This window comes from Rutidosis leptorrhynchoides, chromosome 6 (genome assembly GCF_046630445.1).
Source record: "Rutidosis leptorrhynchoides isolate AG116_Rl617_1_P2 chromosome 6, CSIRO_AGI_Rlap_v1, whole genome shotgun sequence".
NCBI classification, from domain to species: Eukaryota; Viridiplantae; Streptophyta; class Magnoliopsida; order Asterales; family Asteraceae; genus Rutidosis; species Rutidosis leptorrhynchoides.
In genome coordinates, this window is record NC_092338.1 from 28,786,165 (window position 1) to 28,858,253 (window position 72,089).

General features: G+C 34.0%; 1 protein-coding gene across 1 annotated transcript; it reads left to right on the top strand.

Annotated features, from left to right (window-relative positions):
* Positions 1–6,583: 6,583 nt before the first annotated feature.
* Positions 6,584–37,307, top strand: LOC139853512 (uncharacterized). The gene is made up of 10 exons (XM_071842903.1): positions 6,584–6,629; positions 6,720–6,857; positions 17,612–17,941; positions 18,235–18,560; positions 18,865–19,140; positions 19,249–19,923; positions 20,223–20,400; positions 20,514–21,502; positions 22,698–22,817; positions 36,987–37,307. Exons 1-10 carry the CDS (start codon positions 6,584–6,586, stop codon positions 37,305–37,307), a joined length of 3,399 nt encoding a protein of 1,132 aa, XP_071699004.1.
* The last annotated feature ends 34,782 nt before the right edge of the window (positions 37,308–72,089 follow it).

The following is a 72,089-nucleotide window of genomic DNA, read 5'->3' on the forward strand; positions in this document are numbered from 1 at the left end:
TACCGAAGAATCAAATCTTATTACGAAGATTTTCCCTAAATCTCTTGAACTTGGAAATCAATCCTATTTACGTCAAAAGATATGACGAATCTATACCTACTCATTTCACTCTTTGGTAATAGCTTTACTCGTACTCTTCACAAAAATCAAATGGTTTTATCTATATTACTCAATGAGGATAAAACCCCATTTATCAACTCATATTTGTCATGAAAACATTCTTATTGTTAACCATGACGACCTCTATCAAATTTCGAGGACGAAATTTCTTTAACGGGTAGGTACTGTGATGACCCGGAAATTTCCGATCAAATTTAAACCTTAATCTTTATAGGTTTCCGACACGATAAGCAAAATCTTTAATGTTGAGTCTCAAAACTTTTGGAAATATATTCATGTAATCAATTAACCTTTGACCATGCCTGACAATTCACGAACAATTATGTGTATTAGATATATAATACTTTACATGAACGTATTTTGTTTTGATATAATTTATTATATTGACGAGATTAAAAGATAATATGATCAGATACATTGAATCATGAGTCTCTGATATGAGGTCCACTTTGAATTAAGAAACCCTTATTTTTTTAACGGCATTCGGAATAAGTGGAGAATTGAATTTCGTAGTACTTGATTGATCTATTTTCAAACGTGCGAAAACGTTTTTTTCGATATAATAAAACTTGTTTATTAAAAGATCTTTGTTTAAATAACGTGAGTTGGAATATTAGTTGTTAGATCTATTATTAATACCAATAGATAATACATAATTGGTATCATTTTAAAATTTTTAGTATTATTATTATTATTATTATTATTATTATTAATAACATAAGTATTATTATTAATATTGATATTATTTATTATTATTATTTCTACTATTATTATTATTATTATTATTATTATTATTATTATTATTATTATTATTATTATTATTATTATTATTATTATTATACTTATATTATTATTAGTTAAAATAGTAAAAGTACTATTATGATATTTATTAAAAGATTAATCATAATCTATAAATATAAATATAATTATCTAAATAAAAGAGAAATACAAATAAGTATATAAATACAGATATATAAATACTGATATATATTCAGATATACATAAATACAAAAATTAATACTAATTTCAGTTATATATATATATATATATATATATATATATATATATATATATATATATATATATATATATATATATATATATACATACATACATACATACACTGTTATATAAATATATAATACGGTTTATACATATATAAATACAGATTAATTATGTACTCAGTTGCAAATCACCATCACACTGTATAATTTGTCCTCGTAATTGATACCTAAGTCAATATCAAGTAGTACTGAATCAGAACTCAATTCCAAATTCTGTTAATCACTTTATTTTTTTTTTATTTGTTTCTTCTACTTGTTTTGTCTGATAAGAATATTTACAGGTCGACACTCACTTATGCTTTATAAATCAAGAAATCCAGTTGTTAAACGATTCATTTTACTCTCTATCATCAATTACAACCGTTTTTATCAATCGAATTTAAATAGAAAAAAAAAATAAAGTTACAGGTCTTCACACCCTGTTCTTGAACCCGAATTACAACAGCTCGATTTCAAACTTAAATTCAAAATCTATTAGTGCAATTTTGTTAGGATTCTTTTACTAAATCTTTCTGCAAAGTTTGAGCTTCCAATTCATCCTAACGAATCCAAATTTTCGAGTCAAACTTTTATTTTTAAAAAGTCAAACAGACTGTTCTTCGTTAAATTCGAATTCAATTTGGTGTTTCAGTACTAATTGAGGGTCCATAAAGTTTTTAGAAACGTTTTACTATCTAATTCATGTTGTGACTTTCATCTAAAATGAGCTCAAACTCAAAAACCGATTTAAAGTTTATAAGTTCATCGAGCAGACTACTGTTACTGAATTTCTTTTATCTTAACTCGATTAATTCAATCACCTATTACATAATGTTTTCATTTCAATTGCTGGTCTTAATTAAAATCCTAAACTTGTTATTGTTATTGATTATTACCTCGGTTAATTTGAATTTAGAGGAAGAAGGAGATAAACACAGGAATATACGGGTTATAAATATTCGGGGTGGTTATAATAATAGAAAAGTAGAATAGCTCGAATGGTTTGTGGGAGTGTAGTGTGAATGGGAGGTCGCGGGTTCGAGCTCGGTCTTGGGCAAATCTTTTTATGAAAGCTTTCCAAGGGGTATAATCTCTTAATTTATTTCTATTATTATTATTATTATTATTATTATTATTATTATTATTATTATTATTATTATTATTATTATTATTATTATTATTATTATTATTATTATTATTATTATTATTATTATTATTATTATTATTATTACTAAAATAAGTATTAGTATTATCATTGTTATTATTTTATTTATACTATCATTATCATTATTATTTATTATTACAAATACAATGATTAAGGTTATGATCAAAATTATTATTATTATCAATATCATTATTAAATCTCATTATTAGTATAAATATCATTAAATTAGTATTATCATTATTATTTTGACAAACCAAAAGATAATTATATAAAAATATAATTATTACATATGTCATAAGTATACCTAATTCACTATTTTAATATAAAAATAACATATATAGATATATATTGTATTAGGAATAATAAATACATTAATATTTTAACAAGTAATACATTTTATAATTAAGATATATAAACTGGATTGAATACCATTATATGCTCATTATGTGTTTTAATATATACATTAATGAAATAGGTTCGTGAATCCAATGCCAACCTTACACTTGTTCAATGATGTTATATGTATTTTTACTACAAAATACAGTATGGTGAGTATATAGTCCCATTTTTAAACTCTAAATATTTCGGGATGAGAATACATGCATTTTATGATTTACGTTATGGACACAAATAATTAAAAATACAATCTACGTTGAGTTGTACCACTGGCATATTTCCCTGTAGCTTGGTAACTAATATTTACATGGGTATTGTAAACGCAAATCCTGTTGATAGATCTATCGGTCCTGACAACCCCAACCGGACTGGACGACCAGTATTCAACGGTTGCACATTACTTCGTTTTGTTACTACACTTGGTACAGTGTAGGGAGATTTCATAATAAAGGGAATATGCGACGTTGATTAAATGTTAAGTATGGTTACCAAGTGCTCAACCACTTAGAATGCTTTACACACCCTTGCGAGTGTATTATGTTTATGAATATGAAATCTTGTGGTCCATAGTTATAACGCTGCTAGCATCAAACCTATATCTCACGAACTTTATGTTGACGTTTTAAAGCATGTTTATTCTCAGGAATTAAAAAAATCTTCCGCCGTGCATTAGCTCATATTAAAGATATTACTTGGGGCCATTCATGCCATATTTCAAAAAGATGTTGCATTCGAGTCATTGAAGTTCATTAGAGATTATTATTAAGTAAATGATAGATTAGGTCATTTGAATACGATGAAATGATACACATGCCTGCAACTATTGATGTAATGAAAGGTTGTCTTTTTAAAACAAATGCAACTTTTGTAAAATGTATCATATAGGGATCAAGTACCTAGCAATGTGACCAACTATTGTGATTCATTTATAATCGATATGGACTTCGTCCGGATGGATTAGGAGCGGTCCTTTCAGTAGCCATCTGCTCCAGGGTGGCATTTGCCACCACCCAATGAAGGAACGCTTCGAGAGCTACTTGATATGGCGCGCAAGGGCAAGAAGAACATTGTAAGTATCACCCAAGCTTCCTTTTCACTCACTATTCCCAGCTAATGTTGCCCGCTAACTTGCTTTACAATTATTTGACGCCCCGTTTAGACAGCCGACGTTTTCAAGTGTGAGGTGGAAATTGTCAACATCCGCATGAAACACTTTTGGTACTACAACACTTGCAGCGTCTGTAAGCAAGGAAGGGCCTAGAAAGGAGATCTGGCCACCACTGGTGCGAATCATGCCAGGCTAATGTTCCCGAACCAATCACGAGGTTTTTAGCGCATTTTAGCAGCACTGGGTGTTTTTTGAAAGATGATTTCCCTTTGTAACCTTGGTAGTCAGACTCCCAAATTTTATTTCAACTACTTTTCTGCAGGTTCCGCGTAATATGCGATGTGCGAGATGACTATGAGACAGCAAAAACAGTCATGGTGCTCTTCGATGACACTGCCGAGTGGGTGACAAAAAGCACTGCCAAGGCTCTGCTAGCTGAAGTTGATGAGGTAAGAGGCCAGTTTTACACCCAATTTGTTCCCCCAATATAACCCATCTAACAAGCTTTATCGTATCCAGGAAACATGTAACACTGTACTTCCGAATGCACTTGCAAACCTCCTGGGCACCACAAAGGTGGTTCTGTTGAAGACGGCGTCGTACTATGATCAGGGCCCATACGAGAGCTTCAATTGCATTAAGGTCTATGCAGACGAGCCTGTTCCAGCGCATCCGGACCCCCCAGCAATCATGGAAACCCTCGTACCTACAAGCTCCACGTCATCCTGTGTAGCTGCTCAACCATTGTCGACACCCAAAACACTGAAGAGGATCATTGAGGTTCCTACGCCTGCAAAGGATTTGGAGCGTGTCAATTGGCGCAAGTAAGTCGTTTCTTTTATCACAGCCTTTAGTTTACATATATGGCAGGGGTACAAACACACACAGAGACCTATATATATATATATATATATATATATATATATATATATATATATATATATATATATATATATATATATATATATATATATATATATATATATATATATATATGCACATACATAAACATATAAATATACATATATACACACACACACATATATATATGTATATATATGTATATATATATATATATATACACTCATCAATTTATATACAGATGATCATCTACATATCACGTGTCGTTCGTTTAGATGTTGTCTCGATTCTCACATTTGCCTTTTAAACTGTTTGTTAGGTTTGTCGTTACCACCGACTCGGAGGATGAAGAGACTGCTGGTGAAGATAGCACACCTAAGAAGGAGGATGTGTGACCCGAATAGTAGGTTTCCCTTTATTTGTCAATAAATAGCTCATTATGTTGAGCCCTTGCTTTTGTGATGTTGGATTTGTCGAACATGAGTTGTTTGCACTACTTTTTGGTTTGTTTATTATGCAAGTTTTAACAGCATAATGCATGTTTTTCGATTATAATGTCCACTCCTATCTGGCATATTTGCTTCGGCCTTTGACTTCATATTCTGTTTCCCCTGTGTTTGATTGTTGTGTCCACCAATGCCATTATAAGCAACAGCCTTTGGCCGTAGCTAAAGATGCCGGCATTTGTTGATAGAGATACCTACATTACCAAGTGGGGCAAACCCCACCTTTTGTATTTCTGGCATTCTTTGTAGTATGTACACAGATTTATATGTTTCCTGGGCAGATTCATGTACCATTAATAAATGATTCGGTGCCAGTCAGCATAGTCAGCTTGGGTGCAATGGTAACAGTCGGCCACTATGAACCGTTTATTAAGGTGTAAGCATTTTGACTGTAGCATGGTGCCTTATGCTTAGGGTGTCTATTTTAGCCTGCATTATTAGGAGTGGGTTATTGCTCGCCAAACTATCTCCACTTACGATTACAGAACTGTCTGCACCTATGGTAACAAGCTGCCATTGTACAACACACAAAGAATTTAGGCCTACTTTTGTAACTGTATACATTCATAGCGTTATTAGATGCCCGCTTACTTTTCAATGCCATTCATGTATCTGTGATTAAAAAACTGCAACGGCTTTGTATGTTGATTAGTTTTTCCTCACCCTTCTTTTTGGTACTCTCCTCCTTCATCCAACTCTCCTCGCTGGAACTTTCTTTGCATCATACTTCTCATACTGACACTTTAAGGCCTACATCTTTGAATATATCTGTGTGTATATATATATATACACATATATACAGATATATATATATACCTCTATATTTATGTATGTAAATGTATATATAACTGTATAGATATATAAACAAGTGTCCATATCTATATATATGTAGGTTTATATATATGTATATATATACTATATCGATACATAGATTCATGTATATATATCTATATATAAGCATATATATGTATAAATATGTACATATATATATATATATATATATATATATACATATATATCTATATTTGTGTATATATATATATATATATATGTGTGTGTGTGTGTATATATATATATATACAGATTTTTCAGCTTCTTTTAAGAAACACTACTTATTATGCTAATTAATTATCGTATTCTTTCAGCTTTGCCTTTTGTAACTCTTCCCAGCCCATGCATCTAACATATTAGTAACCCTAAGGCTAATAAATTGTTTGGAAATACAAAGAGTTGTTGTTACATTATAACCTCACCAACCTATTAAGCCCATGCTCACAATACCTATTGTCTATGAAACCTTCAGTAACTTCATCAGGCTACATACTTCACCCTCTCCAAAAAAAAAAAAAAAAAACTTACACAGCCCCAAAATCGTTCATCTAATATGCCTGCAACTGATATTGCATCCTCATCCACCAACATTGCTAAAGGTAGGTCATTTGTTGTTTACATGTTTATGTTTATATTTATATAGTTTCATAATTTTACCTTTGCTTTCTTTTAAAACATGTAAATAGCAGGCAGTGCTCAGTATGTATCCCTTGCAGAACTATTCAATGGTCCTATATCAATTTACTCAGCAACCGTGCATACATCTGATGGTAAAAAACGGATGTTTTGTGGTCTAAAGTTAAATGAAAGATTGTCTCAGGAACCAGGTACTATATCTGCTCTCACCTAACATTAGACTCATCAGCCAATTGTTGTCACTCACTTACATAAGCCACACTCACAGACTTCTTCTGGCAGGAAATCTTCTTTTTAACAGCCATGACCAGGCCCGAACAACTACGCCAACAAGTAAGCCACATGTATAATAATATTTCCCTTCTCCTATTATGCAGTCCAATTCCTAAACTCTATTTACCCCTGTATCAGGTGGATTAACTAGACAGAAACCATGCCATGGTAAAACGGCCATACAGATTGTAGTGACCCGAACTTTTCCATATTTATATATATATTAAATGAAATTTTTATGATTAAGTGTTTCCAACATGTTAAGCAATCAAACTTGTTAAGACTTGATTAATTGAAATAGGTTTCATATAGACAATTGACCACCCAAGTTGACCGGTGATTCACGAATGTTAAAACTTGTAAAAACTATATGATGACATATATATGGTTATATATATAGTTAACATGATATTATGATAAGTAAACATATCATTAAGTATATTAACAATGAACTACATATGTAAAAACAAGACTACTAACTTAATGATTTTGAAACGAGACATATATGTAACGATTATCATTGTAACGACATTTAATGTATATATATCATATTATGAGATATTCGCACATCATAATATCATGATAATATAATAATTTAAAATCTCATTAGATATTATAAACATTGGGTTAACAACATTTAACAAGATCGTTAACCTAAAGGTTTCAAAACAACATTTACATGTAACGACTAACGATGACTTAACGACTCAGTTAAAATGTATATACATGTAGTGTTTTAATATGTACTCATACACTTTTGAAAGACTTCAAGACACTTATCAAAATACTTCTACTTAACAAAAATGCTTACAATTACATCCTCGTTCAGTTTCATCAACAATTCTACTCGTATGCACCCGTATTCGTACTCGTACAATACACAGCTTTTAGATGTATGTACTATTGGTATATACACTCCAATGATCAGCTCTTAGCAGCCCATGTGAGTCACCTAACACATGTGGGAACCATCATTTGGCAACTAGCATGAAATATCTCATAAAATTACAAAAATATGAGTAATCATTCATGACTTATTTACATGAAAACAAAATTACATATCCTTTATATCTAATCCATACACTAACGACCAAAAACACCTACAAACACTTTCATTCTTCAATTTTCTTCATCTAATTGATCTCTCTCAAGTTCTATCTTCAAGTTCTAAGTGTTCTTCATAAATTCTACAAGTTCTAGTTTCATAAAATCAAGAATACTTCCAAGTTTGCTAGCTTACTTCTAACCTGGTAGAGTGATCATCCAACCTCAAGAAATCTTTCTTATTTACAATAAGATATATTTCTAATACAAGGTAATACTCATATTCAAACTTTGATTCAATTTCTATAACTATAACAATCTTATTTCGAGTGGAAATCTTACTTGAACTTGTTTTCGTGTCATGATTCTGCTTCAAGAACTTTCAAGCCATCCAAGGATCCTTTGAAGCTAGATCCATTTTTCTCATTTCCAGTAGTTTTATCTAGAAAACTTGAGGTATTAATGATGTTCATAACATCATTCGATTCATACATATAAAGCTATCTTATTCGAAGGTTTAAACTTGAAATCACTAGAACATAGTTTAGTTAATTCTAAACTTGTTCGCAAATAAAAGTTAATCCTTCTAAATTGACTTTTAAAATCAACTAAACACATTTTCTATATCTATATGATATGCTAACTTAATGATTTAAAACCGGAAAACACGAAAAACACCGTAAAACCGGATATACGCCGTTGTAGTAACACCATGGGCTGTTTTGGGTTTGATAATTAAAAACTATGATAAAATTTGATTTAAAAGTTGTTATTCTGGGAAAATGATTTTTCTTATGAACATGAAACTATATCCAAAAATCATGGTTAAACTCAAAGTGGAAGTATGTTTTTTAAAATGGTCATCAAGATGTCGTTCTTTCGACTGAAATGACTACCTCTTAAAAAATGACTTGTAACTTATATTTCTGACTATAAACCTATATTTTTCTGTTTATATTCATAAAATAGAGTTCAATATGAAACCATAGCAATTTGATTCACTCAAAACGGATTTAAAATGAAGAAGTTATGGGTAAAACAAGATTGGATATTTTTTGATTTTAGTAGCTACGGGAAATATTAACAATTCTATTCAAATCATATCCTAGCTAACTTATATTGTATTATACATTTATTCTAATATATTATGTAATCTTGGGATACCATAGACACGTATGCAAATGTTTTGACATATTATATTGACCCATCTATATATATTATTTGGAACAACCATAGACACTCTATATGCAGTAATGTCGGAGTTAGCTATACAGGGTTGAGGTTGATTCCAAAAAATATATATAGTTTGAGTTGTGATCTAGTCTGAGACTTGTATACACTGGATCGTGGATTGATTCAAGATAATATATATCGATTTATTTCTGTACATCTAATTGTGGACAACTAGTTGTAGGTTACTAACGAGGACAGCCGACTTAATAAACTTAAAATATTAAAACGTATTAAAAATGTTGAAAATATATTTTTAACATACTTTGATATATATATACATATTTGTTATAGGTTCGTGAATCGACCAGTGGCCAAGTCTTACTTCCCGACGAAGTAAAAATCTGTGAAAGTGAGTTATAGTCCCACTTTTAAAATCTAATATTTTTGGGATGAGAATACATGCAGGTTTTATAAATGATTTACAAAATAGACACAAGTACGTGAAACTACATTCTATGGTTGAATTATCGAAATCGAATATGCCCCTTTTTATTAAGTCTGGTAATCTAAGAATTAGGGAACAGACACCCTAATTGACGCGAATCCTAAAGATAGATCTATTGGGCCTAACAAACCCCATCCAAAGTACCGGATGCTTTAGTACTTCGAAATTTATATCATATCCGAAGGGTGTCCCGGAATGATGGGGATATTCTTATATATGCATCTTGTTAATGTCGGTTACCAGGTGTTCACCATATGAATGATTTTTATCTCTATGTATGGGATTTTTATCTCTATTATTTGGAGTCCATGCTTGTATGATATTGTGTAAAAACTGCATTCAAGAAACTTATTTCGTTGTAACATATTTGTATTGTAAACCATTATGTAATAGTCGTGTGTAAACAGGATATTTTAGATTATCATTATTTGATAATCTACGTAAAGCTTTTTAAACCTTTATTGATGAAATAAAGGTTATGGTTTGTTTTAAAATGAATGCAGTCTTTGAAAAACGTCTCATATAGAGGTCAAAACCTCGCAACGAAATCAATTAATATGGAACGTTTTTAATCAATAAGAACGGGACATTTCAGTTGGTATCAGAGCGTTGTTTTTAGAGAACTAGAAAATTTGCATTAGTGTGTCTTATTGAGTTTGTTAGGATGCATTAGTGAGTCTGGACTTCGACCGTATTTTCTTTAAAAATGATTGCTTAACATTTTTGTTGAAAACTATATATTATTAACATGTAAATATTATGTGATATATTAATCTCTTAACGTGTTTGATATTATGTGATAGATGTCTACCTCTAGAACAAGTCCCATTGACTCACCTAATAATAATGAAGAGTCAAATGTAAATTGGAATGATTCGTGGACTGATTCACAAGTTCCTGAAGAGGAACCGGAAGAAGAATCGAAACCGGAAGAAGAATCGGAACCGGAAGAAGAAATAGAACCAGTGGGGGAAATAATAAAATGGTTAAGTAGAAGAAAATCCTCAACCAACCGACCAAAGTTAATTATGGTCAATGGTGTTTCCGCCAAGGAAGCAAAGTATTGGGAGGATTACCAATTCTCCGATGAATCGGATCCCGACAAGGATTCCGATGATGTTATAGAAATTACCCCAACACAATTTAATAAGGCAAAAGAGAACAATAAGGGAAAGGGCATAAAAATAGAGAAATTTGATTCCAAACCCGATGAACTTTATATGTAACGTCAACACCCGTATTTCTTAAGTTGTGACAAAAACCCGGGAACCTCTAAACCACCAGGTTTTTCTAAACCAATGTGGAAAACGATGGCTCGTATTAGGGGAACATCATATATCCCTAGAAAATTTGCAAAATGAACCAAAACCGAAGAAAAAGAAACGAACGATTCGGAATAAGATAGTTGTATTCGTGTGGTGTAATATATGTAATATCGTGTGCTTATGCTTTATGATATACGTAAAAATTGCTTGTATTAATAAGTATTTTTTTTATGAATCTAACTCTTGTCTATTTTACAGTATAAAAACACAAAATGGATAGACAACCCAATATTTTAAGAGACCTACCCGGAGACATGATTGATGAAATCTTGTCTAGAGTCGGTCATAATTCCTCGGCACAACTATTTAAGGCGAGATCAGTTTGTAAGACATTCGAAGAACGTTCCAAGAATGCCTTGGTTTATAAAAGGCTTTCGTTCGAAAGATGGGGGATATCACATTGGGAAATCCATAAGTTACAATGTGTTTATTTTGACGCATATATTGCGGGGAACCCAAATGCTATTTTACGCAATGGGTTAAGAAATTATTTTGACTCAATATATCCGAATATAGGACTTCGTGATTTAGAAAAAGCGGCTAACATGCAACATAAAGAAGCATGTTATGCTTACGGGTTAGTAATGTTCGCTTCTCACCAAAGTGAGAACAAGAACATCGGGCTACAACTATTAAACAAAACGTTCCCACAAGTGACGGAGTCGGTAATTGGGGTAAGAAATGAGGTTTTTAGGTTATTACGAGACTGTTGGTCATTACGAAACCCTCGTCCTTTTGACGACATTACAACATGCTGCCTAGCTAATGGTCATAACGGTTATACCAGTAGAGTATAACGGTCATAACGGTTAGCAAATGGTAAATTAATTTCAGCAGATAATATATGTCGGAATCGAGAAATTAAACTGGTTAGCGAAACATTTAAGATTGACTTGATACCAGTAGAGTTAGGGAGTTTTGGTGTGATAATCGGTATGGATTGGTTGAAAGAAGTGAAAGCAGAGATCGTTTGTTACAAAAATGCAATTCGCATTATACGAGAAAAAGGAAAACCCTTAATGGTGTACGGAGAAAAGAGCAACACGAAGCTACATATTATTAGTAATTTGAAGGCACAAAAACTAATAAGAAAAGGTTGATATGCTGTTCTAGCACACGTCGAGAAAGTACAAACTGAAGAAAAGAGCATCAATGATGTTCCCGTCGCAAAAGAATTTCCCGATGTATTTCCGAAAGAATTATCGGGATTACCCCCACATCGATCCGTTGAATTTCAAATAGATCTTGTACCAGGAGCGGCACCAATAGCTCATGCTCCTTACAGACTCGTACCCAGCGAGATGAAAGAACTGCAAAGCCAATTACAAGAACTTTTAGAGCGTGGTTTCATTCGACCAAGCACATCACCGTGGAGAGCTCCTGTTTTGTTTGTCAAGAAGAAAGATGGTACATTCAGGTTGTGTATCGACTACCGAGAGTTGAACAAACTTACCATCAAGAACCTCTACCCACTACCGAGAATCGACGACTTATTTGATCAAATACAAGGCTCGTCTGTTTATTCAAAGATTGACTTACGTTCCGGATATCATCAAATGCGGGTGAAAGAAGATGATATTCCAAAGACTGCTTTCAGAACACGTTACGGTCATTACGAGTTTATGGTCATGCCGTTTAGTTTAACTAATGCGCCAGCTGTGTTCATGGACCTTATGAATCGAGTATGTGGACCATACCTTGACAAGTTTGTCATTGTTTTCATTGATGACATACTTATTTACTCAAAGAATGACCAAGAACACGGTGAACATTTGAGAAAGGTGTTAGAAGTATTGAGAAAGGAAGAATTGTACGCTAAGTTTTCAAAGTGTGCATTTTGGTTGGAAGAAGTTCAATTCCTCGGTCACATAGTGAACAAAGAAGGTATTAAGGTGGATCCGGCAAAGATAGAAACCGTTGAAAAGTGGGAAACCCCAAAAACTCCGAAACACATACGCCAATTTTTAGGACTAGCTGGTTACTACAGAAGGTTCATCCAAGACTTTTCCAGAATAGCAAAACCCTTGACTGCATTAACGCATAAAGGGAAAAAATTTGAATGGAAGGATGAACAAGAGAAAACGTTTCAGTTATTGGAGAAAAAGCTAACTACGGCACCTATATTGTCATTGCCTGAAGGGAATGATGATTTTGTGATTTATTGTGACGCATCAAAGCAAGGTCTCGGTTGTGTATTAATGCAACGAACGAAAGTAATTGCTTATGCGTCTAGACAATTGAAGATTCATGAACAAAATTATACGACGCATGATTTGGAATTAGGCGCGGTTGTTTTTGCATTAAAGACTTGGAGGCACTACTTATATGGGGTCAAAAGTATTATATATACCGACCACAAAAGTCTTCAACACATATTTAATCAGAAACAACTGAATATGAGGCAGCGTAGGTGGATTGAATTGCTGAATGATTAAGACTTTGAGATTCGTTACCACCCGGGGAAGGCAAATGTGGTAGCCGACGCCTTGAGCAGGAAGGACAGAGAACCCATTCGAGTAAAATCTATGAATATAATGATTCACAATAACCTTACTACTCAAATAAAGGAGGCGCAACAAGGAGTTTTAAAAGAGGGAAATTTAAAGGATGAAATACCCAAAGGATCGGAGAAGCATCTTAATATTCGGGAAGACGGAACCCGGTATAGGGCTGAAAGGATTTGGGTACCAAAATTTGGAGATATGAGAGAAATGGTACTTAGAGAAGCTCATAAAACCAGATACTCAATACAAGGCGTTGTTCGATTTGGTAAACGAGGGAAATTAAATCCAAGGTATATTGGACCATTCAAGATTATTGATCGTGTCGGACTAGTAGCTTACCGACCTGAGTTACCTCAACAACTCGCTGCTGTATATAACACTTTCCATGTCTCGAATTTGAAGAAATGTTTTGCTAAAGAAGATCTCACTATTTCGTTAGATGAAATCCAAATCAACGAAAAACTTCAATTCATCGAAGAACCCGTCGAAATAATGGATCGTGAGGTTAAAAGACTTAAGCAAAACAAGATACCAATTGTTAAGGTTCGATGGAATGCTCGTAGAGGACCCGAGTTCACCTGGGAACAAGAAGATCAGATGAAGAAGAAATACCCGCATTTATTTCCAGAAGAGACGTCAATACCTCCAACTGCTTAAAATTTCGGGACGAAATTTATTTAACGGGTCGGTACTGTAGTGACCCGAACTTTTACATGTTTATATATATATTAAACGAAATTTTTATGATTAAGTTTTTCCAACATGTTAAGCAATCAAACTTGTTAAGACTTGATTAATTGAAATAGGTTTCATATAGACAATTGACCACCCAAGTTGACCGGTGATTCACGAACGTTAAAACTTGTAAAAACTATATGATGACATATATATGGTTATATATATAGTTAACATGATATTATGATAAGTAAACATATCATTAAGTATATTAACAATGAACTACATATGTAAAAACAAGACTACTAACTTAATGATTTTGAAACGAGACATATATGTAACGATTATCGTTGTAACGACATTTAATGTATATATATCATATTAAGAGATATTCGTACATCATAATATCATGATAATATAATAATTTGGCAACTAGCATGAAATATCTCATAAAATTACAAAAATATTAGTAATCATTCATGACTTATTTACATGAAAACAAAATTACATATCCTTTATATCTAATCCATACACCAACGACCAAAAATACCTACAAACAATTTCATTCTTCAATTTTCTTCATCTAATTGATCTCTCTCAAGTTCTATCTTCAAGTTCTAAGTGTTCTTCATAAATTCTACAAGTTCTAGTTTCATAAAATCAAGAATACTTCCAAGTTTGCTAGCTTACTTCTAATCTGCTAGAGTGATCATCCAACCTCAAGAAATCTTTCTTATTTATAGTAAGATATATTTCTAATACAAGGTAATACTCATATTCAAACTTTGATTCAATTTCTATAACTATAACAATCTTATTTCGAGTGAAAATCTTACTTGAACTTGTTTTCGTGTCATGATTCTGCTTCAAGAACTTTCAAGCCATCCAAGGATCCTTTGAAGCTAGATCCATTTTTCTCATTTCCGATAGTTTTATCCAGAAAACTTGAGGTAGTAATGATGTTCATAACATCATTCGATTCATACATATAAAGCTATCTTATTCGAAGGTTTAAACTTGAAATCACTAGAACATAGTTTAGTTAATTCTAAACTTGTTCGCAAACAAAAGTTAATCCTTCTAACTTGACTTTTAAAATCAACTAAACACATGTTCTATATCTATATGATATGCTAACTTAATGATTTAAAATCAGAAAACACAAAAAACACCGTAAAACCGGATATACGCCGTTGTAGTAACACCGTGGGCTGTTTTGGGTTTGATAATTAAAAACTATGATAAACTTTGATTTAAAAGTTGTCCTTCTAGGAAAATGATTTTTCTTATGAACATGAAACTATATCCAAAAATCATGGTTAAACTCAAAGTGGAAGTATGTTTTTTAAAATGGTCATCAAGACGTCGTTCTTTCGACTGAAATGACTACCTCTTACAAAAATGACTTGTAACTTATATTTCTGACTATAAACCTATACTGTTTCTGTTTAGATTCATAAAATAGAGTTCAATATGAAACCATAGCAATTTAATTCACTCAAAACGGATTTAAAATGAAGAAGTTATGGGTAAAACAAGATTGGATATTTTTTGATTTTAGTAGCTACGGGAAATATTAACAATTCTATACAAATCATATCCTAGCTAACTTATATTGTATTATACATGTATTCTAATATATTATGTAATCTTGGGATACCATAGACACGTATGCAAATGTTTTGACTTATCATATCGACCCATCTATATATATTATTTGGAACAACCATAGACACTCTATATGCAGTAATGTCGGAGTTAGCTATACAGGGTTGAGGTTGATTCCAAAAAATATATATAGTTTGAGTTGTGATCTAGCCTGAGACTTGTATACACTGGGTCGTGGATTGATTCAAGATAATATACATCGATTTATTTCTGTACATCTAATTGTGGACAACTAGTTGTAGGTTACTAACGAGGACAGCTCACTTAATAAACTTAAAACATTAAAACGTATTAAAAATGTTGAAAATATATTTTGAACATACTTTGATATATATGTACATATTTGTTATAGGTTCGTGAATCGACCAGTGGCCAAGTCTTACTTCCCGACGAAGTAAAAATATGTGAAAGTGAGTTATAGTCCCACTTTTAAAATCTAATATTTTTGGGATGAGAATACATGCAGGTTTTATAAATGATTTACAAAATAGACACAAGTACGTGAAACTACATTCTATGGTTGAATTATCGAAATCGAATATGCCCCTTTTTATTAAGTCTGGTAATCTAAGAATTAGGGAACAGACACCCTAATTGACGCGAATCCTAAATATAGATCTATTGGGCCTAACAAACCCCATCCAAAGTACCGGATGCTTAAGTACTTCGAAATTTATATCATATCCGAAGAGTGTCCCGGAATGATGGGGATATTCTAATATATGCATCTTGTTAATGTCGGTTACCAGGTGTTCACCATATGAATGATTTTTATCTCTATGTATGGAATGTATATGAAATCTTGTGGTCTATTGTTACGATTTGATATATATAGGTTAAACCTATAACTCACCAACATTTTTGTTGACGTTTTAAGCATGTTTATTCTCAGGTGATTATTAAGAGCTTTCGCTGTCGCATACTTAAATAAGGACAAGATTTGGAGTCCATGCTTGTATGATATTGTGTAAAAACTGCATTCAAGAAACTTATTTCGTTGTAACATATTTGTATTGTAAACCATTATGTAATAGTCGTGTGTAAACAGGATATTTTAGATTATCATTATTTGATAATCTACGTAAAGCTTTTTAAACCTTTATTGATGAAATAAAGGTTATGGTTTGTTTTAAAATGAATGCAGTCTTTGAAAAACGTCTCATATAGAGGTCAAAACCTCGCAACGAAATCAATTAATATGGAACGTTTTTAATCAATAAGAACGGGACATTTCACAGATCGCGTTGAATTCATCAGGTACTTATTCGGCTGTCTAAGTACTTATTAATTACACAGTTTGCTTTGAGTGGCTATTTGAACATCGTGCTTAGGCTGTCTGAACATTGAAACCTGTTTGTTACGCTTTGGCCACTACTTCGTCATCTAAAACTTTGTTGTGTGCATTTTTTAGGCTCAAGTATGTATTATTATAACCACGGACCACCAACGCATAGATGTCGCAACTGTGATGCTACAATGTGGTATGAAGAAAGGAACAATAAACCCAAGAACACAAGAAACCCCCCCCCTTCTCGATGTGCTGCCAAAATGGTAAAGTCTTGCTTCCGAAATTGAAGGAGCCTCCTGCACTGTTAAAAACACTGCTTGAATACAATGAACCCGCGGGCGCAAAATTCCGAGAACAAACCGAGAACAAATACGGATTTATAATAGCATGTTTTCTTTCACGTCATTCGGTGCCAAAATCGACCACTCTGTCAACCGGGGCCGGGGTCCTTATACATTTAGAATCAGTGGTCAGACATACCATAAAATAGGCTCGCTATTACCAGAAGAAGGAGGTCGACCAAAATATGCACAAATTTATTTTCATGACACCCAAAATGAGGTAAAAAACCGCATGTCCGCCTTTCTGGAAGCTGATTCAAGAACCTCGCTTGACGAAGCACTTACGAATAACCTGATTATCATGCTTGATGAATCAAGTGCCGTTGCACAAGCCTTTCGTATGGCACGCGATTGGTCAAGTAACAATGCAATGTCAGATTGTGATCTCCGTCTACTCGCGAAGGTAACGACCTCACGGCAATATAATACGCCTAATGTCGCTGAAGTTGCTGCGTTAATTACTGGGGACTTTGGCCACTGTAACTCAACACGGGATATCATTGTTAAAAAAAAAATTACGCCCCACATCGCATATCTGAACTACACCAGTTATATATGGCATTGCAATACCCATTGCTATTTTCATATGGGGAAACCGGTTACCATAAGGAGATACCATATCACACGAATAGTGGCAAAAGGCAAACAACCCGCAGTCACGTCACCATGAGAGAATACTACTGTTACAGAATTCAGCAATGGGAAAGTGAGGAGACAACGATTCTTAGAGGTGGCCTACTATTCTAGCAATACTTGGTTGACGCTTATACAGCTATTGAAGAACAAAGGCTGAAGTGGCTCAGACACAACCAAAATGAGCTACGCCTAGAACTTTACAACAACGTTTGTGATGCTGTTACACGGGGAGATACATCAGCCACTTCAATTGGGAAACGAATTATTCTACCATCTTCGCACACAGGAAGCCCACGCTACATGGTTCAAAACTACCAGGATGCAATGGCTTTATGCCGGGAATATGATAACCTCAATTTGTTTATCACTTTCACTTCCAACCCTCGATGGCCCGAGATTGATATGATGATCTCCTATATCGCTGGTCAAAAATCGACCGACCGACCTGACATTGTTTCTCGAGTATTTAAACAGAAACTTGACGGGCTGATGACTGACATAATGAAAACACAAATATTTGGAACATGACAAGCCGGTACTTTTTCCACCTGCTTTCATCTATTATATTATACTTATTCCCGATATGGTTATGAAAATGTACACAGACATAACACTATACCAACCCAGTTTCTATTATACTAGTAACATCCTGACATTTTTTAAACGCAATTCTATTGTTACAGGTATATATATCATTGAATTCCAGAAACGGGGCCTGCCACATGTACATATGCTAATATGGTTGATCACTACTCACAAATGTAAGACACCGGCTGCCATTGATGACATCATCACAGCTGAGATCCCATCTGAAAAAGACGATCCGGAGGGGTTTCGGGCTGTTACTGAGTACATGCTACACGGCCCTTGCGGTGGCCTCCACATGAACGCTCCGTGCATTATTGATAGGCAATGTTCCAAGCATTTCCCCAAACCCTATTATGCAGAAACCACAATTGACGAGGATGGATATGCTAACTATAGGAGACGAAACAATGGTGTCAGGTTTACTAAAAACAACACCTCACTTGACAACGGCTCCGTTGTCCCCTACAACAGGTACCTGTTACTAAAATACAACGCCCATATCAACGTTGAGTGGTGTAATCGATCTCGGGCAATCAAATATTTATTCATGTATTTAAACTAGGGCCCTGATCGAGCAACAATAGTCATCCAAGAAAATATGATTCCTGGTGATGATGCCAGTGGAGACAAGGTTATTGACGTTGACGAGATAAGGAATTATTTAGATTGTCGTTATTTATCTCCATGCGAGGCTGTTTGGAGGCTGTTTTCCTTTGACATCCACTATTCTAAACCATCAGTCATTAAGTTGTCTTATCACCTCCCAAACCAGCAATCGATAACTCTCCATGACTCACAAAAGCTACCTGCACTTTTACGAAGGGAAAGTATTAAAGAAACGATGTTCACACAATGGTTTGAACTAAACAAGGAAGATGACTTTGCACGTACACTGACTTATGCAAAAATCCCTACACATTATGTATGGAATCGAGATGCTAAAATGTGGAGCCCGAGAAAACTTCGAACCTGCATCGGTCGCATTGTCTACTCAAATCCTGCATCGGGGGAACGTTACTACCTTCGTATGTTACTAAACATAGTTAAGGGCCCCCGCTCTTTTGAAGACCTACGTACTGTGAACGGTGTTTTACACCCAACATTTAAAGACGCTTGCTTTGCCTATGGGTTAGTGAATGATGACAAGGAATGGACTGAGGCTATCTCAGAAGCAAAAATATGGGCTACGGGTTCACAGCTTCGCGAGTTATTCGTTACTATGTTACTCTTTTGCAACGTAAGTAAACCACTACAACTATGGGAATCAAGTTGGGAGGCTTTATCGGAGGACATCTTGCATAAAAGAAGGAAATTATTTAACTTTCCTGATCTAATCCTAACCGAGGCACAAATTAAAAATTATTGTTTATTGGAATTACAAGGCTTATTAAATAGAAATGGAAAGTCCCTGGATGATTACCCCGACCTACCACAACCCGACCCATCTATTCTAACACAAATGGACAACCGCCTAATTCGAGAAGAGCTAAACCACAATATAAAAGAAATGCATTTACTCCATGAGAACCTCTTCAGCTCACTCAACCCAGAATAACTATCAATATACCAAAGGGTTATACATGCAGTTACCCAAAAAAAGGAGGACTTTTTTTCTTATACGGTCCCGGAGGTACGGGGAAAACATTCCTATACAACACCATTCTCGCAAAATTGAGATCAGAAAGTTTAATTGTTCTTGCAGTTGCATCGTCAGGTACGTGTATTATTCATCCAGTTATTAATCTTCACAATATTATTCAGATTTTACACAAACAGGCCCTTTCATTTCGTGCACAAGTTACATCACATCTGACCTGTAAACCACAGGTATTGCGTTACTGCTATTACCCGGCGGGCGGACTGCCCATAGCCGATTTGTGATCCCCCTGGAACTAATGGAGAATAGTACATGTGGCATTAAACAAAAGACGCACCTTGCAGCACTTATCCAAGAGGCCAGATTAATTATTTGGGATGAGGCTCCAATGACCCAACGATTCGCTTTCAAAGCGTTAGACAAAACTTTAAGAGATATTTTGGGTGCTAAAGATGATGCAAATAGATTAAAGTTATTTGGTGGTATGCCTATTTTATTGGGAGGTGACTTCAGACAAATACTCCCCGTAGTAACGAAAGGCAAGAGACAAGAAGTAGTTCATGTGTGTATTAATAGATCAGATTTATGGCAACATTGTGAATTGCATACGCTTTCACGTATTATGAGGGTCAACGAATGCACAGCCGATGGTCATGTTGATGCCCGTAAACACGAATTCAATAAATGGGTCCTCAATGTAGGTGAAGGTAAGGTCCCCGCATTGTGTAAAGACGGTGAGGATGAACTAACATGGATACAGATACCCGATGAATTCATTATAAAATCTGACAGACCCCCAATTGAAGCAATCGTGGACACCATATTTCCAAATTTCATCAACAAGCAAGAAGATGAAGACTATTTGCGTGAAAGAGCTATTTTGACACCTCGGAATGATGATGCTGATGAAATCAACAAGCATATGTTCAAGAAATTGCAGGGTGCAAAGATGACATTCAAAAGCTCGGATGAAATTTGCAAGAGCTCAACTGACAACATCGACCAACACTGTTCATATCCGGTTGAATTCTTAAACAAGCTAAATTTTCTGGGCGTTCCTCCTCACAAACTTAAACTAAAACTAGGCCAGCCAATAATGCTTTTACGAAATCTCAGTCCTAGCACAGGCATGTGTAATGGAACACGCCTCATCATAACCGACTTTAACAAGTTCGTACTTCAAGCTAGAATCATCACTGGATCACATGTAGGGAAAATGGTAATAATACCTAGAATTGTCCTTACTTCAACAGAAAAAAATGGCCCTTTGTAATGCAACGAATACAATTCCCAGTGCGTCCATGTTATGCGATGACGATAAACAAAAGTCAAGGGCAATCGTTGAAATTGGTCGGCCTATATCTCCCTAAACCTGTATTCAGCCATGGTCAATTATACGTAGCTCTCTCGCGAGTAACCGATCCCGATGGCCTGAAAATCGTGCTGGTCAATGATAGTGCTGACTGTTTTAAGAATCACACTAGAAATGTCGTGTACAAGGAAACCTTCGTCAACTTACACCACAATATATAGCGGTAATACTAAACCCTTATTATCATCCAACTGTTATCTCAGTTTATCATCATCTTATATTTCTTTATTATTATTATTAGTATTAATAAATTTTCTAATCATTTAATTATTTAGTAATTATTATATAATAGATAAGGAGAAATAATTTTTTTAACTTTTAAAACATTAAATTATAAGGTATTAAATTATAAGGTTTTAGTAATTATTATAGAATCCCGTGATTTTCTGAAAGGCTTTAGCTACATATGAGGTAAATTCGTCTTCTAAAAGGCTTTAGTTGCATCATGGAATCATTCAACAAAGTCGTTTCATAAAAAACACTTCTAAAAAAGTTTTACGCAAATTCTGAATACATTCAGAAATTTGTCGAACCATTTGACCCGTTTAATATTTGTTAGTTGCTAAAACTATTCATAAAAACTCTTTATGTGTGATTTTGATGTCTGGAAGTATACTCCTAGATCACTGGTGTTGTAATCAGTCTGGTGTATAGCAGGTGTTGGAGTTACTTTTGGCTTTTTCTGTTTTTGTATTTAAATTTTGGATGTGATCATGAAATTCTGTGTCAAGATGCAAGGAACTTTGTCAATAGCAGTATAGAATATTAAGGAAGGTGTACCAAATATAAAGAATGGAGGAGTAATTTCAAAATTGTTCAGTAGCAGGTTAAAGAAAGATGCGTCTTGCATCATGTTGAAATTGTAATGCATTGATGTAATCTAAGGTGTCAATATGGGTTCACTGCTGGTGGGCCTTTTGGTTAAATAATTGTAAGGCTTCATGCCTTTATTAACAACCTATAATTCATATAATTGTGAAGCTGCCTCATTATAGAATGCCAGTTGAGAAAACAACTGTTTGTTTAAATTTTCATGTTTCAGATTCTCACTAAATTTACTTACTTTCGTCTCTTGGCTATATTCGTTATGCAGGAAACTGTTACCTTCAACCTATCGTGGCCAATAATAGTGATTTTAGGAGCGTGCCTATCTCTTAAAAAGGTATGAGGTCACCAGTAATGGGTGGTTCAGTGACTACATTCATACTCTCTAGACCCATCCAAAAAACTATTAAAAAAGGTTGATAAAATCATGTTTCTATGCTGACCAAACTTTCGACCCAACCACTGATCCATGACCTGGTATGTGCTGGTTATTTTGGGATACACATGAGGATGTAACCACTACATTGCTGCATCCACTTTGTCAGACAACTATGCCCATACATTTGAGTGCAGAAAATGTTAACTGTAATGTACTTTCATTTGAGCTTAAAAAAATTAATGAAACCTCCCATTAACTGCAGGTTGTGGCGTTTATTACCATTGCAGCTTCCTAACCATGTCTCTCCTCTATCAGGTTTATTCAAACACACAGGTTTTGTTACAGTTGTAATGTTTCAAATGCGGTGTAGATTCCATCCCAACTGTATAAGCAGGCCAGGAAAAAAAAAAACAAACAAACCCCTCCACTGTCTCCCACGAACCCTGATTTTTATTGCTTTCCATGTTCACATAATATTCGCTGTCTTCGATCCATTGTAGTTTTAACAACTAACTCACCGCAGTTCGGCTCCTTTTGAACAGGAAGAATCGAGCCCTCCACAAGATCGTTAGAGCCACGTACTGAAGCCTACAACATTGGTTCAACATAATAATCACTCAATTGATTCCACATTTATAGCACGTTCCTTCCAAATGTTCATTACACACTTATGTTTAGTCATGTGTATTCGTATTTCCTTAACAATTAGTACATTAGCATTGCCCTCTCTAAACTATATTTTCGGGTAATTAGGACTTTAGCACAGGGTTCAGAGTTAACCCACTTTTGGGCGTAACATACGCTTCTTAAAATGATGCCAAACATGTATCGAACCCCAATTCAAACAATGCCGCATTCAAGCACCATACAACGATCATTACCATCTTCGTGCAACGCACGGGCAATACACCTAGTTATTATTAAAGAGTGAGTTCATATAATGAAGTTATTAATGGGTAAGTCATATAAATTGACTTAGCTTTCGAGTATTGAACTTGGTGGCAATTAACTGTGTAATTAGAAAATTATTTGTTTGTAAGAATCAAAATTATCAAATAGTTATATAAATATCTTTTAACAAATTCGTGATTTAACAGGTCTATTAACTAGTATATCACTATTCACTACTTCCTCTATCTCGATTTTTTTTCTTTCTTTCTTTTTTTTTTTTTTTTTTTTTTTTTTTTGAGAAAAGCAAGATAATTTATTAATAATAAAAGAAATGTTAATACAATGCATGCTGCATGAGAATATGCAGCGATATTCAACCTCAACAACTATACACACGAGTACATTAGACTAAATGAGACGTTAGCTAATTTTCTTTATATTTCTTGATCTTTATAGTTTGAAAAATTACTTTCACCAACTTTGCCACATCAATACCCGTGGATGGTTGCAAAATTATTTTCAACAACTTTGACATAAGCTTTTATATGTGAAACATTACCTATGTATAATTCGGAAAATTTACTTTCACCAACTTTATCACATCAATAATGTATCATTTTTTTTTTTGACGACAAAATTCATTAAGCCAAAAAACACATCCCTAACGAGCAGCTAGGAGAGGGTATTCTACCTACTTAAATAATTAAAAATGAACATGAAACCTATCAAGCGTCCTTCATCAACCTCACCCTAGACAAGTCCTTCCATTTTAACGAGCAATAACCTTAAACCGGACCGTAAAAAAAATTGTGGGAACTGAGTTTCCCGTAGCCTCTAACTTCGCGCTTAAACAATCTGTTATTGCGCTTTTGTCAACTAAAATATGTATAATCATTTTCTCATCACTTATAGTCGTTGTTCTTTGATCAATCGAACACCAATATCCGGCCCACGAGAGACGCTGAACAACCATTATAGGATGTTGATCGAACACCGAACCACTACTCGTGGTACTCTTATCAATTAAATATGATGTTAGTCTTATAATTAATCTCTGTTACAAAACTAATTATTGATTTTTTTTTATTTTTTTTTTATCTTATCTAACGTTTGGACTAGTTTAGTTCATACCGACAAATCTTGGAGATGAAGATTCAACATAAGATTTTAATGTTTCGTGATATCAGCCTATCAGGCACGGTAACATCAATTTGATAATGACTTTTGCTTTATGGTCTTTCTCTAATTATAATTGTTTACATTAAGATTAATTTATTAATAATAATTAATAATTAATATTATACGGACTAGTATAGTATATTAGTGCACCACTTACTCTTGTTTATCTTAATAATAATTGTCTTTGTCAATGACGTGCCATTGGCTTAACTAGGATTACATTACTCATCATCACTTAAACAAATCTAATCCACTCCATTAATTCTAAACTTTCACAGTTAGCACTTTAACCCCTCAAAGTTTTTAATTTATTTTTTAAATTTCCATCTAAATATTCGCTAACAGCACGAGAAGTGGTGAGTGTGTCTTCGACAACATATATACACTACTACAAAAGCGCTTTAGAAACCGGTTTTGAAGGCTTTCGGAACCGATTTTCAAACCAATTTCTAAAAGGGATGTGTGTATTAGATTACAAGAACAGTGTCAGCGGAAAAATGAAGAGCGAGTTTATAGAGATTAACATTATTATTACTAATTTCTTTTTAGATAATTAATAAATTGAAACAAATCATATGGCAATATAAATTAGAAGTTTGATAGTGTACCCTACCTTCGGGTTGTGACCGATGATACCTCTGTGTAGAAAAATCATTACGAAAGAAAAATATTGAACATCGGACCACGAAGACATCCATACCTACAATGCCCGAAGATATTAAGTCCAATTCTCAACTAGCCTCGTTCAAAGGAAAAAGGGCGGGAAAACTCCTCTCATCTTTGTCGCCCATATGTCTAAAATGTGGAAGGGAGCAACCTTGCTTTCCAAATGTGTAAGTGGAAATTTTAGGAAAGTCAACTAACCCCTCCACACTTTCATCGAGAACATGCTAAAACCTAAAGGAGACTGTTCTCCTACAAATGGAGGAGTATAAGCTATGGAAAGGATATGCTATCATATCCACTCACATGATATGCACACATACAGTTCTTTATCTTCTGGTGGCGTAAACTAAGACCAATCTTGCTACTTTCGGGAATCGGCAACAAGAGGTTCAATCCTTTCTCACTCACCTTTTTTTATCTACCTTCATGGTTAGAATCATGTACATTTATCTCTTCGATAAGGTGCAGCGTGTAATGACCCGCCTTTTTCCGTTAATTTAATTTAACGTCGTCTTTTTTTTTTAGATAATACCTTTCGTTATATAAATTTGTATCTTCCGTTAACTAATGTTCTTAATATTCCCGTTATGTAATTATAATATCTCCCGTTTACTCTCGCGTATTTAAAATAATTCGTTTGGTTAATTCACGCACCCGCTTTAAACTCGAGGGACTGAAATTGCCAAGTGAGCAAACTAGTTGACTAGGTCAACTAGTCAACCCACCTCCCACTTACTTCCATTTTCCCTCCCATTCACCATTATCTTTTCTTTTTCGTTTTTCTTTCTTTTTTTACTAGCAACAAGAACCCATTTTTCTCCATCAACACTAAATCATCATCTAAATCATTTCAAGGAAGCTTACAATAAAACGATTTGTACTTTTAGAATCCTCTCTTCATCCTCTACGTTTTGATACTAATCTCATCTCTTTTGGGTAACTTTCTAAAAACTCTAGATTTCATGTTCTTAGTGTTTTTGACTTGAAATGGTGTTAATTAGTGTCTATGGCTCAAGTCTAACATGAACATGTATTTGGGTTGCTCGATTTGTTTGTTTTGAGTAACTAGCTTGAATATGAAAAATGAGTTAGTTTAATCTTTGATTTTGATTGATTAAATGTTGTTAGATGTTAAACCTTATGTGTTAAAAAGTGATACTAGCATCATTAGCTTCGTTTTGGTATGTTGGATGACATGAAAACCTTACATTAACATGATTAGTGATTTTATGATTTTTGGTTAGGGTTTGGTAGCCTTGAATGTGAATTTTGATGCATTAAATGCTTTGAAATGTTGTTTGTAAGTATTTAGTAGTATTATATGCGTAATTACCTACGAAATGGCGTATTATATGTGTGTATTAAGTTCCCAAATCATCTTATGCATTTTATGAACTTGAAACTTTGAAAACGAACTTTTAATGATCACTCGACGAGATTTCGGTTATTGTAAATGATGTTTTTGGTTGATGAAATGTGTTTAGTTGTATTCCTTGTTAAATTACCTTTCCAATGATATAAGATACGTGTTTTGAATGTTTACGGTTCATTAGTTGTGTTTGAAAGAAGCTTGGTTCGTGCACTTGAAAATTCAGCAACATCACCTGAAACCAGGTGCCTTGCTATAGCGAGCCCTGGTGTGCACAAAATCTCGCTATAGCGAGAATATTTCTGTCCCAATTTTTTTTTATTTTTACAATTTCGTTCCCGCTTACTCGCAACTCCGTTTAACGTGAAATTTTGCCAACATGCGTATATATGATTACGTTTTTATGTGTAATGGTCAGAAACCCGGCCCGACCCTGTTGACTTTGACTTTGACAAAGTTTGACTTTTAGTCAAACTTAACCAAACAATTATGCAATCGTTCTAACATGCTTTTATACTTATATCTTGCATGAAACTTGACAATTTGACTCACATGCTATATTAATCAAGTCGTAACGAGCCATAAGACTAATTGAACACATTTCACCCGACCTCGTGTCGTAACCGGTAATTGATACAACTTATTTGTTTAGGTCAAGGTTAAGCAACATTCATTGCACAACGTTTAATTACAAGTACTTTGGCATGCAACTACGGTGAGATCATTGTCCCACCTTTTCAACAAATTTTACTCTTTAAATTATGGGATGAGAAACATATACGTATCATATTTTATGCTTTGAACACAAGTACGAAAACAAACATTTCACGTGGGGTTAGAACAAAAATGCCTGAATTCAATTATCATTAGTTACACTTGCAGGGTGTAAACGTGAACTTATGTTGTGTGGATCCATACGGGCTTGACAAGCCCTCATTCGGACGGTTTGCTACCGTTAGCGGATGAAATATATTTTCGAGTATATAATGTAGGTTCTAACACTATGATAACGGGGTTCGTAAACAGTTAAGTTTTGATAATTGGGTGCTCTACAAACGTACAACAACTTTGGAATGCAAACGATTTGATAATCAACTATACAAAATCTCGTGGTTAAAAAAAAACGTTTACAAATACACCTATGATTTCACTAATTTTTTTCGTTGAAAGTTTTCTATATGTTTCTCAAGTTCATACTTGGCTACCTGATACATGCTTCCGCATACTTTGATTACTTGCTTGGGGTCAAGCATACATGCATACGCTAGTGATAGCACCTTTGGATTCAAACTTAAAGCATACATACTTACTCTATTTATAGCAATCGTGATTTTCAACTTATATTATGGCGCAAGTTATTTCATTTATACTTTATAACTTTTGTAAACTTATACATGTTGTCAAACCGTTTGGTTTACTTAAAACATTGCAAGTCATATATGTTTCAAATGAATGCGACATAATTTTGGTCAAACGCGTCTCATTTAGGGACTATGACCACGTAACGGGACCTAAGTTAACGGCACCGTCAATGGTGATTTTGACGGGTCGTCATAGATGGTATCAGAGCGTTGGTTGTAGGGAACTAGGATATGCATTAGTGTGTCTGACAGAGTCGTTAGGACGCATTAGTGAATCTAGACTACAACCGGGTAGTTAACCATTGCATTCTGACTTGCATTTGCTATAGATAGCACTTACTTGACTACTTGTGCATTTATACTTGAATCTTTCTTAGGCGAACTTCTTAATGGTACCAAATTTTCCTTATGCGAACTCGTACTCTGCCACTTTCTGGTAACACGCGTAAATTCAAGATTCATACACGTAAGGATGATGACGACTTCATTAGTTATACTAGTTCGGGAACTCTGTCTCCTCGTTTGTTATTCGCCACCGTCTCAGCTCACTATCCACGAGTGCTGTGAAGTTTCCACCACCATGGCAATCACTAATCACTACCGATGTTACACCGGCGTTCTTCACTATATACTACTTCTTGTTACTACCACCACTACTCGTTATCATAATTCGATACTCCTTTCGTACCTAAAGACATTATTGTTTGACTTGAACCGCATTGACGTGAACAATCATTTATACACTTCCCTCGGGAAATGCTTCTTCAATAGTTGTACTAATTCTTTCGATTCAATATGAGTCACGTTAGAGACGTCGTTACACTTTGTTCATTTTAAAACTTTACAATCACACGAACTTAGTTCTATGGAGTAATGTCAAAGGAACCGTTCATACCGATTATAAACGATTCACAATAGTTGATTTCATTTCGAGGTATTTGACCTCTATATGATACATTTTACAAACATTGCATTCGTTTTTAAAAGAAAAACTTTCTTTACATCGAAAGTGGACTGCATGCATACCATTTCAATACTTCCAATTATAATTGACTTAATAATAATCTTGATGAACTCAACGACTCGAATGCAACGTCTTTTGAAATATGTCATGAATGACTCCAAGTAATATCTCTAAAATGAGCAAATGCACAGCGGAAGATTTCTTTCATACCTGAGAATAAACATGCTTTCAAGTGTCAACCAAAAGGTTGGTGAGTTCATAGGTTTATCGTAAGCAATAAAATTCATCATTTTGATAGACCAAAAGATTTAAATATAGTACACCTATCTCGTGTACAAAACCATTTTTCATAATGCTTAGCAGAGTAGGTTCGTATCCTTTTCTCCCCCGTAGGTTGCCTCGTGAATTTTTAATAACCGTACACATATCTCGTGCACAAAAATAACATACACATAACCTGTGTATAAAATCATTCTCTCGATACATAACATTCACTTTGCTTTCATTGCTTGGCTTGGTAACCAACCTTATCATATAATGCGCATCAATAATATCCCCAAAATAGAACATCTCGTCTGTATAAATATATAAACTTCGAAGTACTAAGCACCACGCCCACTAGCTCTTCCGTCTAGTGAACATTCTGGGTGGGTGTGTTAAACCCGGTAGCTACCTTTAGGATTCGCGTGAATTAGGGCCATACCCGTTTCTAATTCTTAGGTTACCAAGCAATAATAATCAGGGGAAATATTTACAACAATTAGTGGCAATTATAACGTCCAACTAATTCAATAATAATCCACAGAACTTTTGTCTACATAATAATTCATTCGAGGAATGTTTTGCTTGTGTCTATCTCGTCAAACATTTATAAAAGCATCTCATTCCAAAAATATAGATTTCAAAGGCATTTAATAAAACAGTTGTAAAAACAGTGCATGTATTCTTAGTCCCAAAAATGTAAAGAGTAAAAGGGAATCAAATGAACTCACAATACGATATTTTGTAGTAAAAATATGCATACGACGATACTGAACAATGCAAGGTTGGCCTCGGATTCACGAACCTATATCAATTATGTATATTAACACATTGTAAACGAACAAATTTATATATATAATTATTAGTGTTATAAGTGTTATTTTAATAATTTATGTGTTTCATTATTAACTTAAATATATTTATATAAAAATTTATAAAGTATTAATATAGTTTTATTAAGTATATTTTTATATAATCAACTTTAATTGTAATAATAATAATATTAATTGTAATATTGATAATAATAATAGTATGGTTTTTATAAAAATAATAATGATATTAGTAATAATAGAAATGATAATAATAATAATGATACTTATAATGATAATTATATTGATAATAATAATATTAGTAATAATACTTATACTAATAATAATAATAATAATAATAATAATAATAATAATAATAATAATAATAATAATAATAATAATAATAATAATGAGTAATAAGTAAACTACCTCAAAGAAGTATTCCTTAAAAAAATGCCCAATTCCGGGTTTGAACCCGTGACGTCCCGCTAACCCGATAACATTCTAAACCAATCTTCCATTTATGCTTATCTGTTTTTATCTCAAACCAATATATGTATAACCCGAACTTCTTTTTTTTTCTATTTTCTTCTTCTAAAATCTAACAACATGAAAGGCCCAAAATAACCTTTAATAAGCTGCAGCCCAACAGTTAAGATAGGCCCAAGAGCATTTAACCTAGTCCAATATTATTCAAGTCCATTCTAATTGAGATTGTGGTACTGCTCGGCAATTGCAGAAGGGATGTTAACAAGTGTAGCAGCATACGGCCACAACCCCATCCCTCATAGTATCATTATCTTTTCATTATCTATCATCTAACGCATTATCATTAACTTAATTATTTACGTTTCATCTTCACTATTATTATATCGTCAAGGTATTCTCATCTCCTTCATAATTATCATCGAACAATCTTAAAATCATAACTATCTTTATTAATGGGTTTATCATTATCAACAGGTATGATTATCACGAATTCATACCTTCATCGTGTTGCCATCAACAACTGCACTTATTCCATCGTCATCATTCATATTACCATCCGAACTCATCATCATACGCATCACTAATATTCACATCATCAACCTACTCACACAATATACTCATCCTAAAAGTTTTTCCCATGATACCTTAACTCGCTGTAAACAAATACATACATGCAGCAGACATACGGCCCAACTTAATGAAAGGTGATCTTAGCCCGTTACTATTTATATTCACAGCCCAACACAAAAACGAATCATGGCCCAGATGAGGTTTTTCAGTTTATAAATAAATATGAAAATAGATATTGTATTATTATATTCACCGAGATATTTGGTAAGTGGGGAGACAAAATTTGTCGGCCATATTCTTTTATTAAGATAATATGTGGCAAGTGGTAATTAGGATCCAAGAATGATATCCTATTGTGACCCCTCCACACTCCTTTTAATAACTCACAATGATGATTCATTGATTAAGTGGACGTGTAAAAGAAATGTATCTATATATTAGTAACAACCAAACGTGTATAGCAGTAACAGATACGCATTTAAAGCAGTTGTAGCAGCAGTGTTTTGGTTCGAATGAATCATAAAAGATACCAGCATTCAAGGGTAAGCACCACGTAGTATAGTGGCAGTTGTAGACATCAATAATTTGTGATGGAAAGCTGCAGAAATTTGCTGTTGTGGGTGACAGTTTCAGACAAAAACAGAAATGACAAAAATGATAAACGAGCTCGATGGTTTTTGGTTGAGTTCGAAGAAAAATAATACAACAACTTTGATCAATAATGGCAGCCGTGGTGGTTTACTATAGTGATGAAAGGTGATTGTTTTGGGTTGTTGGTAATTGCGAAAAAGAAAAGAAACTAGGTAAAGATGGTGGTGATTGTAGATTGAAGGTGATGAGGGTGTGGTGTCTAAGTGGTGTTGTGAAAATAATGGCTCTTAAGTTTGGTTCTCGGTTAATAATAGAAGCAAAAGTAATGTGATGTCCCTTGTTGTGATGGGTTGTGGATGGCCGAAGAAGAGGAAGTCGATGGAGAGGGTGAGAAGTGTTGTGGTGTTCTCCAATGCATGATATATGCATATACATAATATATACTCCGTAAACATTGTTAATGAGAAGACAAAATCCGCACAGTAAACTCAATCATAATTCAATTATCACTAATAAGTTATTATTTCTCAAGTGGTGGATTCAAATAATAGATGGAACGTTTAACAGAAATAGACATATTTTGTTTGTTTGCTTTTACAATTGAATATCATGTGAATAAACAACAAAGAGGGATCAGTAACCATGTCCATCAATTCAATTCACAGAATAATATTAATAATATAATAATACTAAAAGCATCTGATGAATTGAAACGTAACAGAAAGTAAAAATAATGCGGCCATGATTTTTGGATGATTCTACCGACAGTTTTAACGGACTGCTAAATCGTACTCCGTTGTTAATCAGGGGCGGATAAAAGTACACTGAAAAATCCCAAATTTTTAGATTAACTATATATATTTATTTTGGTCATTATGGTATAATATTCGATCATTAACTATTAAATAAAAATTACATCACTGCCCTCGCTCGATTCCAGGTAAAATATGAAAAGTGTTAAAATTTAATAATTAGATCCTGAATACATTTTTAGTAAGCCTAAAATTTATAGAACTCATTTTCGGATCACCGTTTATTTTAAAATCATATAAGTTTGCATTAAACTGGTTTAATATCCATCGAATGACAATTGAGTGTTATCGTGGTTTACTAATTAGATTCGAAATCACAAAAATATATATTTAATATACTTTATATATATATATATATATATATATATATATATATATATATATATATATATATATATATATATATATGCTTTAAATAGTAATTATCATAATATCATATTTTTACTTTATTTTGCATAAATAAATTTTATTATCAACAACATATAATATTTCAAATTATATTTTCAATTACCATTTATATATATATATATATATATATATATATATATATATATATATATATATATATATATATATATATATATATATATATATATATATATATATATATATACATACATACATACATACACACACGTATCTATTTAAAATTAATTGTTCGTGAATCGTCGAAACTTGTCAAAGGTTAAATGAATCCATGTAAACAGTTCAAAAATTTTAAGATTCAATATTACAGACTTTGCTTATCGTGTCGAGTTCATATTAAAATTAAGTTTAAATTTGGTCAGAAATTTTCGGGTCGTCACAGTACCTACCCGTTAAAGAAATTTCGTCCCGAAATTTGAGTGGGATCATCATGGCTGACAATAAGTATGTTTTCATGACTCATATAAGCTGATAAATAGAGTTTTATTACCATTGAGTAATAAGGATAATATAATTCGATTATTCGAAGAGTACGAATGAAGTTATCACAAAAGAGTGAAATGAAGTAAATGTAGGTTCGTTTTAACCGGTGACGTAGTCACGATTGATTTTTTAAATCTAAGGAATTTAGAGAAAATCTTTGTAATAAGATTTGATTCTTTGGTAATTAAGGAAATTAGAATTCTCCTTGGTTAAATGCAATAATCTGTTTTGATTGCTCTGTCGGATATTTCACTATAAATCTACTCCCTTCGTTTCCTTTATATTTTGGAGTTCCATCTTTTGTTTTCTCTTCCCGACTTTAAGTCAAGCGACTAATGGTCCAGAATTCGTTGGTATGAAGTTTCGATTGATCATAATGTTCTAAGCAGGAAGGAACGTAATAGAACGATTTGATTTGGTAAATTACCAGAATCACAGAGGATTGAACTATCAAAAATATATTTTCTTGATATGTTCGGAGGTTAAGTAGAATAAAAGAGTTATGTAACATGGCACATGATGACGGTAGGATCTGTGAATCATCATGTTCCAATAGAACTTCCAGCATGACTTACTGTAATATAATCACGTTGGCCAAGTGTCATTATATTATACTAACTCATGCTCAAATTCTTAACACTTCTCCAGAATTCATTCATAATTTATTCTTAATTTATACAGAATATTGAAAACTAAAACAGTTTTCAATATGATGTGATGCAGATAGCACGAAGAGATAGATAATTTCGGACAAGAATATTTATGAAAATATCTTCAGAAATATCGAAGATATTTATGATGATATTTTGGAATTTCTACGATCTAAGGTTGATGAAGAAAATTTTACGTAGTTAATTAATTGGTTACTAATCAATTTTAGTTTATTCATTATTTTCTTCATTATGCCACTTGTCAAATCTTGACTTGAATTTTGATCGGCAGAAACTCGTATATGAAATTGAATTGGGATGAAAATGGTTATTCTTTGGTGAACGAATACGTATATGTGCGGATTTAAGCAGTGTTGTTAATGACTGCTGAATCAGAACTGAAGAGCGTACAATGTAACATGTTAATGCGAGGTCTAAATATTCCTCGGGTATTACCTACCCGTTAAAATATTTTCACCATTAACAGTTTGTACAAAAGAATCTTTGATGTAGAACGATACGTAGAACGAAGATAAATGATGTAGAACGATATGCAGAACGAAGATAATCGATGTAGAAAGATACGTAGAACGAATATTATGTTCGAGGCATAGATTGTGATGTTGAGGCGTGTGATATTGAAACTTGGTTTGTTGGTGGTACTGTTGATGCCGGTGATGTTGCTGAAGCTGGTAGGTTTTGCACCATAATCTCCAAATTAATTACTCGAGCGCGAAGTTCGTTGACTTCTTTTATCACACCGGGATGATTGTCGGTTGGGAAGAGTGGATGAATAAGGTTTAGAATTATATATATTATGTAATCATTGTGAGATATCCTGGAAACGAGAGTGAAAAATGATGGTTCCAACAGGTTCGCCGGTAAGTGCTTCTGTTTCTTCGTCAAGAGGGCAATTTGGTTGATGGAAGGGATCACCTTCTTCTCGTCTCCATTGGTTAAGTCAACTACGAACTCAGCCCCAATTACACTGCTTTCAGAGCTCGAGTGGAAATCCATATCAGAATAGCTGTCGAAATCCGAGGAACTTGAAATGGTTGCAGAATTCATCTTGCACGGTTAGATAAAGAATTTTTCGATATGGAATGATTTTCGGATATCGGATGATATTCTAATTAAATAGAATACCTATACATAGTACAGAAGATCCCGTAGATTCGGAGGAACTTTCAGAAGCTATCAGGAAAAGTTTACAGTAATAGATATGATAAGATATGAATTTATCTATACACTATCTATGCAATCAATGCAGTAAGACGTGTTTAGACTAAGAATGATAAGCACGTAATTTTCGACAAGAAATGATAAGCAAAACTTTTGACATGCAGACACGGTCGAAGTCTAGACTCACTAATGCATCTTAACAACTATCAGTTAGACACACTAATGAAAGACCCGGTTCGCTAAGACCACCACTCTGATACTAACTGAAAGGAACCGTTCATACCGATTATAAACGATTCACAATAGTTGATTTCATTGCGAGGTATTTGACCTCTATTTGATACATTTTACAAACATTGCATTCGTTTTTAAAAGACAAACTTTCTTTACATCGAAAGTTGACGGCATGCATACCATTTCATAATACTTCCAACTATAATCGACTTAATAATAATCTTGATGAACTCAATGACTCGAATGTAACGTCTTTTGAAATATGTCATGAATGACTCCAAGTAATATCTCTAAAATGAGCAAATGCACAGCGGAAGATTTCTTTCATACCTGAGAATAAACATGCTTTCAAGTGTCAACCAAAAGGTTGGTGAGTTCATAGGTTTATCGTAAGCAATAAAATTCATCATTTTGATAGACCACAAGATTTAAATACAGTACACCTATCTCGTGTACAAAACCATTTTTCATAATGCTTAGCAGAGTAGGTTCGTATCCTTTTCTCCCCCGTAGGTTGCCTCGCGAATTTTTAATAACCGTACACATATCTCGTGCACAAAAATAACATACACATAACCTGTGTATAAAATCATTCTCTCGATACATAACATTCACTTTGCTTTCATTGCTTGGCTTGGTAACCGACCTTAACATATAATGCGCATCAATAATATCCCCAAAACAGAACATCTCTTCTGTATAAATATATAAACTTCGAAGTACTAAACACCACGCCCACTAGCTCTTCTGTCTAGTGAACATTCTGGGTGGGGGTGTTAAACCCGGTAGCTACCTTTAGGATTCGTGTGAATTAGGGCCATACCCGTTTCTAATTCTTAGGTTACCAAGCAATAATAACCAGGGGAAATATTCACAACAATTAGTGGCAATTATAACGTCCAACTAATTCAATAATAATCTACAGAACTTCTGTCTGCATAATAATTCATTCAAAGAATGTTTTGCTTGTGTCTATCTCGTCAAACATTTATAAAAGCATCTCAGTCCAAAAATATAGATTTCAAATGCATTTAATAAAATAGTTGTAAAAACAGCGCATGTATTCTCAGTCCCATAAATGTAAAGACGTATCACGAACTTGGAAAAACAGTACGATTCAAATCTTGTTAAACCCGAAGGGATAAAGCACGAGGATTGGAATTTGTTGGATAGGAAATTACTTGGTGTAGTTAAACCCGAAGAGATCACTGGTGTTAAACCAGCCGATTACTGGTGTTAAACCCGAAGAGATGAAGCACGAGGATTCGAATTTGTTGGATAGGAAAGCACTTGGTGTAGTTCGACTTTCTCTGGCCAAGGATGTCGCCTACAACATCGTGGGTGAAACCACGACTAAAGGAGTGCTGACTGCTCTAGCCAACATGCATGAAAAACCTTCGGCTTTAAATAAAGTCTTCTTGATCAGGCATCTAGTTAATGCGAAGATGAAAGAAAGGTCTTTTGCAGCAGATCATCGTTGCCCGAGAGATGGTCTTGCACAGTTGCAGTAGTTAGTGGTTCATTCAGAACTACTGATAATGCTAAAAACGAACATATATTTCATAGCATTATCCTTCAAGAAAGACAAGCTTTTAGTTGCAATTGTTCTATTTACAAGTGATATTCGTTTAAATATTAAAAGGTGAAGACAAAAGACAGATTCGACGATTTGAAGACGCAAATGACCAAAAAGCTCAAATGTACAAGATACAATCCAAGAGGTTCAATTTATTGATAAGAAACGTCTAAAAATTACAAGAGTACAAGCTGCGAAACGCAAAGTACAAGATATCTAAGCGTACGAAAGGACGTTCTAAAATCTGGAACCGGGACATGAACCAACTATCAACGTGCGACTCAATGGAGCTAAAATTAAAAATCAACTATGCACATAAATATGATATAATATATAATTAATTATGTAAATTATATATATATTATATTTATATATTAAATAAGTAAACGTCGGCAAGCTAGGATCCAAATTATGGGTGAGCTGGAAATGGAATCTCCGCAGTCGCAGAGCTGTGAGGAGCAAAACCTCCGCAGTCGCGGAGCACACAGTAATCAAATTGGCCTATAAAAGGCCGCGCATTCTGTCGAACTCATCACCCCTTTTTCTTTCTTTCTATCTACGAAATATATATATATATATATATATAATTTTAATTTTAATTTTAATTTAAGTTTAATAATAATAATAATAAGGTTATTGTAGAGAATGTTTTAAGGTTTTGTAAGTCGAAAATCTGTCCGTGTAACACTACGTGATTAATACTCATTGTAAGTTATGTTGAACCTTTTTAAATTAATGTCTCATAGCTAAGTTATTATTATGCTTATTTAAGTCGAAGTAATCATGATGTTGGACTAAATATTAAGACTGGGTTATTGGGCTTTAGACCATAATTGGGGTTTGAACAAAAGACCGACACTTGTGAAAATTGGACTATGGGCTATTAATGGGCTTTATATTTTATTAGCTAAATGATATCTTGTTAATTTAATATAAAGGTTACAATTTAACGTATCTATATATAACCACATACGTTTGACTAGGTACGGTGGGCGGGATATTTATAAATACTATTAATTGTTCATTTGACCGGATACAGGGATGGATTAATAGTCAATGGACTCATTAAAATATGGGTGTATTACATTCAAGGGTAATTGGTGTAATTGTTAACAAAGTATTAAAACCTTGGATTACACGCAGTCGATAACCTGGTGTATTCATTAAACAAAGTATTAAGACCTTGTTACAGTTTGAATCCCCAATTAGTTGGAACATTTGACTTCGGGTATAAGGGTAATTTGATGAAGACTTTCGTACTTTATAATTATGACCGATGGACTATTATGGACAAAACCAGATGGACATATCGAATAATCCAGGACAAATTAACCCATGATAATAAATTAAAATCAACACGTCAAACATCATGATTACGGAAGTTTAAATAAGCATAATTCTCTTAATTTATATCTCATCGTACTTTTATTTACTGTCATTTTATTTATTGCACTTCTAATTATCGTACTTTTATTTTATCGCATTTTTATTTATCGTCATTTACTTTACGCTTTAAATCAAGTTATATTTATTTTTAATATTTTGCATTAGGACTTAAAATCCACAAACCGGTCATTAAACGGTAAAACCCCCCTTTTATAATAATAATAGTACTACTTATATATGTATATATATATATATATATATATATATATATATATATATATATATATATATATATATATATATATATACATATACAAATATAGTTATTAAAAATATAGCGTTGAACTCGGCGGTATCCCTGTGAAACGAACCGGACTTACTAAAAACTACACTACTCTACGATTAGGTACACTGCCTATAAGTGTTGTAGCAAGGTTTAGGTATATCCATTCAATAAATAAATAAATAACTTGTGTAAAATTATATCATATTTAATAGTATTTCGTAGTAAAATATAATCTATTTCGTACTACCCCTCGCACACATCAAGTATTTTTGGCGCCGCTGCCGGGGAACCGAAAGCGAAACGCTATATAAATATATATATATATATATATATATATATATATATATATATATATATATATATATATATATATATATATATATATATATATATATATATATATAAGTTTTAAACTATTTTTGTAAAAATATATTTTTATAAGTTATAAAATATTAAAATACAAAAACATATAAAAAAGTATATATTTCTATATTTTTAAGTGTTTAAATTAAAAAGTTTTTTTTTAAGTTACAAAAACTAATAAGTATTTTTTAAATATAAGTTTTATTTAAATTAGATTTTCTATAAATTAAAAACAGAAAATAGAAATCAGAAAAAAACAATTAAAACTGAACCTGTCAAATTTGAACCTGCAAGAATTCTGAAGCTGCATATCTCCGCAGTCGCGGAGCCTTTTAGGCACAAACAAGCCGCAGTCGCGGAGCTGTCTGACAGGTTAAACCTCAGACTGCATTTATTACGAAATTAGGGTTATTTAATTATTATTATTATTATTAATTAGGGTTTAATTAAATTAATAATTAGTTTTAGTTAATTTTTTATTTTAAGTTTTAATTAGTTCTCTTAATTTATAAATTAGTACATTTTTAATAAATAATATAAAAATAATATTTTTATAAAAATTGTATTTTTATAACTTTAGCTTTATTTTTATATTTTGTATATTTAAATCGTTTAATTCGTAATTTGTATATTTATCGTTTATAATTAGTTTTAAATTTAGTTTTTGCCGTAGTTATTTTATATTTCTAGATCTTTTAGGCTTTGCCGTAAAATCCCTTAATTGCTTTTTCTTTAGATTAAGATTTAGGCGCTTTAGAATTTTGCGACGCCGTTTTAAGATTTAAGTGCCTTTTTAAGTAATTGTCGTAGTTCCTTTAGAATTTTAAGACTTTAGTTGCTACTTTTAAGTTTTTAGTTTTTAAACTTTTAAGTTTCGACGCTCTATTTTCTTATTATTATTTTTCGACTTTTATTTTTCGACGTTTGTTTTTCGACTTTTATTTTTCGACGTTTGTTTTTCAACTTCTTATTTTTCGATGCGCTTTTTCTTTCTCATTTCTACGATCTAGTTTTTAGGACATAGAATTTTCAAAGTTTCTTTAAATTTCGACGACAAATTATTTTAAGCGGTTAAATTGATAGACATCCAAAATTTTCTGCTTCGTAGTAATAGTTGGATTTGTTAGTGGCTGAGTTGTGGGCTTCTGATTTAAAGGGTCCTGGCTACCTGCTGCATCTATTGGCTATTCGAAACGTGGGTAAAAGCAGAAAAGTCTATTAATTTGATAACTTATATAATTTCTAATAGGATATTCAGTGAATGCATCGAGCAAAACGTTCACCACCTTTCATACGTTCACCTCCTGTAACTCGATCAAGACATCTAGCCAATATCGTCGCCGTTGATTTTTCTTTAGAATCATCATCTAGTCGAACGAGTATTCCAACTCAAATTTTCGATAATCCATTTTTTGAACCCGATCTCATAATTGAGAACCTGGAGGATATTCAGGGACAATTCAGAGATCCTGAACCAATAATCATTCCTCCTGAACCACAAATCATTCAACCAGAGATTGTCGAGGAAGAAACCATTAAATCAGAATCCTCTAGTGATTCAGATTCAACAAATTCAATCATGGAAAATCAGGAACCTCTAAGTATGGAAGACCGAATGAGAGCCACACGCACGGGCCAAGGTCATGCCATTACTCAACCAGACATTAATGCGCCAGATTATGAAATCAAAGGACAAATCCTACACATGGTAACTAATCAATACCAATTTAGTGGTACGCCAAAAGAACATCCAAAAGAACATCTTCGAACCTTTAATAGGATCTGTACTCTATTTAAAATCAGAGAAGTTGAGGATGAACAGATCTATCTCATGTTATTTCCCTGGACATTAAAGGGAAAAGCCAAAGATTGGTTAGAATCGTTACCTGAAGGAGCGATTGATACATGGGATGTTTTAGTTGAGAAATTTCTTAAAAGATTCTTTTCGGCATCTAAAGCTGTAACACCCCGTTTTTCAGTTACGCATTATTTCGAACGTCATTCGAAATACGAGGCATGTAAGCGTATATTTGGATCCCAAATAAAGTTGGAGTTGATGGTCTAAAACCTTACCATTGGATAGTAAATCTCATTACGTTTCCAACGATATTTGATTCGTCGAAAACGGAGTTACGGTTTGAAAGTTATGACCAAAACAAGTTTCAGTTTCAGAAGCAGTTCATTGGGACGCCGTCCAACCTTTTTGGACGCCGTCCAAAAGGCCTGACGGGCCAGCAGCTGTATTTTACTCAAATTAAAAGGGGTATTTGGGTCTTTTCACTTGAGGTCGATTTGGGATCATCAAAATTGATCTAGAACTCCATTGGAGCTCATTCTCACCCACACAAAACACTCCCAACATATTCTAGTGAGAGAGGATGATTTTAGTGTGAGAAAGCTCCGATCTAGGAGGAAGAAGCCCGGTTCTCGCCAAAGCTCGAGAGTCAAAGTTGTTCCTTTCGTTCACGGCTACATTTTGGTAGTGTTGGTAAGCTCTAACTCCGAATTTAATTGTTATGATTCTTGTTCATGTAGGGTTTGAGCTTGTTAGGGTTCTAAACCCCATTTCTCATGAAATTGAGGGTTTTGTTGTATTGCTAGTGTAAGTGAACCCGATTTTTGTGGGTTTAGGGTTTGATGACAAATTTGGAAGTATTTGTCATTGGTTTGGGTGTTAACCACTAGATTGTATATGTATTGGTGACTTAGATGTTCATAAGAACATGTTAGTTGGTTAAAATGGGTGTTAACCTTGATTTGGAGTCAAACTAAGATATGAGGTCAAGATTTGATGAACCAAGTATATAAATGTTTGATTTAGGTGTTAATTGGTGTTTTGAAATTATAATCCCTAGTCTTAGTGATTTTGGGCGTTTTCGAGACTTATGTCAAAACGGGTGAAATGAGATGGGTCAAATTTGGTAATGACTTTAATTTTGGATTAATTGGTTGATAAGCAATTTTGTTAAGACCTATATTGGCTTAAATGGTGTCAAGTATAATTTTGGTTAAATTGTACTTGTTGGATGGGTCAAAATTACCACCCGTAGTGGTAATTGGTAAAGTTCACTTTAGGTGTCTAAATGGGCGGTTTGTGGAGGTAGGTACAAACCCTTGATTAAGGGTGTTGAAGTCGAATTCTCTCGTAGAGAATGTATGTTGATTGTTTGTATATCTATATGCACATTATAGGTAAAAGGTTTGCTCGGTTGCGTTTGGAGGCGATTTACATATATGACTTGTGCGGGCATTTCGAGGTAAGTGGAATGAATATATGCGTATGTATGTAATGTATTTATTTGTATGCTATGGTATGAACCAAAGAGTTGATAGTGCCATAGTATGTGCGATTGTGCTATGATGTGAACCAAAGAGCCGGTAGCGTCATAGTACGTGTGTGGTAGTGTGAACCAAAGAGCTGGTAGCACTACGGCACGAGTTGTTAGAGTGTGAACCAAAGATCCGGTAGCACTTTAACGTGAGTATGACTCGGGTTGTGATGTGAACCAAAGATCCGGTAGCATCATAACCGATGCGTATGGTGTGAACCAAAGAGCCGGTAGCACCATGACGCGAGAATGGTTAACCATGGTTATGTGTTGTAGTGTAGCATATTGTATTGTTCGAGTTATATGCTATTGTTTGTGCTAGCTTGCGTATTGGAGATGTAGCGTTATACTTTGCGATGGTATGCTAATTATGTTGCTAGCGTTTATGCGGTAATTGTGTAAGTGATTGCAAGTAAGTAGGTTATATATGTATGTGTATAATTATTGCATTCACTAAGCTTTATGCTTACCCCTCTCGTTGTTTACGTTGTTACAGGTATCGTGTTTTGAAGCTAACTAGTAGTTAGACTAGATGCTTAGGAGCGCTTGGGCTCGATGGGGTAGCTTTTGGATATGTTAACGCGGATTGGGGGTTTGGTAGCCCTCGGGATTATGCTCTTGGTATCGGGTTGGGTTGTAGAGTCCTAATCCGTTTAAAGATATATATGGGTTGAAATCGCTATATTATTGTAAGACTGGTAGTTGTGGGCCCGGTGTAGTAAAACTTGTTTTTATTGTGAAAATATCTTAGTTTTACTTAATATGATGTGTTGTGAAAGTCATTTCGTTTAAAAGTGTCGGGAAGCGGGTTTTCCGTTCGCGTAAGTTGGACCTCGGGGACAGAATTTTACAGTTCATTTGGACGCCGTCCTAATTGATTGGATGCCGTCCTGGCCTTCGATACTGGACGCCGTCCAGATAACTGGACGCCGTCCAGATGTACTGAATCAGAAAAAAAATTTTAGGCATGTTTTTGGTAAAACGAAGTTGGGTCGTTTCAAGTGGTATCAGAGCATAGTCTAAGGGAATTAGGTGACCTTGGAATAGGTGCCTAGTCTTAGACTTATTGACAGTTATGTATTATTTGCGGGACTTGTAGGAATACGGGTCGGATTGAGATATGTTAGTGCCTTAGAGTAGGTGACTAACTAGGACTTGTGTTTGTCCAAAGTGTAATTATGTGGGGCCTTATTTCGTGTGTAAATTAGTGCCTTAGATAGCTAGTGCCTAATGTAAGTAGGCGAACTTGGACGTTGTTACAGTGATAGTCACCTAGGTTGTAGGGTGACTTTGTTGTGGTGTACTTGTGTACGTTTATTACTATATTGTATACTGGTGTATATATACAGGTATCTATTGGTTCGGTGTCCTAGGGACGAATCTATTGGAGAGATTCGCATGTTTGTCGGTTTGAGTGATCAAGTTCGCGGTAAGGACTTTGGTCATTCGGGTACTAGGAGTTATCGCATGTTATTTTGTGTGAATGTTGCGTCAGTCCGGGTAAAGTACTTTGTGTGACCATGTGAAAATGGTAAGGTACGCATTTGTAATAGTGACCAATCACCATTATTACAAAAGTTTATCTTGACATCAAGCATGACATGATGAGTACCGAACGGAGGAAACGTGGCATGGTTGGGGTAGATTCGGGATAAATAAGGAATCTTTTATTGGTTCCTAGGTTATAGTGGTCTCGGGTGATGTGCTTGTTATCACATCGGATTCGTTGTGAGTCGGAAATTGTTACGGTGAATTCGGTTAGTTAAGTGAGTGAGCCAACTCACGACTTTGGCGCATATTTAGTCACCCTACGTAGTGGGTGCATTTTGATATCATCATTGGTTGTAGTTACCCATCGTAACTAGGATGACCGATTAGTGTGTATGTGTGTGCGACAAGGACTTGAATCCCGTAATGGGATGTAGCAAGTCTAATGATTGTAGAACGGGGTTGCACTCGGTAGAGTGTGTGGTTAGAGAATCGTGTTAGGATTCTAATTGTGAGTCGCCTTGGAATTGGCGAATCGAGTAGTCTTAGGGTCATTAAACTCATGGGAGTGGGATCCGTACGACGGTAATTGCGTTAGTGTGTTAGCGTGTTGTGGATTATAGAGTAACATTCCTAACGGAATATCCCTTGTAGTGGTGGATGTGTCGATGTGAAAAAGGGTGTAACACTTGGTGTTTCAAGCATCTCTTTAGTGTTAGATGAAAGGTTTCGCGAGGCTATATCGTTTGGCCTTGTGGAAATTGCGGGTAGCGTGTGATCGCTAGGAACTTTCGATAAGACAATAAACCGTAAGGTTGTCGGGTAGGTATGACTTCGGGTCATTATTTAGAGAGATGGGTGACATCGGATGTATGGAACCTAAAGATTTAGATTCTAAAATTCGGTTGATAGCGGTGGGAATTTGCATGACACTGCGTCAGGTGCCTCTTTATATCTGCTAGTGTAATGCTCAACTCCAGTAGTGATGTGATCAACTTGTGCTTAGGGTGACCGTGAGATACCCTTGGGAGCATCGGAGATTATAATAGTGATCGACGGGTGATAGTAATTCGACGGTTGCGAAAGTCGAAGTTTAAGAGCATTGTGATGAATACTTCTTATGAAGTGACGGATGAGCGAGTCTTGTTGCTCTTAAGTGATGGATGGGTAAGGATGACCGGTGAGCCGGTGATGTACTTAATCTTCGGTTAGGCCGAAGATTATGATGAATTATTGATATTGCGGCCGACGTAATTATCGTGTCGGATTGGTCACTCTTCACCATGAGAGTGAGTCATTGTTGATAAAGGTTCGTTGAGTGGAAGGTCGGGTGATCTCGACTGAGATGCACGACTGATTAAGCGAAGTGGCATATGTCTAGTCGTAGAGGCATATGTGAGACCTTGGTGGAGTTCGCTTTGCGAACGATTAAGGACTGTTAATAGTAATTATGGTATGAAGGTGCGATGTTATCGTGTGTACGTCACTTCAAGCGAATGTGTATGTCAGCTCTGAGAGCCCGAAGTGATTTCGTGGTGATTTGGAGTGGATGACCAGTGATGAGAATGGTCATGTGTTTCGTGGAATCCTAATTCCCCAGGATGTTATCATCTTGGTGGTGAGAATGTGGAGCCACATTTCTAAGTGGGGGAGTTTTTACTGCCGCCTAAGGAGGCTCCGGTGGTGTGATATATAGCGAAGTGTCGGAGTGTACTGTGCTAAGCCTTAATAGGTATTCGGGGTTCCTAACGACGAAGAGTGACGGGTTTTTGATGTCGACTCGAGATCGTGCATTACGATTGTGAGTTATTGTTTCAGGAATGTTACGCGTGAAGATTGTGATTATGGGATCGAAGGAAGTGTAAGACTTCCTATGTAAGGTGGTCGTATAGTACCAATGTGCGGTACGAGACCAAATGTGAATCTTGAGATCTCGGGGTGAGAGAATGAAGATGTCATTGCGGGTGCTCTCATAGTGAAAAATCTGGGTTGTCATGAAACCCGGATAGGATAATTGGATGGGAACGAGTTCGATATCGTGGCGAATGCTGTATTTTCCCTGTCAGGAAATGTGATCTTAGAAATTATCAGTGGATCATTCCACTTTATGGACGATTGTGAGGCGGAGAGTGTCGGTTCTGACTGCCTCCCGTAGAGACACGCGGATGTTGTTTGTTTGTGAGAGTGTGTACCCTAGTGATGTGACCCGTAGGTTTCATTGAAGTGTCGAGGCCATCCTTAACGGACGGTCTAGGTAGGAAGGTTCACCCGGCTTTGGTGAATATTTTTGTGGGTCGTGTGGTAAATCGCGGATTGTTACGATGATGATTCGTTGTTGACGGGATTCTAGTATATGAATAGTCTCCTTGCTAGTACTAGTAAGGCGTCTCGTGTAACTATGTTGTAGGGTTTGGAGGAGAAACCCTGTGTCGAGTGTTGGTGTATTGTTTAGCATGTGGTGTATTATTGTCGCCCTAGATTAGTCCAGAGACTGGTGGTCGTGTGCGGATCGATTGATGGGAAAGTTGTGTTCCCAGTGTGAATATTTGGGTATACCAAAATTTCTTCGTTGAAGGAATAACCCAGCTGTGGTTACTGTAAGAAGTACTAGTCGGAGGAGCGTGTCGATTGCCCCGTTGGCATCGACTTGTAAAATTGCGAATCACGGGTTTTCTGGGGTGCAAAACAAATGTTTGCACATAAGTGGATGTGCGATCGTTAAGTGGTACAGTTATGGACCGCTGAAAGTACTGAGTTTCGACGCGGCATGAATCCTTCTCGATTGGGATTAATGCAAGACTTGGTTCACGGTGTAGTGGGCCTAGTAGATCGCGTTGGGTGATGTAGTTATGGATGTAACTTGTTACGGGTTTTAGACGAGAGAACTTGAAGGGATAACGGTGTTTTCCGTATCTTCCTAAATGAGCGTTTAAACTTTGAGAGTATAAGATATCGCTTGTTGCGGTAATGCACGCTAGTGATTATTAGCGTGTGGTGAGATATTCGGGTTGATGAAAATAGTTATGGACATCGAGTTTGGCTGTGTTTCGTAGGATCGTGAGGCGTGGTTCCTAGTTGTAAGTAAGTGATAAGGCTTTGGAGCACTTACCTCTTGGTAGATGATGAGGATCACGGGGACGTGATCCAGGCTAAGTGGGGGAGAGTTGTAACACCCCGTTTTTCAGTTACGCGTTATTTCGAACGTCATTCGAAATATGAAGCATGTAAGCGTATATTTGGATCCCAAATAAAGTTGGAGTTGATGTTCTAAAACCTTACCATTGGATAGTAAATCTCATTACGTTTCCAATGATATTTGATTCGTCGAAAACGGAGTTACGGTTTGAAAGTTATGACCAAAACAAGTTTCAGTTTCAGACGCAGTTCATTGGGACGCCGTCCAACCTTTTTGGACGCCGTCTAAAAGGCCTGACGGGCCAGCAGCTGTATTTTACTCAAATTAAAAGGGGTATTTGGGTCTTTTCACTTGGGGTCGGTTTGGGATCATCAAAACTGATCTAGAACTCCATTGGAGCTCATTCTCACCCACACAAAACACTCCCAACATATTCTAGTGAGAGAGGATGATTTTAGTGTGAGAAAGCTCCGATCTAGGAGGAAGAAGCCCGGTTCTCGCCAAAGCTCGAGAGTCAAAGTTGTTCCTTTCGTTCACGGCTATATTTTGATAGTGTTGGTAAGCTCTAACCCCGAATTTAATTGTTATGATTCTTGTTCATGTAGGGTTTGAGCTTGTTAGGGTTCTAAACCCCATTTCTCATGAAATTGGGGGTTTTGTTGTATTGCTAGTGTAAGTGAACCCGATTATTGTGGGTTTAGGGTTAGATGACAAATTTGGAAGTATTTGTCATTGGTTTGGGTGTTAATCACTAGATTGTATATGTATTGGTGACTTAGATGTTCATAAGAACATGTTAGTTGGTTAAAATGGGTATTAACCTTGATTTGGAGTCAAACTAAGATATGAGGTCAAGATTTGATGAACCAAGTATATAAATGTTTGATTTAGGTGTTAATTGGTGTTTTGAAATTATAATCACTAGTCGTTAGTGATTTTGGGCGTTTTCGGGACTTATGTCAAAACGGGTGAAATGAGATGGGTCAAACTTGGTAATGACTTTAATTTTGGATTAATTGGTTGATAAGCAATTTTGTTAAGACCTATATTGGCTTAAATGGTGTCAAGTATAATTTTGGTTAAATTGTACTTGTTGGATGGGTCGAAATTACCACCCGTAGTGGTAATTGGTAAAGTCCACTTTAGGTGTCTAAATGGGCGGTTTGTGGAGGTAAGTACAAACCCTTGGTTAAGGGTGTTGAAGTCGAATTCTCTCGTAGAGAATGTATATTGATCGTTTGTATATCTATATGCACATTATAGGTAAAAGGTTTGCTCGGTTGCGTTTGGAGGCGATTTACATATATGACTTGTGCGGGCATTTCGAGGTGAGTGGAATGATTATATGCGTATGTATGTAATGTATTTATTTGTATGCTATGGTATGAACCAAAGAGCCGGTAGTGCCATAGTATGTGCGATTGTGCTATGATGTGAACCAAAGAGCCGGTAGCATCATAGTACGTGTGTGGTAGTGTGAACCAAAGAGCCGGTAGCACTACGACACGAGTTGTTAGAGTGTGAACCAAAGAGCCGGTAGCACTTTAACGCGAGTATGACTCGGGTTGTGATGTGAACCAAATAGCCGGTAGCATCATAACCGATGCGTATGGTGTGAACCAAAGAGCCGTTAGCACCATGACGCGAGAATGGTTAACCATGGTTATGTGTTGTAGTGTAGCATATTATATTGTTCGAGTTATATGCTATTGTTTGTGCTAGCTTGCGTATTGGAGATGTAGCGTTATACTTTGCGATGGTATGCTAATTATGTTGCTAGCGTTTATGCGGTAATTGTGTAAGTGATTGTAAGTAAGTAGGTTATATATGTATGTGTATAATTATTGCATTCACTAAGCTTTATGCTTACCCCTCTCGTTGTTTACCTTTTTACAGGTATCGTGTTTTGAAGCTAACTAGTTGTTAGACTAGATGCTTAGGAGCGCTTGGGCTCGATGGGGTAGCTTTTGGATATGTTAACGCAGATTGGGGGTTTGGTAGCCCTCGGGATTATGCTCTTGGTATCGGTTTGGGTTGTAGAGTCCTAATCCGTTTAAAGATATAAATGGGTTGAAATCGCTATATTATTGTAAGACGGGTCGTTGTGGGCCCGGTGTAGTAAAACTTGTTTTTATTGTGAAAATATATTAGTTTTACCTAATATGATGTGTTGTGAAAGTCATTTCGTTTAAAAGTGTCGGGAAGCGGGTTTTCCGTTCGCGTAAGTTGGACCTCGGGGACAGAATTTTACAGTTCATTTAGACACCGTCCCAATTGATTGGACACCGTCCTGGCCTTCAATATTGGACGCCGTCCAGATGTACTGAATAAAAAAAAAAAAATTTTTAGGCATGTTTTTGGTAAAACGAAGTTGGGTCGTTACAATAGCCGTGAGACTTCAACGAGAAATTGTTACGTTCACGCAAAAGCCAAACTAAACATTATATGAAGCGTGGACAAGATTCGGAAAGTTGTTGAGAGGATGTCCTCAACAAGGTTTAGACACTTATCAAATAGTGCAAATATTCTACCAAGGATGCGACGTTGCTACACGAAAAGACATCGACACAGCAGCTGGTGGTTCCATTATGAAGAAAACCATAACGGAAGCTCACAAAATTATTGATAACATAGCCTCCCACTCACATGAGTGGCATCAAGAAAAAGATATTTTTCGATCATCTAAAGCGGCTAGAGCCGATTCTAGCCATGACTTTGATTCCATTTCCGCAAAATTAGATGCTTTCGAGAGACGAATGGAAAAGATGACTAAAGATATTCACGCAATACGAATTAGTTATGAGCAGTGTGGAGGACCACATTTGACAAAATATTGTCTCAGTATTGAACAAACAATGGAACAAAGGGAGAATGTTTCATACATGAACCAAAGGCCTAGAAATAATTATCAAAATAATTATCAACCGCCAAGACCAAACTACAATCAAAATCAGAATTATAACTGAAATGTTCCATACAACAACCAACAAGGTCCTAGCAATCAATAAGTATCTAATAATACTTACAACCAGCAAAGACCTATTTTTCCAAATAAACCACCACAAACCGATGATAAAAAGCCAAATTTAGAAGATATGATGTCAAAGCTAGTTGAATCTCAAACTCAATTTTTCACATCTCATAAACAAACTAATGAATAAAATGCTCAAGCATTTAGAAATCAACAAGCTTCTATTCAAAATTTGAAACAAGAAGTGAGTAACCTAGCAAGGTTTATAGGTGAAAGAAAACCGGAGAGTCTACCTAGCGATACAAATGCTAACCCGTGAAATGAAACAGCTAAAGCCATTACCACAAGAAGTGGTATTACACTTAAACCACCTGAAATACCTTTAATTTCTGATGACTCTATTCCTACTACACAGAGACCACAGCCTGAGCAAGAGAAGGAATCAGAACCGGTAGTTGAAAAGGTTAATGAAGATAACACCGTTAAGGCAAAGCCTTATGTTAAACCATACCAACCACCGCTTCCTTACCCGAGTAAAATGAGAAAAGAAAGACTTGAAGCCGAGCAATCCAAATTCTTGGATATGTTTAAACAAATAAATGTCAACCTTCCTTTCATTGATGTGATTTCAGGAATGCCAAGATATGCTAAATTCCTGAAAGATCTAATCACAAATAGAAGAAAAATGAAAGAACTCTCGGCTGTTACAATGAATGCTAATTGTTCTGCAGTACTGTTGAATAAGATACCAGAAAAATTATCAGATCCAGGAAGTTTCACAATTCCATATTTTCTGGGTAGTCTTAGTTCAATAGAAGCATTAGCAGACGTAGGTGCTAGTATAAATTTAATGCCGTATTCACTATACACTAAACTAGACCTTGGAGAATTGAAACCAACAAGAATAAGCATACAATTAGCCGATCGATCAGTAAAATATCCTAGAGGGATAATGGAGAACATGCTAGTTAAAGTTGGTACTTTAGTATTTCCAGTAGACTTTGTTATTCTGGACATGGAAGAAGATTATCGAGTTCCTCTTATATTAGGAAGACCATTCTTAAACACGGCTAAAGCAATAATAGACTTTTTTGGTAAGAAACTGACCCTAAGTATAGAGGACGAGAGTGTTACCTTTTCTGTTGATAGATGTCATACCCCCAAATAAGGCCGGGGAAATATGACTTCACAAGTATCACAACACAAGTATGTATAAATGAGAACGACTCTACATGAGACGTTTTAACAAAATTTGATTTGCAGCGGAAACATAATAATGTTTTACATAATGAAACTCATATGTAAATGACAAATGATAAGTCTAATATGTGGACTCTAATGCAACAGCTAACTAAGCATCATAGGGCAGCACACAAGCTAATCTTCACCTGAGACAAACATGCTTAAAGTGTTAACACAAAGGTTGAGTGAACATCATAGGTTTAACAATCATATTAAGTTTTAGACCATAAGATTTAATTCAAAATATCAAAATATTCAATATACCATGAGTTATAATATCGAACTAAACATTAACCCCTGACACTGTACGGGTGTCGGCAATCATTATTATGTACCCCCTTGACGATCACGCCAATGGGTAGAGACGTCACTCTCAATAGGCCTACTCACAATAATTAAGCTTGCAAAATTTCAATTCTAGCAATTAACGATATCATGGCAGGGATTAAGCATGAAACAAAGCATGTCATAGCACAGTTTGAACTAATCAAAATAAAGTTTTCATGTACTTGTGTCTAAGTGTATAACAGTTTGAAAGCAAGCATGTGTCTCACCCAAAAAGTTCAAAACAAGTATATAAAGATAGTTAAAAAGTGAAGCTATGAAGTTCACCTTAGTAGCAAGTAAGTAATTCCACGCAAGAAGTATGAACGGAGTATGTGTTCGGAGATCTCAACCTAGAGATATAATCTTTGATTAGTTAATGTCTAACAGACATAAATTTGTTTATTAATATAGCAAACTATATTAACAGTGACGGTTTTCGAGAAAAGTTCCTATTTCTCAAAAGTTTCTATTTTTGGAAACCTACTATTTATGGAAAGCTTCCACTTATAGTAAGCTTATAGTTTAGGAAGTTCTGGTTATAATTATTAACAAAGATGTTTTACAATCTTGCCCAAACTTCGTTGCTATCATGCAAGTCACTCGAATGATCTGTTGTTACCGGGCGCCCAGGATTCTTGACCAGAAATCTAAGTCATGGCATTCGAAATCCACAAGCGATTCCCATAAGGCAACAAGGATCACCGTAGGCCACAAGTAGCGGTGATGTTTGTAGTCTTTGTACACTATCTTTAATTATAACCTTCACGTTATAAGTGTATACACATAACCAGTTTATTAAGATACTTATTAGTTATATGTATATAGGTGATAATGTATATTTAGTGTAATTAAGTGTTACTGTATAGTTAGGTGTATAAGTTATACTAATAATAGTATTATTATTTAATTAATCAACTATTATGTCACATGTATGAATAAACCTATATGATACATACATATATATTCTTTATTAAGTGTATGTGTTACATATATATAATTGTAAGATGATATATATATATATATATATATATATATATATATATATATATATATATATATATATATATATATATATATATATATATATGCACTTATTACTTTTACTAACCCCATATACTTACATAATACACATTCATACATACATATATACACATACATATACACATATGTATATATCTAAATATATACACAAGCATATACCTACCTATATATACGCAAATACATACGTATGCATGCATGCATGTATATCAATATCATTATTATTTACTAATCTTCTTTCATATATTACTAACCAAACCCTTTAATCATAATCATAACCTATTTATTTGGTAAACATAAACTTCTACCATTAACCCTAATCTTCATTCATGTACATAAAATCATAAACCTTTTATTCGTATTAATCATATTCAACAACCCTAATCTTATTAACCATAATCTTTTATTCATAAACTTTTAACATTATTATCTTATTCATAATACTTATAATTCAACACATAGAAAAACGATATTAATTATTATTTCATATTCCAACTTCGTTGCATTCATATGTATGTATTTGTAACATGAAACTTACTTTCAAATTCTTTTAAATATTAAAACCTTTACTTAACATGATTTAAAAGCACACTTGTAAATCTTGAATCTTAATCATATAGATAAGTTAATAGTTAGGACTCGGAGATTTAAATCTCGGATTTATTATTACACATTTTAACTTATGACCCTGACTTCTAAATATCAAAAAAACGAAATTGATGACTTCATTGGTTAGTTTTGGTAACATATATGAACACGGATAATTTAACATAGACTGAAAGTAATTAAATATATTAGTTGGTTTAGAGCCGAGTTACCTCCAATACCGAATCGGTTTTGTACCAAAACTTGATCGGAAGAACATTCCCTTTAAAGTAAACAAGCAAGAATCGTAATCGAATGAAGTGGGCTTTGGTTGTGGGTCTTTGATCGAACAGACACAGCAACAAGCAGAAGCAAGAGCGACCAAATGGGCAGGCTTTTTGGGCTGTTTTTGTCGAGTAGAAACACAGCAGAAACAGCAAGTGGTGGCGGCAATTGGTGGCTATTAAAGACATCGGAAAATAACCGTAAAAGTGGCGGTTTTTGGTGGTTCACAGCAGCAGCAGAAGGTTGCACTTTGGGGTCAAAAACAGTTGCAAAAGGGCTGCTATTGGTGATGGTTGGGTGGTCGAACACAGCAGCAAATATAGGGGCTACAGTGGGATGTTTTGGGTGACGAAAGGCTGCAAAAAACAGCAGGAAAGAAGCAGGAACCAGGCGACATAAATGGCTGTTTTAGGTGGCGTCTGAGGCTGCAGTTGGACAGCCTATTTGGGTCGATTATCACAGCAAAAAGAGGCTGCAAAAGAGGCGGGTTTGGTGGTGATTTGGGCTGCAAAAACGCAGCAGATGGTAGTTCTCAGTTACATACTGTGGAGCAAATTGACGGTGTATGGTGGCCGAATGGAAGCCAAGGGTGGTGATGGTTTCATGGCTGGTTCAGCAAAAAAACAAAAGGGTTTCTTTTGGGTTTTGGGTCGTTGAACATAACTAAAAGAGAAGGGGGTTTTGATCAAGTGGATTGAGATCAAGCTTATGAGTTTTGTGAGTGAATCATGAATGAATGAGGGTGTTTATATAGTGTATGGATTTATTATTAGATCACAACTCAAATTGTAGTTAGGATTAGGATTATCTCTCTTTTTTTGTTTTAAGATTATGATTAGTTTAGAAGTTGGGATTAGATTAGGATAGGAAACTTGGAGTTTATCTCTATTTTTTTCTATTTTGTTGGCCGATGTTTTTTTTTTTTTTGTATATTGTTATTGTTATTTTTTTCCGGCAAGTACATATATGAAATGTCCCGTTCATATTGATTATAAACGTTCCATATTAATTGATTTCGTCGCAAGGTTTTGACCTCTATATGAGACGTTTTTTCAAAAACTGCATTCATTTTTAAAACAACCATAACCTTTATTTTATCTATAAAGGTTTAAAATGCATTACATAGATTATCAAATAATGATAATCTAAAATATACCGTTTACACACGACCATTACATAATGGTTTACAATAAGAATATATTACATCAATAATAAATTTCTTGAATTCAGTTTTTACATAATATCATACAAGCATGGACTCCAAATCTTGTCCTTATTTTAGTATGCAACAGAGGAAGCTCTTAATAATCACCTGAGAATAAACATGCTTAAAACGTCAACAAAAATGTTGGTGAGTTATAGGTTTAACCTATATATTATCAAATCATAATAATAGACCACAAGATTTCATATTTCAATATACATCCCATACATAGAGATAAAAATCATTCATATGGTGAACACCTGGTAACCGACATTAACAAGATGCATATAAGAATATCCCCTATCATTCCGGGAAATCCTTCGAACATGATATAAACGAATTCGAAGTACTAAAGCATCCGGTACTTTGGATGGGGTTCGTTAGGCCCAATAGATCTATCTTTAGGATTCACGTCAATTAGTAGATCGGTTTACTAATTCTTAGGTTACCAAGCAAAAGGGGCATATTCGGCTTCGATCATTCACCCATATAATGTAGTTTCAATTACTTGCGTCTATTTCGTAAAACATTTATAAAACTGCATGTATTCTCATCCCAAAATATTAGATTTTAAAAGTGGGACTATAACTCACTTTCACAGATTTTTACTTCGTTGGGAAGTAAGACTTGGCCACTGGTCGATTCACGAACCTATAACAAATATGTACATATATATCAAAGTATGTTCAAAATATATTTACAACATTTTTAATACGTTTTACTGTTTTAAGTTTATTAAGTCAGCTGTCCTTGTTAGTAACCTACAACTAGTTGTCCATAATTAGATGTACAGAAATAAATCGATATATATTATCTTGAATCAATCCACGACCCAGTGTATACACGTATCAGGCTAGATCACAACTCAAACTATATATATTTTTGGAATCAACCTCAACCATGTATAGCTAACTCCAACATTACTGCATATAGAGTGTCTATGGTTGTTCCAAATAATATATATAGATGGGTCGATATGATATGTCAAAACATTTGCATACGCGTCTATGGTATCCCAAGATTACATAATATATTAGAATACATGTATAATACAATATAAGTTAGCTAGGATATGATTAATATAGATTTGTTACCAATTTTTACGTAGCTACAACAAGCAAAAATAACCAATCTTATTTTACCCATAACTTCTTCGTTTTAAATCCGTTTTGAGTGAATCTAATTGCTATGGTTTCATATTGAACTTAAGTTTATGAATCCATACATAAAAAGTATAAGTTTATAGTCATAATTATAGGTTACAAGTCGTTTTTGTAAAGGTAGTCATTTCAGTCGAAAGAACGACGTCTAGATGACCATTTTGGAAAACATACTTCCACTTTGAGTTTAACCATGATTTTTGGATATAGTTTCATGTTCATAAGAAAAATCATTTTTCTAAAAGAACAACTTTTAAATCAAAATTTATCATAGTTTTTAATTAACTAACCCAAAACAGCCCGCGGTGTTACTACAACGGCGTATATTCGGTTTTACGGTGTTTTTCGTGTTTTTCGGTTTTAAATCATTAAATTAGCATATCATATAGATATATAACATGTGTTTAGTTGATTTTAAAAGTTAAGTTAGAAGGATTAACTTTTGTTTGCGAACAAGTTTAGAATTAACTAAACTATGTTCTAGTGATTTCAAGTTTAAACTTTCGAATAAGGTAGTTTTATATATATGAATCGAATGATGTTATGAACATCATTACTACCTGAGGTTTTGTGGATAAACCTACTGGAAATGAGAAAAATGGATTTAGCTTCAAAGGATCCTTGGATGGCTTAAAAGTTCTTGAAGCAGAATCATGACACGAAAACAAGTTCAAGTAAGAATTTCACTCGAAATAAGATTGTTATAGTTATAGAAATTGAATCAAAGTTTGAATATGAGTATTACCTTGTATTAGAAAGATATCTTACTGTAAATAAAAAATATTTCTTGAAGTTGGATGATCACTTTACAAGATTGGAAGTAAGCTAGCAAACTTGGAAGTATTCTTGATTTTATGAAACTAGAACTTATAGAATTTATGAAGAACACTTAGAACTTGAAGATAGAACTTGAGAGAGATCACTTAGATGAAGAAAATTGAAGAATGAAAGTGTTTGTAGGTGTTTTTGGTTGTTGGTATATGGATTAGATATAAAGGATGTGTAATTTTGTTTTCATGTAAATAAGTCATGAATGATTACTCATATTTTTGTAATTTTATGAAATATTTCATGCTAGTTGCCAAATTATGGTTCCCACATATGTTAGGTGACTCATATGGGCTGCTAATAGCTGATCATTGGAGTGTATATACCAATAGTACATACATCTAAAAGTTGTGTATTGTACGAGTACGAATACGGGTGCGTACGAGTAGAATTGTTGATGAAACTGAACGAGAATGTAATTGTAAGAATTTTTGTTAAGTAGAAGTATTTTAATAAGTGTCTTGAAGTCTTTCAAAAGTGTATGAATACATATTAAAACACTACATGTATATACATTTTAACTGAGTCGTTAAGTCATCGCTAGTCGTTACATGTAAATGTTGATTTGAAACCTTTAAGTTAACGATCTTGTTAAATGTTGTTAACCCAATGTTTATTATATCTAATGAGATGTTAAATTATTATATTATCATGATATTATGATATCTTAATATATCTTAATATGATATATATACATTTAAATGTCGTTACAACGATAATCATTACATATATGTCTCGTTTCGAAATCCTTAAGTTAGTAGTCTTGTTTTTACATATGTAGTTCATTGTTAATATACATAATGACATGTTTACTTATCATTTATCTTGATTAAACATAGTGTAACAATATCTTAATATGATTCATATGTTTCGAGTTTCTTAATTCAATAAACACAATTTTATGTATATAACTCATTGTTAAAATACCTAATGAGATACTTACTTATCATAATATCATGTTAACTATATATATAATCATATATATGTCATCATATAGTTTTTACAAGTTTTAACGTTCGTGAATCACCGGTCAACTTGGGTGGTCAATTGTCTATATGAAACCTATTTCAATTAATCAAGTCTTAACAAGTTTGATTGATTAACATGTTGGAAACACTTAATCATGTAAATATCAATTTCATTTAATATATATAAACATGGAAAAGTTCGGGTCACTACAATACCTACCCGTTAAATAAATTTTGTCTCGAAATTTTAAGCAGTTGAAGGTGTTGACGTATCTTCTGGAAATAAGTGCGAGTATTTCTTCTTCATCTGATCTTCTCATTCCCAGGTGAACTCGGGTCCCCTACGAGCATTCCATCGAACCTTAACAATTGGTATCTTGTTTTGTTTAAGTCTTTTAACCTCACGATCCATTATTTCGACGGGTTCTTTGATGAATTGAAGTTTTTCGTTGATTTGGATTTCGGGTATCTTGTGGATGATTTCGACGGGTATCTTGTGGATGATAGGCAGTTCTCATGTCTAGACAAGTTCCTAATGCTTGCTGTAATGTCTGCCAGAATTTTGAAATAAATCTGCCATCCCTATCAGAGATAATAGAGATTGTTATTCCATGTCTGGAGACGACTTCCTTCAAATACAGTCGTGCTAACTTCTCCATCTTGTCATCTTCTCTTATTGGCAGGCAGTATGCTGATTTGGTGAGACGATCAACTATTACCCAAATAGTATCAGAACCACTTGCAGTCATTGGCAATTTAGTGATGAAATCCATGGTAATGTTTTCCCATTTCCATTCCAGGATTTCGGGTTTTTGAAGTAGACCTGATGGTTTTTGATGCTCCGCTTTGACCTTAGAACACATCAAACATTCCCCTACGTATTTAGCAACATCGGCTTTCATACCTGGCCACCAAAAATGTTTCTTGAGATCTTTGTACATCTTCCCCGTTCCAGGATGTATTGAGTATCTGGTTTTATGAGCTTCTCTAAGTACCATTTCTCTCATATTTCCAAATTTTGGTACCCAAATTCTTTCAGCCCTATACCGGGTTCCATCTTCCCGAATATTAAGATGCTTCTTCGATCCTTTGGGTATTTCATCCTTTAAATTTCCCTCTTTTAAAACTCCTTGTTGCGCCTCCTTTATTTGAGTAGTAAGGTTAGTGTGAATCATTATATTCATAGCTTTTACTCGAATGGGTTCTCTGTCCTTTCTGCTCAAGGCGTCGGCTACCACATTTGCCTTCCCCGAGTGGTAATGAATCTCAAAGTCGTAATCATTCAACAATTCAATCCACCTACGCTGCCTCATATTCAGTTGTTTCTGATTAAATATGTGTTGAAGACTTTTGTGGTCGGTATATATAATACTTTTGACCCAATATAAGTAGTGCCTCCAAGTCTTTAATGTAAAAACAACCGCGCCTAATTCCAAATCATGCGTCGTATAATTCTGTTCGTAAATCTTCAATTGTCCAGAAGCATAAGCAATTACTTTCGTTCGTTGCATTAATACACAACCGAGACCTTGCTTTGAGGCGTCACAATATATCACAAAATCATCATTCCCTTCAGGTAATGACAATATAGGTGTCGTAGTTAACTTTTTCTTTAACAATTGAAATGCTTTCTCTTGTTCATCTTTCCATTCAAATTTCTTCCCTTTATGCATTAATGCAGTCAAGGGTTTTGCTATTCTGGAAAAGTCTTGGATGAACCTTCTGTAGTAACCAGCTAGTCCTAAAAACTGGCGTATGTGTTTCGGAGTTTTCGGGGTTTCCCACTTTTCAACGGTTTCAATCTTTGCTATATCCACCTGAATACCTTCTTTGTTCACTATGTGACCGAGGAATTGAACTTCTTCCAACCAAAATGCACACTTTGAAAACTTATCGTACATTTTTTCTTTTCTCAGCAACTCTAGCACTTTTCTCAAATGTTCTTCGTGCTCTTGATCATTCTTCGAGTAAATAAGTATGTCATCGATGAAAACAATGACAAACTTGTCAAGATATGGCCCACACACTCGGTTCATGAGGTCCATGAACACAGCTGGTGAGTTAGTCAATCCAAACGGCATAACCATAAACTCGTAATGACCGTAACGTGTCCTAAAATCAGTCTTTGGAATATCATCCTCCTTCACCCGCATTTGATGATATCCAGAACGTAAATCAATCTTCGAATAAACAGACGAGCCTTGTAGTTGATCAAATAAGTCGTTGATTCTAGGTAGTGGGTAGCGGTTCTTGATGGTAAGTTTGTTCAACTCTCGGTAGTTGATACACAACCTGAATGTACCATCTTTCTTCTTGACAAACAAAACAGGAGCTCCCCATGGTGATGTGCTTGGTCGAATGAAACCACGCTCTAAAAGTTCTTGTAACTGACTTTGTAATTCTTTCATTTTGCTGGGTGCGAGTCTGTATGGAGCACGATCTATTGGTGCAGCTCCTGGTACCAGGTCTATTTGAAATTCAATGGATCGATATGGGGGTAATCCCGGTAATTCTTTCGGAAATACATCGGGAAATTCTTTTGTGACGGGAACATCACTGAGGTTTTTTTCTTCAGGTTTAACTTCCTCGATGTGTGCTAGAATGACGTAACAACCTTTTCTTATTAGTTTTTGCGCCTTCAAACTACTAATAAGATTTAATTTCGCGTTGTTCTTTTCTCCGTACACCATTAAAAGTTTTCCTTTTTCACGCATAATGCGAATCGCATTTTTGTAATAAACGACCTCTGATCTCACCTTTTTCAACCAGTCCATGCCAATTATTACATCAAAACTCCCTAACTCGACTGGTATTAAATCAATTTTAAACGTTTCATCCTCCAGTTTAATTTCTCTCTCCCGACATATATTATCTGCTGAAATTAATTTACCGTTTGCTAATTCAAGTAAAAATTTACTATCCAAAGGCGTCAATGGGAAACTTAATTTAGCACAAAATTCTCTACTCATATAGCTTCTATCTGTACCCGAATCAAATAAAACATAAGCAGATTTATCATCAATAAGAAATGTACCCGTAACAAGCTCCGGGTCTTCCTGTGCTTCTCCCCCATTAATTTTGAAAACTCTTCCACGACCCTGCCCATTAGTATTCCCCTGATTTGGGCAATTTCTAATAATGTGGCCCGATTTTCCACATTTATAACAAACAGCGTTGGTATTACTTGCTCCGACACTATTCGTTTCGGCATTACTTGTTCCAACATTATTTGTTCCTTTAGTTCTGTTAAACTTTGGTCCGTAGACCTCACACTTTGTCGCGCTATCACCATTTCTTTTACACCTGTTGCAAAATGTCGTGCAAAACCCCTGATGATTTTCTTCACACCTATGACATGGCTGTTTTTGGTTTTTGTTGCCGTTGTTGTTATTGAGGTTGTTGTTGGGATTGTTATTGTTGTTGAAACGGTTGTTGTAGTTGTTGTTGTTGTTGTTGGGATGTTTGTTGTAGTTATTGTTAGGATTGCGGTTATTGTTGCGATTGTTGTTGCGGTTGTTGGGATAGTTGTTGCGATTGTGGTTGTAATTGTTGTTGTTGTTGTACTGGTGACTCTTGTCACCGTTTTCCTCCCACTTCCTCTTGAGTTGTTTCGTGTTGGCTTCTTCAGCCGCCTGCTCTTTAATTCTTCCCTCAATCTGATTTATGAGTTTATGAGCCATTCGACTTGCCTTCTGTATAGAAGTGGGCTCGTGTGAACTCATATCTTCTTGAATCCTTACTGGTAACCCTTTTACAAACGCGTCGATCTTCTCTTCTTCATCTTCGAATGCTCCCGGACACAACAGGCACAACTCTGTGAATTGTCGTTCATATGTGGTAACGTCGAACCCTTGTGTTCGTAACTCTCTAAGTTCTGCCTTGAGTTTATTGACTTCGTTTCTAGGACGATACTGCTCGTTCATCAATTGCTTGAATGCCGACCACGGTAGTGCGTAAGCAGCATTTTGTCCTACCTGTTCAAGATAGGTGTTCCACCACGTTAACGCAGTACCTGTGAAGGTATGCGTAGCATACTTAACTTTGTCCTCTTCAGTACACTTACTTATGGCAAACACCGATTCGACTTTCTTGGTCCACCGTTTCAATCCAATTGGTCCTTCGGTTCCATCAAATTCCAAAGGTTTGCAGGCAGTGAATTCTTTGTAGGAGCATCCTACACGATTTCTTACGCCGTTAGCTGCATTGCTAGATTCGGAGTTATTGTTGGTATGTAGCGCAGCCTGTACTGCGGCTATGTTTGCAGCAAGAAAGGTACGAAATTCCTCTTCGCTCATATTCATGGTGTGTCGAGTAGTCGGTGCTATTTCCTTCAAAATAGCCAACTAAATCGAGTTAATCATACAGAATATTAAGAGTAGTCAATAGTATTTCGTAGCACGAAATAATATGAACTCATTTATAAAAGCTTTTTCTTCATATTAGCGTTTTATAAGTTTAAATTCGGGTACTACCTACCCGTTAAGTTCATACTTAGTAGCTAATATACAATTTAACTACTACAATTCCATATGAAAATCTGATTATAGTAATATATCACATATAAATATTCTTCAAACTTACAACATCGCTATATTACATATAACATGAAATATAGTACACTTTGATACAGGACAGTTTTGAAGATAAATCTAGTTAATACGCAAGTTGTTCAGCAAAGGAAATAAAGACACGTAATTCATAAGTCCAGAAACAAGTCATGCATTCTGGTTTTACTAAGACGACTTCCCATCCTTGGTCTTGTGGAAAATAACCGTTATGACCATTGGCTAGGCAGCATGTTGTAATGTCGTCAAAAGGACGAGGGTTTCGTAATGTCCAACAGCCCCGTAATAATCTAAAAACCTTGTTTCTCACCCCAACTACTGAATCCGTCACTTGTGGGAAGGTTTTATTTAAAAGTTGCAATCTAATGTTCTTTTTCTCACTTTGGTAAGAAGCGAACATCACTAACCCATAAGCATAACATGCTTCTTTATGTTGCATGTTAGAAGCTCTTTCTAATTCACGAAATCCTATGTTGGGATATGTTGAGTCAAAATAGATTCTTAACCCGTAGCATAAAATTGCATTTGGGTTCCCCGCATTTAACGCTTTAAAGAAAACACGGCGTAACTTACGGTCTCCCCAATGTGATATACCCCACCTATCAAAGGAAAGCCTTTTATAAACTAAGGCATTTCTGGAAAGTCTTTCAAATGTTTGACAAGTTAATTTCGCCATAACTAAATGTGCTGATGAATTCTGACCGACTCTAGACAAGATTTCCTCAATCATATCCTCTGGTAGGTCTTCTAAAATATTTGGTTGTCTACCCTTAACATCCATTTTGTTTTTATACTGTAAAATAGACAAGGATTAGATTCGTAAAAGATAATTAACAAACAATACAAGCAATTTTTACATAGAACATAAAAGTACAAGCACACTACAATACATATAATACACAACATGATTACAACCTTCTAATCTGAATCACTGGTTTCTTCTTCTTCGGACTTGGTTCGTTTTCCTAATTTTCTAGGAATATATGGTGTTCTTCTAATACGAGCCGTCGTTTTCCATAATGGTTTAGAAAAACCTGGTGGTTTAGAGGTTCCCGGGTCATTGTTACATTTTAAGAAATACGGATGTTGTCGATACATATAAAGTTCATCGGGGTTGGAATCGGGTTTCTTTATTTTTATACCTTTTCCCTTGTTATTTTCTATAGCTTTATTAAATTGGGTCGAGGTAATTTCTATAACATCATCGGAATCCTCATCGGGATCCGATTCATCAGAAAATTGGTAATTTTCCCAATATTTTGCTTCCTCGGCGGAAACACCATTGACCATTATTAACTTTGGTCCGTTGGTTGAGGATTTTCTTTTATTTAATCGATTTACTCTAGGTATCAATATTTCTTCCTCCGAAACCTCTTCTTCTTCTGGTTCCTCCTCTTCCGATTCATCCTCTTCTGGTTCCTCTTCTTCCGGTTCCTCCTCTTTCGGTTCCTCTTCGGAAATTTGTGAATCTTCCCAAAATATATTCGACTCTTCATTATTATTAGGTGAATCAATGGGATTTGTACTAGAGGTAGACATCTATCACACAATATCAAACATGTTAAGAGATTAATATATCACATAATATTTACATGTTAATAATATATAGTTTCTAACAAAAAAATGTTAAGCAATCGTTTTTTAAGAAAAACATGGTCGAAGTCCAGACTCACTAATGCATCCTAACAAACTCGGTAAGACACACTAATGCAATTTTCTGGTTCTCTAAGACCAACGCTCGGATACCAACTGAAATGTCCCGTTCATATTGATTATAAACGTTCCATATTAATTGATTTCGTCGCGAGTTTTTGACCTCTATATGAGACGTTTTTTCAAAGACTGCATTCATTTTTAAAACAACCATAACCTTTATTTTATCTATAAAGGTTTAAAAAGCATTACGTAGATTATCAAATAATGATAATCTAAAATATACCGTTTACACACGACCATTACATAATAGTTTACAATAAGAATATATTACATCAAAAATAAGTTTCTTGAATGCAGTTTTTAAATAATATCATACAAGCATGGACTCCAAATCTTGTCCTTATTTTAGCATGCAACAGCGGAAGCTCTTAATAATCACTTGAGAATAAACACGCTTAAAACGTCAACAAAAATGTTGGTGAGTTATAGGTTTAACCTATATATTATCAAATCATAATAATAGACCACAAGATTTCATATTTCAATATACATCCCATACATATAGATAAAAATCATTCATATGGTGAACACCTGGTAACCGATATTAACAAGATGCATATAAGAATATCCCCTATCATTCTGGGAAATCTTTCGAACATGATATAAACGAATTCGAAGTACTAAAGCATCCGGTACTTTAGATGGGGTTCGTTAGGCCCAATAGATCTATCTTTAGGATTCGCGTCAATTAGTAGATCGGTTTACTAATTCTTAGGTTACCAAGCAAAAGGGGCATATTCGGTTTCGATCATTCACCCATATAATGTAGTTTCAATTACTTGCGTCTATTTCATAAAACATTTATAAAACTGCATGTATTCTCATCCCAAAATATTAGATTTTAAAAGTAGGACTATAACTCACTTTCACAGATTTTTACTTCGTCGGGAAGTAAGACTTGGCCACTGGTCGATTCACGAACCTATAACAAATATGTACATATATATCAAAGTATGTTCAAAATATATTTACAATATTTTTAATACGTTTTACTGTTTTAAGTTTATTAAGTCAGCTGTCCTTGTTAGTAACCTACAACTAGTTGTCCATAATTAGATGTACAGAAATAAATCGATATATATTATCTTGAATCAATCCACGACCCAGTGTATACACGTCTCAGGCTAGATCACAACTCAAACTATATATATTTTTGGAATCAACATCAACCCTGTATAGCTAACTCCAATATTACTGCATATAGAGTGTCTATGGTTGTTCGAAATAATATATATAGATGGGTCGATATGATATGTCAACACATTTGCATATGTGTCTATGGTATCCCAAGATTACATAATATATTAGAATACATGTATAATACAATATAAGTTAGCTAGGATATGATTAATATAGATTTGTTACCAATTTTCACGTAGCTACAACAAGCAAAAATAACCAATCTTGTTTTACCCATAACTTCTTCGTTTTAAATCTGGTTTGAGTGAATCCAATTGCTATGGTTTCATATTGAACTTAAGTTTATGAATCCATACAGAAAAAGTATAAGTTTATAGTCGGAATTATAGGTTACAAGTCGTTTTTGTAAAGGTAGTCATTTCAGTCGAAAGAACGACGTCTAAATGACCATTTTGGAAAACATACTTCCACTTTGAGTTTAACCATGATTTTTGGATATAGTTTCATGTTCATAAGAAAAATCATTTTCCTAGAAGAACAACTTTTAAATCAAAATTTATCATAGTTTTTAATTAACTAACCCAAAACAGCCCGCGGTGTTACTACAACGGCGTATATTCGGTTTTACGGTGTTTTTCGTGTTTTTCGGTTTTAAATCATTAAGTTAGAATATCATATAGATATAGAACATGTGTTTAGTTGATTTTAAAAGTCAAGTTAGAAGGATTAACTTTTGTTTGCGAACAAGTTTAGAATTAACTAAACTATGTTCTAGTGATTTCAAGTTTAAACCTTCGAATAAGGTAGTTTTATATATATGAATCGAATGATGTTATGAATATCATTACTACCTTAGGTTTTGTGGATAAACCTACTGGAAATGAGAAAAATATATCTAGCTTCAAAGGATCCTTGGATGGTTTGAAAGTTCTTGAAGCAGAATCATGACACGAAAACAAGTTCAAGTAAGATTTCCACTCGAAATAAGATTGATATAGTTATAGAAATTGAATCAAAGTTTGAATATGAGTATTACCTTGTATTAGAAAGATATCTTACTATAAATAAGAAAGATTTCTTGAAGTTAGATGATCACTTTACAAGATTGGAAATAAGCTAGCAAACTTGGAAGTATTCATGATTTTATGAAACTAGAACTTATAGAATTTATGAAGAACACTTAGAACTTGAAGATAGAACTTGAGAGAGATCACTTAGATGAATAAAATTGAAGAATGAAAGTGTTTTTAGGTGTTTTTGGTCGTTGGTATATGGATTAGATATAAAGGATGTGTAATTTTGTTTTCATGTAAATAAGTCATGAATGATTACTCATATTTTTGTAATTTTATGAGATATTTCATGCTAGTTGCCAAATTATGATTCCCACATGTGTTAGATGACTCACATGGGCCACTAAGAGCTAATCATTGGAGTGTATATATCAATAGTACATACATCTAAAAGTTGTGTATTGTACGAGTACGAATACGGGTGCATACGAGTAGAATTGTTGATGAAACTGAACGAGGATGTAATTGTAAGCATTTTTGTTAAGTAGAAGTATTTTGATAAGTATCTTGAAGTCTTTCAAAAGTGTATGAATACATATTAAAACACTACATGTATATACATTTTAACTGAGTCGTTAAGTCATCGTTAGTTGTTACATGTAAATGTTGATTTGAAACCTTTAAGTTAACGATCTTGTTAAATTTTGTTAACCCAATGTTTATTATATCTAATGAGATGTTAAATTATTATATTATCATGATATTATGATATATTAATATATCTTAATATATCTTAATATGATATATATACATTTAAATGTCGTTACAACTATAATCGTTACATATATGTCACGTTTCTAAATCCTTAAGTTAGTAGTCTTGTTTTTACATATGTAGTTCATTGTTAATATACATAATGAAATGTTTACTTATAATTTATCATGATTAAACATAGTGTAACAATATCTTAATATGATTCATATGTAATCAGTAAGACGTTGTTATAACGATAATCGTTATATATATCGTTTCGAGTTTCTTAATTCAATAAACACAATTTTATGTATATAACTCATTGTTAAAATACCTAATGAGATACTTAATTATCATAATATCATGTTAACTATATATATAATCATATATATGTCATCATATAGTTTTTACAAGTTTTAACGTTCGTGAATCACCGGTCAACTTGGGTGGTCAATTGTCTATATGAAACCTATTTCAATTATTCAAGTCTTAACAAGTTTGATTGCTTAACATGTTAGAAACACTTAATCATGTAAATATCAATTTCATTTAATATATATAAACATGGAAAAGTTCGGGTCACTACAATATACCTTTATATTTTATATATATATTTTTTAATATATGATAAGTATTATAAATTTTATTTAATTAAGCCTACACTTTATTTAATTTTAATTGTTCTTTAAAAAGTTTAATAGTTTAGAGAAATGACACATTTTATTATTACATTGCAGTTTAATATTTATTATATCAGAGAAAAACATAACCTTAATTAACAGTGAGTGTCGACTAAAAGTTTACTATTTGGTCAACGTTTAGTTAATTTAAGTTTACGAGCACACAAAAACCTAAGGGTAATTTAGTAAAATTAGAAATGGAAAAGTGAGGGTCGTTATAGTACCTCCCCGTTAATAAAAACTTCGTCCCGAAGTTTCAGATGGACTTCTCGAATGCATCAGCGGTTGAGAAGAGAGATGGGAATATCTCCGCTTCATTTGGTCTTCACGTTCCCAGGTATACTCAGGCCTTTCCGTGAATTCCAACAGATCTTAACAATAGAAATAGTGCTTTGCTTCAAGCCTTTAACCTCACAATCCATATCCTCTATCGGTTCTTCATCGGAATGCATTTTATCATCAATGCGGATATCATCCAATGGAATAACAGGTGTGAAAAGTATGAACTTTAAGATTCGAGATGTGAAAAGTATGAACTTTAATTAACAGGAAGTGTTGACTAAAAATTACCATTCGGTCAACGTTTTGTTAAAACAAAGTTTACACTTAATTACAGTGGGAATCTACATTTTCGTCTGTATGGGGCCTCCAATAAAACTTCTTCACATCGTGATACATTTTACTAGAACCTGGGTGAATATAATATCTAGGCTTATGTGTCACACCCTCAAATAGGGCCTGGGGTATTTGTGACTAATTATATCAAATTACAGTTGTATAAACGAGAACGACTCTATATGAGACGTTTTGAAATAAACCTTTATTAATAAAACAGCGGAAGCATTAAGAATGTTTACATCAAATCTAAACTGAAATAGTAATAGTTTTAAAATGCAAAGTAGATGTAATGAAATGAAGACTCCATGCAGCATTTAATTCATCAAGTAGCAGTCATAACAATCATCTTATTCGTCACCTGAGACAAAACATGCTTAAAGTGTCAACCAAAAAGGTTGAGTGAAGTTCATAGGTTTATATAATATGCATTAGACCACAAGATTTAGTTTAAGTTTGATTGATACCAAATATATCAATCTAAAAGTGTTGCTGCAGTTTTTAATATCGCTACTAAACAAGTTTGCCCTATGACACCTTGTACTGTCAGTGTCGTGGAATCATTATTATGTAACCAAAGACCAACGGTCGAATGGTTAGAGACGTTACTCTCAATAGGCCTACTCACAATAATTAAGTTTGCATTTAAACGTAGCAATTGACGATATTACGGTAGGGATTTAGCATGAATCAAAGCATGACAGCATAGTTAACAATTTAGTACTTGTGTCTAAGCGTAAAACAGTTATAAAGCAAGCATGTGTCTCACCCCAAGTTGTAAACAGTAATGAAATAGTAAAAAGTGGGGCTATGAAGTTCACCTTAGTAAGTAGAGAGAGTTATTCCTCGGAATAAAGAGTTGAACGAGTGAGCAGGAAAGTCAACCTATTGACATTTAAGAGTAGTTAAGTGTTTTGCCCATGTTTAAGTTTAAGTATGTGTTTAAGTATAGTTCGTTTTACTAAGTTTCTATTCCTAGTAAGTTACTATTTTTATAAAGTTTCCATTTTTAGAAAGTTTCTTATTTTACTAAGTTTCTATGACTAGAGAGTTTCTACTTTTATCAGTGTTTTCCATTTTAGGATACTTGCCGTATTAGATAAGCTTCCAATCACCCTTTTCCCTTCGAATGGCTAATTTAGATCTAGGGGCTTGAGCCATAGGACCCTTTAAATCGGAAGTCCAAACCCTCTGCCTAGAATCTCATAGAAACCATTCGTCAAGAATGTTCGAAGATCTATACATCTCTAATACATATCCCAAAATGTTTTTATGTTACAATATAAGTAGTAGGTTATAGGTGCTAGTAATAGTAATAGTATATACATGTTATTTATTTTATTTTTAATTGCATATAATTTATAACATTATTTACATGTTTTGGTAAAAATAATAACTGAAGTAAAAAGTAAAAAGTAAAATAGTAAAAAAAAGTAAAAAGTAAAAAGTAAAAAAAATAAAAAGTAAGAAAAGAATACTTACTAATAGTAATTCTTCAAAGAGAGAAATGAGAGATTAATGTGCAAGTTTGAAATGAGAAATGTATGTGGTATTTATAGTTAAAAATGGTAGGTGAAAAAGAAAAAAAAATAATAAAATAAAAATTTCAAGAATGCCATATTTGACAAAAATGAAAAAAAAATGTGGAAAATATTTTTGATAAGATTGTTTTTGAAAAAAAAAATAAAAAAAAAAATATTAGTCAAATTTCATGGGCTCATTATTTAATTTATAAAAAAATCTTTTTTTATAAGCTAAATATATATATATATATATATATATATATATATATATATATATATATATATATATATATATATATATATATATATATATATATATATATATATATATATATATATATATATATATATATATATATATATATATATATATATATATATATGTTTATATATATATATATATATATATATATATATATATATATATATATATATATATATATATAATGATTAAAATAACTTATCATTTAATTAATAATTATGTTACATATAGTTTTAAATATAATACGCATTAATATTAATATTAACTAAAGTTATTTTATATAATTAGTGTAAACTTTAGTTAACAAAAAGTGTCGACTAAAAATAAATATTTGATCAACGTCGAATTTAATTATATATTACGTATGGATAACAACCATATTGGCAAATTAGTCAATTCAAGTATGAAAATATGAGGGTTGTTATAGTACCTACCCGTTAAAAGAAATTTCGTCCCGAAATTTAGTTGTTGCCATCAATCGGCGTTGTTCGTACATAGATGAGGATATTTACGTTTTATTTGGTTTTCACGTTCCCAGGTATGCTCGGGGCCTTGCGTGAATTCCAACGGATAGAATATTGTTCTGTTTCAAGAATTAAAATCATACAAACCATAATTTCTACAAGTTCTTCTATGAAGTGCATTTTATTATTAATGCGGAGATCATTCAAAATGATGATGTTTTACAAGTCATTTCAGTAAATTGGATACATGAAATGTGTTCTGAATAATATTGAGCTCATTTAAACCTTGAGCTTTTATGCCACCACGCTAGGGTAGACAAAATAGAGAGGAGTTCATGAAAATCATAGTCGTGAAATTTGATAGAGATTGTCATTCTTTACAACAAGAATGATGAATGTGAGTTGAAAATAGAGTTTTATCAACATTGGTAATATGGATAAAACGATTCGATTATAGGAAGAGTATAAACGAAGCTATCACAAAAGAGTGAAATGAGGAAATTAAATGTTCGCCTTAACTTTTGACGTAGTCACGATTGATTTCCGGAATTTAAGGAATTTAAAGGAAAATTTCGTAATCTATAAGATTTGATTCTCCGGTAATTAAGGAATTTGTGATTTTCTTTGATTAAATGCGGTGAATTGCCTCGATTGCTGTGTCTAGAATTTCGCTATAAATTAGCTTCTTTCGTTTCATTATCTTCACTACTTCTATACCTTCTTCCTCAAATCATACTTCCAAAAGATTCGTCAATATGCTTCATCCAGTTCTAATTTTGGATATAGTCCTGACTTTTATATCTATCGTTCTTCTTTTTTATCTGTCACCGGAAGAGTCTATTCACTTCTACTATTACCTTGGGTTTATAGTGTTTTTAATTCTCCCGTGTCTTTACGTTGTGATACGTATTGATATACACGGTTTGTAATTTCTGTGTTGTTATCGGGCTTTATATTTTCCCTTATATGTCGGAGCTCTATGCTCTTGTTTTTCCTTCCCGACTTCAAGTCAAGCGAGTAATGGTCCAGAATTCGTAGGTATGGAGTTTCGAATGGACCTACTGTTCTAAGCGTAATATCATGATTTGATTTGGTAAATTACCATATTTACTGAGGATAGAACTATCAAGAATATATTTTCTTGATATGCTCAGAGATTAAGTAGAATGTAAGAGTCGTGTAACATGGCAAATGATGATTATAAAGTCTATAAATCATCATCTTTCATTAAAAATTTAGCATGACTTACTGTAATATAATCACGTTGGCCTGACGTCATTATATTATACTAACTCATGCTTCAATTCCCAACACTTCTTCAAAACATTTGTAATTTAAACTTGAATTTTAAAGAATATAGAAACTAATATAGTTTCCTTTATGATATAAT

Excerpts from the sequence above, each read along its gene's own strand:
- LOC139853512 (XM_071842903.1), top strand. The coding sequence starts at position 6,584 with ATGCCTGCAACTGATATTGCATCCTCATCCACCAACATTGCTAAAG. Across the intron at positions 19,924-20,222 it reads CTATGTTACTCTTTTGCAAC|CTCACTCAACCCAGAATAAC; the intron begins GTAAGTAAACCA and ends GAACCTCTTCAG. Across the intron at positions 22,818-36,986 it reads CGTGCCTATCTCTTAAAAAG|TTAAACCCGAAGAGATCACT; the intron begins GTATGAGGTCAC and ends TACTTGGTGTAG.